This window comes from Oreochromis aureus, linkage group 19 (genome assembly GCF_013358895.1).
Source record: "Oreochromis aureus strain Israel breed Guangdong linkage group 19, ZZ_aureus, whole genome shotgun sequence".
NCBI lineage: Eukaryota > Metazoa > Chordata > Actinopteri > Cichliformes > Cichlidae > Oreochromis > Oreochromis aureus.
This window is the reverse complement of record NC_052960.1, coordinates 24,567,254-24,628,201: the sequence shown is the minus strand read 5'-3', so window position 1 is coordinate 24,628,201 and position 60,948 is coordinate 24,567,254. Positions and strand designations below refer to the sequence as shown.

Below are 60,948 nucleotides of genomic sequence, written 5' to 3'. Positions count from 1 at the left end.
ATGTCATTAGTTTAGCCTGTTGTTAAAAAATGCAAATTTAAATTTGTGACCTGATTATTTAACTAGGTGAAACAGCAGAGAATCATCAGTGTTATAACAGGGCTTCTCTCTCTTATCCTCTGTTCAGCTCTGCCAGTCGGTATCAACAGGGGAATGTATTATAAGCCCAGCAGAGAGGGTTATGAAAGGTTGCAGATTAAAATGCTATGACACTGGGAGTTGGATAGACTTTAAATAATGCATGCAGTGTCATCAGCACTGTCTCATGTGGATGGGCCAAAAATGCAGAGACTGTTGAGGATCAGAGGCCCCGAGGCTCTGTGTGACCTGCTGGATCTCCAGGGCTTCAAATGGGTCAACGAGCAAAATGAGGAACAGCTCCACTTCAACAAGGTGGAATTTACTTTTCAGTAAAAAATGACACGTAGCATCAGGAGGGTGGCTTTGTAAATGTCTGTTTCTCACTGCATGCTTCCACTTTGGAGGAATGTTGAAGGCTTTACAGGTAATATCAAAAAGAGATGGGATGTAACAGCATTTTTATTTTGAGTGAAATTTGGCAAAAATAGAGAACTTTCAGAATTTACATAAAACATGAGACAAGTACCAATTAGGGTTTATGCTGTCATGTCTTTTTTTTAATGAAATTAACAGAAAACATCTTCTTTCCTTGTGTGTCACTGGAACTGCACCTAACACTGTATGAAAAAAATGTTTTCACCTTGAACATTTTTTCACAGCTCAGCATAGAAGGCCAGAGAGCCACTGAAACATGTTTTCATGTAGGGGGTGGTGTAGGAGTTTGGAGTTGCACGTTGACTATCCATATGAAAAAGATCTTTATAAACAATATATGCTGAAACATTTAGCTTGTTTTCTCATATATTTAAGCTTAAAATTACATGAAATATTTTAATGAAAATGTAATTTTTATCATTTAACTGTAGGTGCATCTGCCACTTGCTGATTCTAATAGGCCACTTGTATCCAATAGTTTTGTTGAATTCATAAAGAAATGCAACATTTGGACATAAAAAGTTTTTTATGAGGTTTTTTTCAGCCATAAAAGCCAATCAATGTTGAGAGAATCTGGTCGGTGTGTTTTCACTACTGAAAATACTCAGTTCAGGTTAGATGAAGGTGCTGCAGTAGCTTCATCTAACCTGAGCTTGTGCGTTAGTCTCTAAGAGATCTTCAGTTTAAGAAATGGGTCACCCTCACACAGACGTGTCCTCAGCAGGAATTTGTTTTGTTTTGTTGGCTTGCTGTGACTCCCCAAAGAGAAGATAATGCAGTCGGTTTCTTGATTGCACTTTCCCCGATGTCACCATTTATGTGTATTCTGTTCAGGTGAAATTGCTATGTGAGATAATGCTGCTTTATTAGATGGTATGCAGCAGACACAGGCAGAGGGAATGAGAGTGAAATGAGATCAGAAAACATTTCGTGAGCTGAATTTTACTCCTGATCACAGGCATGTGCCAACATCATCCAGTGAGCCAACAGGACAGCGTCCAAATGAAGACTTGAATTTTAATTTACTTATTCACAGTGAACAACAGGACCACTGAACAAAATGATGTTAAACTGAAACCACAGCAACTCTATCAAATATGTCATTTTTAATTCTGCTTCCTCTTCGCACCATTTCACCATTTTGTAACAGTAAGTTGGCTGTTTCTCTGAATTGTGAAACTGCTGGAATATGTTGACATGATGATATTGTGTCTGTTGGATGAGCACCTAGTGCGCATAAGAATCCTGTAGTTATCACCTGTGGACACAGACCTGGGCTCTGGTGTTGCTTCAAGTCAAGTGTGACTGCATATCCTCTTACAGGAAGTTCTGGAATAGTCACATGCTGCCCCCTTATTACATGATATGGTGCACATCTGGGAGGGAGGAATCAATTGCTTGTATTTACATATAGCACAAAGTAATTGCAACATACAAAGCAGTGGCACTTGGGTTCTCTGTTAATATGTGCAATATTGATACAGCTCCCAAACAGTTGATTCTGTTCATCTGGACGTGACGTTTTCAGTGGGAGAAACATTTCATCACTCATCCAGGTGACTTCTTCCGTCTCATCTGACTGCAGGTTTCCCCAACCTTATAAACAGTCCATTTGTACTGTACACAAATGGACTGTGTAAATGTAACCTGCAGTCAGCTGAGACTGAAGAAGTCACTTGGATGAGTGATGAAATGTTTCTCCCACTGAAAACGTCATGTCCAGATGAACAGAATCAACCGTTTTGGGATTTACTTACCTGGATGATTGAGCGTGCATCAAGACATTGATACAGCTGTTTACCAAAGTGTTAGACAAACACCTTATTATGAATATATATAGCATATAAGGCAATGTTACAACGAGACAGCGCTATCTTGGGCATGATTGCTGCTTTATTCACAGGGAAGTCGTTAACATGGATTCATTTAGTATTAGTTTAACTCATTCAAGTCAAGTCAGTCTTTTTAACTCTGATGTGGTTTTCACAACCAGTAAAACTTTTATTGTGAGCTTTATCCAGTGTTAATATAACAAAAATCCCATTTTGAGGCTTAATACCATTTAAAATATTAAATGTTACCACAGACATGTTGCATTCATGTGTCTGATAGATGCAAAGTGGATCCCTTCCTTCTCCCAGCTCTGCACATCAGACTTTTGAGCTTCTAATGTCTCAACAGCACAGGGATGTTTACCTCATGAAGCCTTTATAAAACCATCTGGCATACAGTAGGCGGAGGCACATTTGCTCCTCCAGCGGCTCGCATCAGCCTCCTCTCCCCGTCCCTGCCCCCTTCAAGCTCCACCTGCAGAGCCGCCCCATCTAAAATTGATTACGGTGACATTTACTATTCATAGAAAAGGTTACTAGAGTAACCCTGTGCTGTGCTGCATGTTTGAGTGGAACATTATTCCCAAACAAATGAAGAAGCGCTCTTCACTGAACAACTGTGTACCAGGGCTGAATGGCAAACTGGTTGTGTAATTATGAATAATATGAATATCTGCGACGTGTGTTTGGCTGGGTTCATGATTTTTTTTTCTCTACTCTGATTATATTTCGAAAAGGATGGAGATGGAGAAAAAAGCGCCACACAGTGCTTAAATAATTACAGTTAGATCAATGATCTGGTACTTTGACTAAGCTCTTTTTTACATAAAACATCCAGTATTTAAACCGAGGTAAACTTTTAAACCCTTCCTGACCTGGTTTCAGATTTTTTTTTTCTGAAACCACTTTTGTTATTGATCAAAAAGCAGGAAATGGTAAACGGCAGCGATTAGCTGGTGGGCATTCATTAAAACTGTAAAACTCTGGGAAATGTTGCCAGCATAATAATGCTGTCTGATGTGCCCCAGTATTACATTCAATGGATTCTGCTGGCAATTCTAATCAAGCGCCACAGTGTTTTGTTCTCCTTAAAAGTCCCTACCTGTTCCCACTGAGATTATTTATAAATCTTTTAAGGGTGGAAAAGTACTGAAAGGTAGCTGGACATTGATTCAAATGGTCTTTGAACCTCTAAATGGATGAGCAGGTGCATGATTTTGACTGACAGCAGAGCTGGCAGGAACACTGAGGTCATCTTCTTTAATTCATTCTTTTGACATAATGACTGAAATACTTAACATTCATTAAACCAATGGCTTTTTAATAAACACTCTCCTCTCAGCACTTATTATCTGCCTGTTTCATCTGTTGTTGTATGATAGAAATGACATCATATGTTACTGACTCGCTTAGATTCAGGAGGTGATTATTAAGGAGGTGACTGGACTGGATCATGGGCCTACAAAGCCAAAGTGTTGGATTTGTCAGTGAAAACATGAAAAAGTTTTTCTCTCCTTCTTGATTTCTTTTTTTTTTTTTTTTTTTTTTTGCAAATTTGCCAGAAAGATTGTCAAACAGATTGTTAATATTAGACAAAGATAATCCAAGTAATTATAAAGTGCAGTTTTTAAATGATTTCATTTATTATGGAAAATGGGTTATCCGTACCTACCTGGCCCTGTTTAAAAAGCCTAACTGGCACCTTCAACCTAATAACTGGCTGTGCCACCCTTGGCAGCAAGAACTGGAATCAAGTCTTTGTAATAACTGGCAGTGAGTCTGTTTGTTTTAAGCCAGAACTTTTAAAAAGTAGAAATTTTGTCTCATAACATTTCTCACAGGTCTTGGGGGTTATCAAGATATTTATTAATAACTGTGAGTCGAGCATTTGTTTTCTATTTGGTCAGCAGTGGTTATTGCCTTGGAAATTTCCCATGGATACCATTTTTGGCCAATCTCTTTCTTATTGTTAGTCATGAACTCTGACCTTAACTGAGTCAAGTGAGGTCTGAAATTATTTCGCTTTTTGCGGTGGGGCGTGGTTTGTGGTGCGGCTGCAAGGGAGGCTGACACACACCAGAACTCCATCAGCTCATCACACCTTCCCTGTATAAGACCAGCCGGAACCTGAGGTTGTTGTTGTGTGTAGGAAGCAGCTGAAAAGCTGCGACTGAGTTGAAAGAAGCCACAAACGAATAAAGACGTGTCGAAATTTGCAAAGTGGGAAGTCGGGTCCATCATTCTTGTCACAATGTTGTTCTGGCATCTTTTGTGAACTCCTGAATGAGTAGTGATGCACTTGGAGTAATTTTGTAAGGTCAGCCACTCCTGGGAAGGTTCACCACTGTTACAAATATCAACACTGTTACAAACATGCAAAAATAATGATAAAAAAATAAAAAATGAGGACGGGAACAAATAATTTTACTATACTTACATGTTCCACTTGAAGTCATCTAAAAAATATGTTTTTTATTGCAAGTTTGACAATTACGTGTTTACATCAATTTTCTGCTAAACATTTCCAGTCGCACTGCCGTGCTGGGCAGCCACGATGAGTTTAGTACGGAGGTGTTTTTGTACTGTGTGGGCGTCCAACTAGAAGGATGAGAGGGCTCACAGGAGACGAAGCTCCTCGCTGGCTGCCGTCCATACAGTAAGAGCTCTTCATACAATCAAACACGCTGCATCTCGCTGCTCTTTAATTTAGTCAGTGCACATCCAAGTGTTTCATCAAATTCAGTCCGTGTTTCATCAGATCAGCTTTTAAAGACAGCTCTTGTCTCTTTATGATTTTTTGGCACATTATCAAATTCAGTTCTAAATAATGAGACCAAACCTTTGTTTTGAAAAGGTTTCGCTTCATTCAAAGCAGCACATAAACTCTTGCAGTAAAGGCAGCAGTGTTTATAAAACAGGTGCTTTCATTGGCTTCCAGTTAATAAAGTTGGGCTGATAACTACGGTTGGAAGATGTTACTTTAGAAAAGTGATGTATTAGACACCACATTGTTGTTTTACAAGGACTGCCTTGCATTACTTAATTAATCTCTGGAGAGTGTAATTTGTTACACTACTTGGGTCACTACTACTTGGTGTTTAAGTATTAATGCAAAGCACTAAACTGGCATTTCAGCACTTCACAATGATTGTCACACTGATTCTACTGTAGAAACAGGTGAAGCTACAGATGGAGGTTAGAATGCTACAAACCATCGCTGCTTTTGTTCCCTGCTTTTGATTTGAGTTGTCATACACTTACCGTAAACATCATTCTGGCCATGCTGTCATTGCAAAGAGTCTGTGGTGTTACAGAATAATAACTCTGGCCTGGGTGCAGACTGCCCCTTATCACCATGTTATAGTACTTTTGTGGAATAAGAAAAAGAACCATGTCTGTCTCCACTCCTCATTGGTTGTAGATCGCGCTGCCATTTTTCCTCCTTCCTGTGCACAAACTTAAGTTGGCCGTTTAAAAGTAAAGTGCTCAGGAATTTTTTTTAAAGGCACATTAGATTTTTATGTAGCTAGGTGAAGTAACAAAGTACAGTCAACCCCTGCCTATTTGCAGTTCATCATTAATGGATTAACATATTCACTGATTTTTCTGTGGAACACAACTTCAAATTATTCACAGAAAATTCAAATATTTGCAGAGGAAATCTAAAATATTCCCTCATTATTTTCATTTTTTTTTCATGACTTTATACATTTTTATAATAAAAAATGATTTACTAATATTCAAATATTAATATTAGTATAAACACAGCAAAATAGTAATAAAATGTTTGTTTGTTTTCTTAAAAGACAATCACAAATGATGCTCAAATTTCAAATGCAAAACTCCTCAGAAAGAATATGATGCTTGGGAAGCTGAACTACCTAGGCACAATTCTTAATTGACACGCTATTGACAGGCTGGCGTTTGCAAAGTGTTTTAGGATGATAGTTTAAGGTATATATAAACTATTAAAATAGGCAGTTATAAGCATTTTTAAGGGGTTCTCAAGTATTCATGTATTTCAACTTTTTGAAGGCATTTGTGGTCCCTCACCCCGCGAATACTGAGAGTCAGCTGTAATTGTTTGCCTAGGAAGCTGAAGTACCCGGAGAGAAACCACACAAACACAGGGAGAACATGCAATCTCCACACAGAAAGGCTGATGGTGGATGGTGGCCTCAGGACCTTCTTGCTGTGATGCAACAGTGCTGAACACCGCCACCACCGAGCTGCCAATCCATGCTGAAAAAAAGTAGGAAAGCTATGATTACAAGGCTTAACATGGATTTTTTTTTTTTTTACTTTTTTTTCTTTGACAGGTTAAACCACAATAAATAGCAATAGCATACACACACCACGTGTTTGCTACTCCTGTGGTTTGAAATCTCGCGTGATCTTGTGACATCGCAAGTCCAGGCAACTAACCACTCTTGCTGGGTTGTATCATGTTCTTGAATTTCATGCAGATCCTACATGATTTAATTACATTCACCATAGAAACTTAAAATAATTTTATTCAGATTATAAGTTGTAAATGTAACAACCACCCAATTTCATTTTTTGTGCTTACAAAACTCAAATTGAGCAATTTATGTCTAATACACAAAAAAATAAAGTTTAGTAGCAAGTAGCTGTCTGTGTTCAGTTTTTATGTTGTTTGAGTTTCATTATAGTTTTTTATAGTTCTTCTTCTCCTTCGAACAGCAGTGTCTCTTTCTGAGTGATGTACTGCAAAGCGAGATTAACGGCCTAATAAGCTGCACTGAGGCTGCAATTAGATATAGACATGACAATGGCTCTGCATTACCTGGATAAATCACTGTAACTTGTGCTGATCACGTAGGTTGAGAGTTAAGTTTAGTTAAAAAAATGTAATAATAATGTAAAAATACAGACATTTATCTTTACGTTTTAATGTAATGTGTTGAATTTTATTATTTACCAGTTATATCCTTTGTTAATGATCCTTTTTAATGCTGGAAAAGCCATGTTTTCATTCACTCTTTTATTTACAGCATGATTTAAATACAATATATAAAATCTGTTGGGGAAATATGGTTTACATTTGCGGGCTATTAAGCTATACCTTAGTAATATCACATTGGAAGCCCAGTTGTAAAGCATTATTACTGTATCTACATGTAATTGGTTGGTGATGCAGAAAATCTACAGATGTTTTTGTACTTGATTCTAATCTGCTGCTACAGCTCTTCAACACTGCTGGAATTGCAGCTGTTAGCACACAGAATATCTATCAATCAATAAAATGAATTTCACTTTTATCTGCTGATGAACTAAAGCAATTCCGTGTCTCCTTTTTTAGTCGATGGGACAGTAGCATTTAATGTTTAAATGCATCCAATTTGAATTTTCAGAGCTCTAATGTGCATCTGTCACGTTGGATAAACAGCAGAGTGCCCTCAGCGTTAAACCAATTAACTCAAATTAAAATGTTTACTTCACCGCTCTGTGTACTAAATCCCAAGACTAATCATTTTCTGCAGTGTTAATCTCTTTTCTTATTTGCAACAGTGCAGCATTTACTGTTATCATTTTTATGTTCTTTAGAGATTTTTATATCTATTGTATGATCGCCATCACTTGATAGCATCTCTGATTGGAGTAGGTGTCACTCATAACAATAGTTTTGTGTCAGGAAATGGGCCTTTTTAGATGAGCGCACACAGAGCCTGAAGCAGAAAGTCGGCTTAACAGAGAAGGTTGAAAACTGCTGTCATGATACCTGTTAGCTCTGATGGGGGGGCACAGGTCAAGCAAGCTAATGCAAAGAAAGCCTGCATGTGTTAAACTTCCTTCACAGTATACGCTTCTTCTTTTGTGCCAGCTGGTCTTTTTATATGAGTCTACTTTTAAAGAGACCCGAACAAAAGTTAATGTTGTTTTGTTTTAAATAACCTAGCAGATAATCCTCTGTACGACCACCGTTTGATTTTTTTAATGCATTTGCTTTTGGCTGGATTAAACAGACTACATGTGATAATCCATCAGCATTAGGGGTGATGGTAGGTGACTGGCTTTTTTCTTATATTAAACACAAAAACATGAACTCTCTTGATCCTCTTTTTTTTCGTCATTCACGTACACCTCAAAGCCAGGATCCTTCTGTTTCACAGTTTGTATGTTATCCCTGTGCTTGAATGGATTTTGTCTGGGAGCTATGGTTTCCCCCACCGTGCTAAATTAGCTAGTTAGGTTAATCCTAACTATTCTGGTCCAGCAGACTCTCATAAAAAAGATAAATAAATCAAATTAAATGTAAAAATTGAGTTATAAAATACAGTTTTCATTTAATTACCTTTACAGTGACTAATATCTTGCTCTGCAGGGCTGTGGGGACTCATGTGGTTCTTTTTGGGAACCTAGATTTTTACATTATAGCTTTCTATCACAGTAACGTAATTAGTTAGTTTCTCACTTTTGCTCTGAGGAGAATGTCTCATCTTTAACAGATCCTTTTCCCCCCGATATTTTTTGGTATTGTGTTGTCAAAAACACTGTTTTACCATGTCACCTGGTTCTCTAGCAATCATAATTCTGTATTCATATTTTTTAGAGTAAAGTTTTGACCACAGCAGATCATTTGTTTGGATGTGTGCTGTGTTTTTATCTGACTCTAACAGTCAAATGAAGGAACCTAACGTGAGGCCATTTGGTAACGTTTGGTGTTTTTAAAATGTGTTTGATAAATGGAAATGACCAGATTAAAGTTCAGTTTTTTGTCTGTGATACTTCTGGCTTGGCAGCCATAAATAAAGACTTTGTTATCTCATCGTATTGAGCTGTGAGAGGACAGCGCTGGGCTGAAGCGAGAGGGCGGGTGTGCGTTACCTCGGCCTATCACGGAAACATTTAAAAGATCCGTTTGAAGCCAGCAGGAGTGGGAGATGAAAGTCCTGGCACAGCACACTTTGACATCATCAAAACACAACTCCCTCACAACACTCAGCTGCTCTAATGGCTGTGTTAAAAGGTACTTTTAAATACACAGATTTACAAGTGGCTGCTGGCATGATTTGTGCACTCTTTGTTACAAAATGAACATGAATGAATGCTATATAATAAAAGAGGAGCACAGCCAGAGGACGTACAGCAAAGTAACCATTATTTATGTTGAGTGAAATTTAGCATCTGGGCAAAAAGATAAATATTTTATGTATTTAATTATTTACAAATGTTTTTTATCTGAAGTAAAATTGAAATATGGTAAAATATAGGAGAAGGAAGCCAAAAGGGAAAGCGAGCAAATGGTAAGTGGGGTGGACAGGATAAGGGAATAACAGAAGTGGGGAAATATGAAAAGAAGTAAGAATGAGGAGAGAAGAAAATAAAGGCAAAAGTGGGGAGAAAAAAAGGTGAAAATGAGGAAGGAAGTCAGAAAGGATCAAAATACAGAAGAACAGGCAACAAGTCAGTGAAAATGAACATCAAACTGTCACAGAAGTCGATGTATATTAACAAAATCAACAAAACAGTGGACCCTAGCATTTACATAAACATCCATCATTACATTTATTCCTAAATCCTGTGAAGATTTCCAACAAAACACAATAGCTCTGTCTCTTCACCTGTCAGCAGTTGATCGCTGTGAAGGTTTAAGGCGCTGCAGACATTTTGTTCCCATCTATCATGCGATTCATGAGGCATGAGATGCACGCCGCAGCATGACAATCCGCTCAAACATCTACACTGACTTACAGATCAGGACGGTATTTTTAGCTCCCATGATTCTTCACCCTCAAAAAACATTAGGAATAATTCTGAGGGAAATGCAACTGAAATATATAAAATCAAAGGGTTTTTTGTTCAAGTACAAAATATGTTTGGTATAAATTGATTATATAACAATCTAGCAAATTTCATTTGACCAGATTCCATCAAATGTAACATTTTAGATTTTATTTATGTAACAAAATAATTCTGGAATTTTATATGTAATAAAATTAGGTAAAGTCAATGTTTTGGGCAGATTTTTTGTTTTTTTGTTTTTTGAGTGAATGAAATGTACTTTTGAAGTTTTTTAAGTAATTACAGAGTGCTGTTAAACAGAGCAAGGACGTTTTAACACAGCTTTTCCAAACATTCTAGCTTTATTTTTCATATATATATTACTTTGCACACAGAATTTATTCAGAGAAGCCAAAAACTACCAGGGTCAAAACTATGAGCCTCCCCAGTACTAGTCGATTATGTGTCCTTTTGCTGGCTAACAGCCTGAAGCTTGTTATCTGCAGAGTGTAACAACCATTAGCTTTACCTTGACTTTACAAGCTTTGACCATTACACGGTTAGAGTAGGTGGCTGTAGCTCAGGTAGTAGAGCGGGTCACCTACTAACTGGAAAGTTCTTGGTTTAATCCCAGTCTGCTCCAGTCTGCAAATATCCTTGGGCAAGATACTAACCCCAGGTTGCTCTCCGATGCATCCATGTGTGTGAATGTTAGTTAGGTAGCACTGAAAGCCTAGAAAAGTGATTGGGTGAATGAACAAGTTGTATAAAGCGCTTTGAGTACTCATAGTAGAAAAGCGTTATATAAGAACCAGTCCATTTAAAGTGCGTCATTGGAAAGCAATGGTTTGTGTTATATTTTTCATGGGGCCAATACTACTGAGCCTAGTCATTTTTGTTTTTTCTGAGATAATTCTGTTATTGTGTGCAAATAGAAATAATTTAGGCTTTCTGAAGAAAACTAGTCCTATGTTAAAAATCCCTTGTTCTGTTAAAAAGGAGTTATGTTCAACCATAAGAATAGGAATCAATCGGGCAAGAAATGGCAGAGCCACAGAGCCAGTCTGAAGAGACACGATGACACAGACACAGACTGCATCCACAGAAGAAAACTGCTAAACACCTTAAAGACTGCGCAGGTGTACTGAGTACATGTGCTGTTTTAACCCTGTAAAGCCTCAACCATGAAACAAATGCCAGAAAATCCCCTTTTTTATTTATCGTTCTAACAAATTTTTGCATATATGAGTTTTAATTTGTTCATAAAACATTATTGCGCTGTTTATCACACTGAAGGTTTAGACATCTCAAAAAGTCAGCTATGATACACTTGGGATCAGAGGGCTAAAAGGACCTTGAGTCTGTTTTACAATGTCCCAAACTGTAGCACAGTGTATTTGAAATTCACCACAAAGGCAGACACATTTGTATCAAGTGGCATGTAAATGTTGCATCAGCAAATCTTGTTTGTGCCAATTTGTAAAAAAAAAAAAAAGACTTCTCACTGATTGCAGTGCAGCAGCAGCGAGTGTTAAAAGCTTCCACCTTTGTGTGAATTATATGTAAAATATGGCACAATCTGTGAGTGCAAGCCAACCTTAAGAGCAGACGAAAGTGCAAGTTTTCCCTCCTCTGAAAAGCAGCTTGTGACATTTGAGAGATAATTGACGCTGCATTTTTTTCCAGCCCTCACAGCCTCTTTCCCTGTAGCCCTTCATTTTCCCAGGAGTGACCCGGCGCGCTCCCATGAAGTGCTCTTCACGAGGTTGTCATCCAAAAGGTCAGGTCTGGAGAGAAAGGGGCCGTAGAAGAAATAAGATGGAGATCCCGTCATCCATCTCGCTGTCTGGATCAAGACACCAGCCTGACCTTTAACATTATATCAGCTTCAACAAGCTGTCAAAGTGCACGTGGGAGTGCTGCTCGTGTTGCCTGTTCGCCTGAGTGTGTATACAAGACAAAAAGAAAGAGAAACAGATACTCAGAAAGCTTTTTTTAATGACAGCGCTTCTGATGTTCAACGATGCATGATTAGAACTTGGCTGTCATGTGAATTTTCATAAAGGTAAATATATACAAATCTTATCCTCCAGCTGAATCGAGTTGTTGGACAACAGCATGAAATTATTAGAGTTCACAACAAAACTAATAAATGGATAAACGTGAGGGTTGTTTCAGGAAGGGCATCTGTGCTAAATGAAATGTGTGGATCCATCTACTATGGCAACCCGTTGAGAAAAAAGGGAGCGGCTGAAAACACCTTTAAATTACTGTACAATAAATGGCAATCACAGCTTTTAGGAGCCACAGGTGACATCTTCAAATTGCTTTATGAGTCCGATCACGAGCCCGAAATATCCAGTCAGCACTCATATAAAACCAATAAATCCTCACAAACTGAGAATCTGGACAGACAAAGATTGCAATGGCCGTAGCTCAGGATGTAGAGCAGGCAGAAAGCATTTCAGCGTGGGAAAAAGTGCTTGTGTGAATGGGTGAATGAGGCATGTTGTATAAAGTGCTTTGAGTGCTCGAGTAGAAAAGCACTATATAAGAACCAGTTCATTTACTATACTCAATATTTCCCCTAAATAAATTATCGGGTTATTAACATTTCCTTTGATTATTTTCTTTGATTCTTAAATTAATCAAACAGTGTTGATGTCTCCATCACACATACACAGAAATAACAGTGCTATTGCAAATGTGCAAAAGAGCCCTGTTGAGGCTGTTGTCAGCATATACAATGTGTTTTCCTGTGTGTGTTGCATATCTATTTCTTGCACTTGAAACACGTCTATCACATCTTTCTAGCCTCCACACAAACTGCAGCTCTTCTTTTTATTGGTACAGGTCCTAGAGAACAGAATTCACATCAGATGCATAGATGACAATAGCTTGAACCGGACCATTTCCTGTGTGGCCTTCTCCCTAACTATCCCTCCACCTATCTGTCTTCTCTCTGCACTGCCCTATCCAATAAGGACTCATGTTCTGAGATCTTGTCATCTTCCTCTTTTAAAATCACTGAGCAGAGAATCTTTTCGCCATCTAGATCTATAATCTGCTATAGCCTTTTATCTTATATCTTATGTCGGCACTTTGGTGTACCTTCGGTTTTAAATGTGCGATATAAATAAAGTTGTATTGTATTGTATAAACAGCCGCACTGGATAGGCTATTGATGTTTGTTCTATCGCTGGTTTGCAGATAATATAGAATGGTTACTAAAAGACAAATGTGGGTCAAATGTGCAGTAATGTGGAAGCAGGCAGGTGTAGGTGCTTTAAATGTAACAGTGCTGGAACCTTCTGCAGGGAAAACAAGGGGCAAAAAGACAACACACACACACACACACTAACAGCAGGCTATGTAAGAGGAGGACAGAGTGGGGACACAGCACCTCCACACTTTTATGACCTGTGGGTCCAGGGGACCCGAACACCACATGTGTGAAATGAAAGTGTGGGAGTGGGTTATAGTGTGAAGTCACTGAAAATGTGTTATTTTATATGTTCTTCACATGAAATCAGTGAAATCTGAGGAGTCTATGGTTGAAATAATGACAAATCGCATCGTTTTACTTTTGATAAACATGAGAAAATGTGTCCCACAGGCTGAAACAGCACACACAGGTTCATTTTAACACGTCTCCTCTGTTTACTCTGTGAAACTGACAGCGAAAAGGTTGGGAATTTGTTTCAAAAAATACAAAAAAACAGAGCTATCATTTATGTCCTTGGCTCACTCGCAAAAAATTAAACAAGTGATAAATGAAAATTTTACATATAAACCTAAAATATTTTTAAAATATTTAGGACTTTAGTTTGCAGTCTGACCTTTGCTACATTTAAACTAAAAACTTTGAAATTAATAATGTATTGAGTTATAAAACATTGTAGTTCTTGTTCCAACCACATTATATCTAATTACATATTTTATTCACTTTATGATGGCATAAGATAATAGTTTTTGTGTTCTTTCACACAGTCAGAGCAAGGTGCTGACTGCTGTTGGGTCACACTGCTGGAAAGGTGTAAACAGTAAAACAAACTTCCCTATCATTAAAATGTATAAACAGCCTTTCTTTATAAACCTGCGAGATGCACTGAAAAGGTTTAATGTCCAAAAGTGAGCCGTGCTATTTGTCAGCTGTTGACTTTTATCAGAATTTTTTTGACTGGATGTAGTCCCATAAGTAATACATGAAAACAGCATCCTGTTCTTCCAGTATGATGTGAAATGCAGCAGCAGGTAAGATAGTTGTTGACTCTACATTCTTTGAATAACTATGAGGCAAGAAATATAAATCAGATCCTAAAATGAGAACGGGGTATTCCTGGCACAGCCTCCAGCTCCAAGGAAGAATAAACACACCTGAGCTTCTTTCACTGGAAAAAAAGAGTATAAACACTGCAGAGCTACAGAAAAACTTCCTATGACTTTATGTGATTAATAAAGTCAATATGCAGTTTTATAGCTACTGTTTTTTCCAAGTCACTCTCGAGATTGAGATTTTTAGGGCTGCAATAAAATTCATTTAGTATTTGGAATAATGCATTTTCTTAATCAGCAAAAAGCAACAAAATGTCCACAGCAAAGTCCACAGTGGTGCCTTAAAGTGACATTCTGGCTACTAATGCAGCTGTTCTTACTAAATTTGCATTATTCACCTCTGCTGTCAGTGTTTGGGAAAATTAGGGGCTGATAACTTCCTGACTGAACTAATCCCAATCACCACACCCATCTGCACACACAGGTGCAAAAATAAATATTTTTCATCCCTGTGAATTTTTTATATACGACCTAAACCTACATCTGAATTTAACATGTTCATATTTACTGCTAATCCTTGACATCCTTAGTTTCGCCTCCTTTATTATTGTGCTCAGATGAACTGAGGCATTGACAAGTACAGTGTACCTGCAAACCCTTGATGGGGTTGTTCTTCACAGATTTTGACACACTGGTTTCTTGTGAAACAGAAATTTGAAGCTTTCACCTACCAGTTTATTGCTTCACAGTTTTGAACAACACTGAAATTGTTGACAGGCATCAAAAGTTCTGTGTCAAAAAAGCACAGACAAAGGAAGCCTTTGTAAATCCAACACTGCAAAGGTCTTTTTGATCTTGCTTTGGGTTTTGCCACGTCTTGCAAAAGGGAAGCAGAGATCCACAAAGAAATACACAAGAGAGAAATTTACCACAGTTTTCCCTCTCCACGGTATGTGTCATGACTAAGGCATTAAATCAGGGCTTACTTAAACTTAAACCTAGCTTTAGAGGGGGGGGTTTTTGTCTTCTACCTACCATTTAAAAGGTTTTTGTTGTGCTGCAGGTAGCACTGTTGGATCCTAAATTGTCTTGAGGCACTACAGACTTTTTCAGCAGTAATGTAGCACACAAAAGAACATTTCTGGAGACTACCTCCGGGTAAGTATCGACTGAGGAAGTCCCCAGGGAGCTGCACACCTTGTTGCTTTGATGTTGTTGCATGCCTAGTACCATTTTGGATAGAATGACTAGCTAGTATGCTCATATTTTACTTTGATTTATGGTCATGGACATTTTTTTTTCAGAAATACATATCAAACTGACAATAAAAAAGAGACCTTATATCCCACAAAAGTATCACAAACTATGCAGAATCCAGTTATCCTTCTTGATCCAGTGTGTCAGTTCCTGCATGATCCAGAGAGAATTTCTAGCCTTGCCCAAGACACACAGTCTTGGGCAAGGCTCTTGTTTGCTGGTTGTTGTGGTTTTTATGAGTCTGACCAAAGAAGTATTCTTGTAACAATGTATCCAATGTAAGTCTGCACTATTAATAGTGTAGTTAGGGCTGCTCAACTAACGAAAAACGTCAATTCTAAAAAACAACTGCGTCCCCTTAAGTGGGATTTAGTTGAACTTTAAGTATTGCCAGTTTTAAATAAAAACAGCTAGCATAAAGTGGAAATAGGAAGAGGTAATACAGTCATCTGATAGGGAGTTAGTCCCAGACTCACAGGTGTTTTTGACTGTAAACCATGTTACAAGGGCATCTGCCAGCTTGCAGTCTCCGCTAATGTAGTGGGGAAAATCCAGACAGCAAGAGGCCAAGGAGCAGCGATTCGCTCATTTTGGGAGACCTGCATCATATCCACACAGAGAGATGGAGAGTTGAATCTGACAGCCAATTATACCTGTTGAAACCTTTTGTGCTTTTTCCTCCCTCTACTTTCCTCTTTCCATCAATTTAACTTTGAGCTGAGAGACTTCGTGCAGAGATGCAAAAGGTCATCTCGATCTATCAAAAATATCTTGCATTTCAAAAACGCATAAATATTTTTGAGAAAGTAACGTAAACTTCACTTTCCCCATAAGCAGTAAAACCACAGGGACCACAAATTAAAGAACATTTCAAAAGGTTTATTACTTGTGCAATAATTTAGGCTTCCAGTATTTTTAAAAAATATGCCTGTGACAAGCAACACACATCTAAAATATACTGGTTGTTTTTACTTCTGTAGTCTGTAACAAAATGGACTGCCTTTGATTTCTTGGGACCATATTGCTCCAATATCATAAATAAAACAACAGTTACATTCCCTTTAAAACTATGAAGACAGTGATTACATACTTTAATATTTTAATGAATATCATAACATCTAATAAAGCGATGGATCTGTTGTGAAATTCTCAAATACTCAAAGCTAATATTACAAAGTTAATAGTGAGACCAAGATCACCCAAACTACAGCAGTCGGCACCGAACAAACAGTGATGTAATCTGCACCTAAATGTAAATACAGTAGCTACCGTTATTAGTAGTAGTATGGCACACATGAGCTAAATACTTAATACAGCATTTAGAAACATCTGTCCAGATCAGATGTGCAGATGGTTCCGTGGGCATCTGGATGGTGAGGGCTTGGAGCCAGAGAGCGGAAATTTGTTAACTTAATTCAAAATCTATATTTACAAAGCTGGAAATGTCAAAATAGTCATTTTAGACCGGGGAATTCTCAAATTAAAACCTGTCTATTGCCAAAACTTTTTTCTTGAAAAATGCTTCAACATGGCATCCCCATAAATCTTAGCTTACACATGTCAAAACAAGCGCCATCATTACAGATGTGGATTTGGGGAAAAACAAAAAACAAAAAAAGCACCTTCAGTGTCTTTATTCTGAAGGCGCTGATGCAACACTGGCTCCAAGCCCGTGAGCTGGGGTTTGGGAATCTGTTTTCTACCCTTCCTACTCTGTCTCTCTGATCTTTCTATCCGCACTTTGCACTCCTCTATCTGACTCGTTTTCATTCATTCCAAGTCTGGATACACTCGTAGTAACAGTTTATATCACAGGAAGCGAGTTTGTTCAGTTGGAGTCCTGCATTTCCACTCCTGAAGCTTCTTCACCTCCACCTTCACTGGACTGCTCCTCATCTGGGAAAAAAACACAGATAGAGGATTTTTCATCAGTTTTTCAAACAGGCTATTTTCATTTCTGTGTTTCTGTGCATTTGAAGTTAAAGGTTCAAGATAGAATTAGATGAGAAGATTACTATCGCTCTGGTGCACTCGCCAGCAGCCTGTAACACAGCCTCTCGTCATGTAGTCTTGTCGTCGCCGTGAGGTTTAATGCTGCTCTTCTGCTTTCATTTTACAACATCAAGTGCTACCGACAAGAGGTAACCAACCAGCGGTAGGTCCATACACAGTGGCATAAACTGAGGTAAAAACTGTCCCTTCAAATGACTCGCTGTAAGTGGAAAAAATGTGCTGTTATCCTGAATTGTATGACTTCGTGCTTTGTCCAGGAGCCAGATGATAAGACAGAGTCGATAACGCCATTCGTTTTTCACCTCAGTGATGCATATAATCACGATATTATGGTGGCGCATATCACTGCATGTCTGCTCTTGAGTGTTTCCTCATTTTGTTCAGTTCATGAAGTGGGAATGACTGCAAAGTGTATACTTAGTAAAAAGAACCAATGACAGGAAGCCATTACAGGAAGTAACCTTTTATAGTGATGCTATAAGCAACTGATGTTCATTTCTTAAGGCAAGTCAGGGGAAACTATGCAAATGACTCGCATGTCTCAGCTGCTTGTAGGGCTATATGCCCTTCAGAGCTATATTTAAGTTGAAGAATCTTTAACTTATATATATTTGGTGTATTTGTACTTTTGGCACCTCAGTAGAGTAAAGGTGTAAAAATACTGCTGTCACACTATGATTTACGGGAGTAGGATATTAAATGATGACTTTCATTTTCACTTGGAGTCATTTCAATTTGTTGTAGTGGTACTTTTCTTTAAGTGAAATTTCAGTATACGTACACTTTTGCCAACAGCCAAATACCTTCTGGTCTTCTAATCACGTGCATGTGACTTCTTATCAGACCACTTCGAATCTAACTGTGCCAAAAAGCCAAGCCAATGTTAGTTTCTCTTTCCTTTTCACCTGCAGTTTGCTCATCCGTATGCTTTCTCTCGGTCTGGGTGTCTGCAGAGCTCGGGTCATCCGGGGGCCAGCGGAGTTCTCCACTCTCCACCTCACTTCCATCTGTTGGCTCCACAACTATAGAGGGAAGCCTCTTGGACAACTTTGGATACCTTTCATGGGTATCTGGGAAGATCTGTTTAAAGTTTATGTAAGGTTAAAATGAGGGCTTCATATTTGTGGGGATGAAAAGGTCACTGTGAGTACCACATGTGAAAGAACAATAATGCGGTAAAAATTGGATTAAAAAAACACAAACTGTGTGCATCAGATGGAAGATTTGAGACAGATGTGTCAAGACTTCATATAAAGTCTTTGTATGACGCTCAATTGAAATTTCAAAGGTACATGCTTGGATTTAACATAAAAAACATGATGAAGGTCAGTCTGCTCTGACTGGTCATCTGGCTTAGAGAAAACAAGGAATTGGTTACCTGGTAACACCAATGTATGAGTAGAAAAGCAAGCCTGTAACATTGTACCCACTGGTTCTTCTAAACAGCCAGCAGGTCTTTGAGGTTTTCTTCCACTTGCAATGCAAAACTGCCAAAACTGCAGTTTCTCAAATGCCACTGAACAGCTGTTAGTCTATTCAAGTGTTGGCCTTCAGTCATTCAGATACAGGCTATTTTTTACATAAATGTGTCATGGCTATATTTTACTTGATCTACTCTTGATACTTTAATCCTATACTTAGAGAGTTCTTAGGAAATGCATCAGACAAAAATACTATGCTATAGCTTATAAACTGTTTAGTTTATTTTTAACCACAACTAGCACAGCAGATATCTTCTGCCAAAAAAAATTGTTGTTTCGTTTTTATTTCAAAAGGCTTCAAAAGACAGTCAGTCTTCTAGTGATCTGGGCAATTTATAGAAATTCAGAAGGAATGCAACATGTGCAGTTGCAAGCCTGTGTGCACCTAACCACCTAACCTCAAACTTAATACCGTTCATTCAGACTTGTGTTGTGCGGAAAGTGAAGCATTAATGTTTGCAGGTCCAGAATGGAAAACTGACCAGGGTGCTCATCCACACGTGAACTCGACACATTCATCATCAGATTAATGGAGATGAGTGATTGTCTGAAACGGGTTTACAGCTAATCTCCCCCCTTTCTGACAACTAAATGCATTTAAATGATATTAAGGCCTAAAGTGATGAATAATTAGGGGTATGGATGTTGTTTCTTCTTGTTCAGTTGAGTTTTACTGAAAGACAGCCTAAAGAGTTGATTATTTTAAACATGCTTTATTTGTCCATTGTCAGCATACCATTCAATATCACTCTAGCTAGCTAACACAGCTAGTTAGCTAGTGCTGGCCTTAAATGACAACTTCTCAGGTTTAACCTCTCCGATGACCTAACTTAAAAAGAAAAAGATCAAAAAGAAAAACAACTACATACAAAAACAACGTGGTTCCAAAATGGTCAACAAACCAAAAGGCGGCGACTTGATAACAGTGTCTGAATTTGAAACAAAAGAGGTGGCTCCTCATTTTTTTTATTTCCAGTGGAAACAAATTAGCCATTTTCTAGGTATTAGAAAGGGTGTAATGACACTACAAGTTACTGGGAGGAAAAACCTAGAAGATGAATGACTCATACATTGTTTTCCATTGGCAAAAAAAGGAAAGGGGAAAACACAAAAACAAAAAATATATGGGCTTTAAGCTTTTTAGTTATGAAAAGCTTAAAGTACTGGTTGCACATGGGCTAGCACATAGAATAATAAAATGCTAACATCTGGTAATTTCAATTAGTTATTAGCATTTACTATATTTTGTCATAATGCAAACTGGGAGCATTTTTATTATTATGTTTCAACTTTTTGGTGGCACCAGAGGGCAAATTCATATTTAGTGTGTAACTTCTTTGTGGGATTTCATCTATTACTTTTCAGATATTTCGATGTGGATCAAACAAACATTGTTATTAGCTATGCTGCTAATATGGCTAGTAATTTAAATAACACAGGGAGGACCTAATAACATGTATTAACTGACTCAGCCATAAATCTAACCACAAGTAATAGTTAATGAAACACATTATGACAAAATGTGTTACTTAAACTGTTAATATTAAATAGTCAGTAATTTAGCTGTCCATTTGTTGGATAAGCCATCTACCATTTGTTCAAAGCAGCACTGAGTCCAGCTAATGACCTTTGTCATGTCAACCAGCATTTTATGGTTGCTCATCACTTCTGTGACTCACCGCTGTATGCTTTCTGCTTTCTGCTTTCTGCTCAAATGAAACGAGACTGGTTTGAAATGGTCTAATCGCACACATTTGCACACACAATGCAAAGGATACTGTGGCCTGATCTCCTCCTGCTCCTCCCCCGCTGAAGTCCTCTGTTCCCGGCTCCAGAGAGTTCATCACCTCAGTCATCCTGGAGAAAATCACAGGTCAATAAACTGTCTTCACTTTGTTTCTCTGCTCTTTCCTTCATTTTTTTGTCTTAAGCTGGGTTATGTGACACACTGTTCAAGGTTCTCTGATTTTACTTGCGCCCTCTGCGTTAAAACAGGGCATTTTTCACAATAATTACTTATGTCGAATTTTAGCTTAGTAGATTATTTATAGGACTAATAGGACTAACAGTGTTTCTGGTAATACAGAAGTTTGTTCTAGGTTGATTCGCCCCTATTGCTGGCACTAACTGGCTAACAGTAATGAGCAATTAGTGTTAATGGCCACAAACTCTCCAAAAAAAACGGCAGGCAGTGGTGATTAACAAATGCTCAACAATGAAGGCTGACAGCAACGGCTGACTAGCAACTCGATGTGTAACATGTATAATATCCAACACAGTCTGATGTACTTTCCGTACTTCTGGTAAACTAGTACCAACATTTTTTATTTCTAAAACAACGGCTATAAAGGTTTCATGTAGCGTTTTCACTGGCATTTCATCACACACGCAAATGACTTCCTCAGTTTCAACTGACTGCAGCTTTCCCCAGCTTTATAAACAGTACATTTGCATAATGACCAAAACTAGCACCATTCACTAACCACAATTCACTGATTAACACTTCAAGTTCACCAGGAACTTGACTGAGTATATGAAGGAGGATAAGAAAATAAAAGGTTAGCTTTCTTAGACTGTGAAGTTCCCATCACTATTGCAGGATATTTGAAAGTTGATGTGTGGCGTAAGCCAAAGTAAATGTATTAAGAGTTAGGGTTTGACTCTCGTAATCCTGGGTTTCATCAGGACACTATAACACAGAGCAAACACCATCGCCACACAAACAGAAGCCAAGAAAGCGAAAGAGCATCATATCAAAAAGGCCCTTTGTAAATGTGGGTATCCCAGCTGGGTAGTCGTCAAAGCTGGCAAGGCACCTAAAGAATGTTCCAGGCAAGCCAGAAGAGAACGAGGACAACTGTTGCCACCTAAACAAAAGCCTTTAGTGATCCCTTATGAGTTAGGCATATTAGAAAAGCTGAGATGCACTTTTTTCAATACAGCGTGTCTCTGTGGCTTTCTAACCCTAAAACAGACACACCAAAAATATGTACACCCCAAGGATTGGTTCCCAGGGTACAAACAGCAATATAATATATGCTATTAAGTGCTAGGAGGATTCCGTGAATTAAACATCAAAACAAAACTAAACAACTTATGGCTAAGCAGATAGCACAACACAGAAGAGCTACCTTGTCAGACAAGGACTCCAGAATCTATTTATACCTAAAGACCAGAGCCCAGTTGGAGCAGGAGGTCAAGGAATCCATTCATGTGAAAAGGGAAAGACCATCTCTGAACAGAGGCAGGAACCTAAGGATCCATCTTTTACGTGACTGCAGCTATTCCCTGACTCTCTTTGAATGATACTCAATCAATAGTCATGACAATTGTTATATAACTGATCAAGACACTGAAGTCATTGTGCTAGTTTTGGTCATTATGCAAATGTACTGCTGATAAGGTGGGTAAAGGTGCAGTCAGCTGAGGACTGAAGAAGTCACTTGGATGAGTGAGGAAATGTTTCTCATCTAGATGAACAAAGTTACATTTCTGGGTCAGTTAATATTTTTTCCCCCTCCCAGATATTCTACAATCAGCTCTTAGTGGTATTATTGCAAAGTGCAGGTGTTTAGGAACCTCAGCAACTCAGACCATGTAAAGTCACAGAGGCGCTTAATACGTAACAGTTGCCAACAATCTGCTGTCTCAACACTCGAAGGCTGACAGCAACAGCTGACTTGCAAAGCAAAGTATTCCAAACCTCCTTGGACATTAACATCAGCACAAAAACTGTGTGCTGGGAGCTTCATGACATCGCTGTGCAGCTCTTGTAAGTGGAATGTGTAGGTGGCCAAGAACTTTTATCTACATAGTGTGTCTAATTAAATTCGATTAACACTTGGGCACTAGGTGTAGGAGTAACTTGTGATATTCAAAGTATGATTATAGAATTGTAATACTATTCTGCATTTGTAACAGCTATTCTGCTTCAATTAATTCTGCTTCATCTATGACTTAAAAACAATAAATAATGTGTTTAAGTGAAGGAAAAGGTAGCTCTAAAAAGCAGGTGTTTAATATTTATCCAGTGTACTTTACCAGTTCATTATACTAGCTCTCTCACCTAACCCTGAGGTGAGTTTCTTTTTCTTCACTGTCATGGAGTCAAGGAGTAATAACTCTGATAAGCCAGGTTTGTTTAGAGTATACCTGTTTTTTATACTTGCAATATTGCAAGTATTAGTAACTGTACTGCAAGAAACTACCCAATATATTCCATTATAAATATTTTGGCCAACCAATACTTCACAACTGTTGGCCCAAAAAACACTACGAGTGAAAGTTCTGCTACAGTTGCATAGTTTGAATGTAAGCCTTATGATTCAGTGGTGTAAACTATTTCAAGATAGCACAGTTAGTTCCTTATTTTGCAAGAGGGGTGTAAAGGAAATATTTTCTTCCCCTGCAAGGGTTCAACAAAAAAATGACTTCCCATCTTGTCGTCTTCTCAATAAAACGTTAGGATGTTAGGAGGTTAATGAGAGCTTCGGCAGAACGTGTAACTTTTTGGAGGTATGGTCCAAAAACAGGAGAAATAAAGACTGGTGTTTAGTATTCGCCATACACTGCTTCAACACTACTACTTATAACTGCATCAACCAGCTACCAACATGGTTTCATGTGTTCAGTTCTTTCTTACCAAAATATGATGCTCTTTTTTTTTAATGGCCCCATTTAGAACAGAACAGATGGTAAAGCAGATTAGGCTACCTTGAAAAGTCAATAACATAAGAGTGTGCAGTGTCACCTGGTTTCTGAGTCAGATCCACCCCTCGCTCAATACTTCTGGTTTCAAAACACCAGGATGGCAAAGGCCACAGCAAAATTGGTGCTTTGAGTGCAGTGAGCACGAACCAAACCAGAAAAGCTGCAGCCAGACGAGCAATGAGCTAAAACTTACAATCAAGCTCTGAATAGCTGAAATTTGATACTTATACATATGTTATATCTGGTTTAACCGCTGTTATGAGCAGCAGACTACAATGCAAAATTATACCATCCTTCACCTCTGCTGCATCTATGATTTTGTTAAGTTGAAACACCTGATTACAGACTATAGTGCAAGCCTGATTCTATTTTTATGGAGCTATTAAGACATCACTCCTTATCCATTTAATAACATCCAAGTACAGCATTCTGGTTGGTGGTGAAAGGCAGACTTTACGTGTGATAAGTTATCAGAAACACCACTTTCCATACAATCAGACCGGCAGTTTCTGTTGCCATGGGGACGAGCGATTGAGATTTTATTCCTCTGATTGTCTGAGTAGTGCACTTTGCACACAAGGCTGAGGGCTGATTTGGGGGTATTCATGTGTGCCGTTACGCAGCAATTACCACCATCAGGACGGGGTTGTGCAGTTTGTGAGACTTCTCTGTTTAACCTGGAATTGCTGCTGCCCTTCATCATCATTTCCGTGAAGAGACAATGCAGCCTTTATTCCTCCTCTGAGGCTCCTATTGTTCCTCTGGAGGGAATCTGTGCGGTCACTCCAGTCAGTCTTATGTTAAAAAACAAAAAAAAAGCTGTGTTGCTCTCTAGGTAGCAACTGGAGAGGCCTGTAGAGCTCTGCGCATAATTTCAGTCTGATCTTGTTTCTGAGAAGTGCACTCACTCTGCAGTGATGTGAAGCGTAACAGACACAAGAATTTAAATGTTGATGCCAGGCGTGACGCTTCAGTCATGCCTTTTTTTTGGTCGCGGAATAATTATTACTTATTTGAGTCATTAGGTCTGAACAGGACTATCCATGTGTTAATGTCTTTGTTCACAGGAAGCTACCCGACTTCTGCCTCAGCAGAGTCGTGAAATGTTAAGATGCTTCTCAATTTATGCCTTCATCTGGTGCAACATGAAGCAGTAAGTGTTTAAATAAAGTGAGTAATATATGAAAGCTGGAGTGTCCAAGTAAAGAAAGTGCTGCTGAGGTGAAGATTTCATCTCCTTAAAAGAGGCAAAAAATCACTATTAAAAACAAGTATTAAGAATCAATTAGGGCTAAACGTTAGTTTCTAAATATTTGATGTGATTTAAATTATTTTAATACAATATCAGGAGATATTAAGCAGTATTAATATGTTCTGATTTTACTGCCTCTGTTGGAGATAGAGCTGCAGTGATATGTTGCCTTACTAATAAACAGAAATATAAGCCAAGCTTTTGATTATGCAAAAAAGTCACTATTATCACGAGTTAAGCAAAAATTCCAGTTATTTAGTGCATTTCCTCATCATAGATGACAGTAAATCTAAATGTTTCTGGGTAGCTGGTTAGACTGTTTGAATGAATGAATTATGGTATTTTTTACTATTATGTCATTACTGGAAATAATAACTGTCTTGAATGGGGTACAAGTTTAATTCTTGCCACAAAAATCATAAAGGTCTAAGATTTATCCAGATCATTTACTTAAAGGAATTAGTCCAGAATTTCCTAGGTGTAGAAAAATCCTTTAGCAGCTCTTTATCTTCTGAAGGATATTAAAGGTTGATGGGAATTTGCCCAACCAGTCTACATGTACATTGTGGACTTGGAGAGCAAATTCCTCTGGGGATCCTGTGGGGCTACTTTGGAAGTATGGGGTATCTGCCCCATTGTTACAGCCCATTAGGTTGCTGTAGAACCACAGTGAGAGTTTGGTCCATACTGGCAACAATAGTTCGTAATCATTCTTGTTTGTGTTGGACTCCTGCAGGGCTGCCCTTTGTCTATAAACATTATGAACAGAATCAGTGACAAAGTTTCTAGGCCATGTAAGAGAGGGTCTCCACTTTGGTGGTTGCAGCATCTCTTTTCTACTTTTTGCAGATGATGTGACTCTGTTGCCTTTATCAGCTGGCGACTTCCAGCTCGCACTGGTGTAGTTTGCTGCAACAGGAATAAGAATCAGCACTTCAGAGTCTGAAGCCATGATTTTCAGTAGGAAAAGGGTGGACCATCCACTCTGGATCAAGAATAAGTTGCTACCCCAGGTGGGTCTTGTTTGTGAGTGTCATGGTGCCATGTCTCAATCAATGTAGGCGATGGACTGCTTCGTTGTGGTGACGTGAGAGCTTAGTGTGAAAAGAAAGCTCGATTTACCAGTCGATCTATCTTCCTACTCTCAACTACGGTCAAGAGCTCTAGGTCGTGACTCAAAGAACGAAACTGCAGATACAAGTGCATACAAGTGGAACAGTTTCCTCCGAAAGCTGGCGAGGCTATCCTTTAGCGATAGGGTGAGGAGTTCATTCTGAAGGGACTCAAGAGTAGAGATGCTACTCTTCCACATCAAAAGGAGCCAGTTGAGGTGGGTTAGCACATCTGAATAGGATGCCTCTTGGATGCCTCCTACACAAGATGTTCCAGCATGACCACTCCAGGAAGAGGCCCCAGGGCAGACCTAGGGACACACTGAAGATTTTATACCTCTTGGTTGGCTTGGGAACACCTCAGTGCACGAGCTTGAGAAGGTGACTGGTGAGAGGGAGCTCAGGGTTTCTCTCCTTAGACTCCTGCCCCCACATCCCAGACTCAGATGAGCAGCAGAAAATAGATGGATGGATGGATTTAGAAAAATCTGGATTTGCAAAGTCACTACCAGCTATTGCAATTCCATCAAGTAAAAAATGCACCATTCTGCAGGGAGCATCAACAGTATCATTACTACATGATGGTTGTTTACTTCCACCAAAAAGTCAAGATGCGGTTTTCATCTGTCTCTGTCCAGAATTGACCTTTGACCTCTGGGATGTAAAATGTCACTTTGTTTTACACTCTCAGTCAGTCAGTGTGAAATTTCGTTGCTGTTACTTATATGTAAAATATCTTTTGTAAGGTTAAAAATACCTCTGACCACCAAATTTTCATCAGGTAAGTGCACATAGGGGTGGTGGCAAATAAAGATTCCTTTATGGCTTTCAAGACAAAAAATGGAAAAAGATGGATGGATGCAGGTATGGATGGATGACAACCCCATTACATAGTGACTATTGCCACAATTGTTACCAGTTCACATGCATAAAGCCATAAAACAAATGTAAACCAATAGACTGCATTAAAAAAAGGATTCATGGTTCAGGTAATTTTCCCAAAGTCTCGCGTTTGTTCTCAGTTTCAGGATTTTTTACTATTCACTGCTAATAATGGCTCAATCTCCTCCCGGGTGGCTCTACCTTATAGATGGGTAGGATGCCGCATTTCATGTAGCAGTTATCTAGATTTCGTCATTTGGAAGGCTCAGTGAGCCTCTAGTCCAGAAAGAAATCCTCTTCATTTGTGTTAAAATAACAGAATTAAGTTTGGAGTCTGACATTCCCACCTCCTAGTATATTTAAAATGCCTGATTTCATCGTGGACTAGACCCAAAATCTTAAGAAAGACAAGAGCCACTCTCTCCTGTTTTATCATTTCCATTTGCGTTTTGGGTGAAACGGATACGTCTGATGTCAGGGATGAAAATTCTTCTTCCTTGTGTCCATCAGTAGATTCATCGTGGTGAAGACTGTCCAAACTGTCTTTCCCCAGAGGCTGTTCAGCAGCAGTCACTTGAACTCCACTATTTCATTTTTGCAGATATAAAGGTCTATTAAGGTGGAATGGCTTCTCCGCGCTCTCCTCTCTCATCGCGCCAGCTTCACTTCAAATACCTTTTCCATTTCTGCTATTAAATCAGAGCCAGAAGCAGCAGCACCCCCTCAAATGCAGGTTTGCTGTAGAAATCCAGCAAGTTTTCACAGCCCAAGGAAAGAGGAAAAATCCAACCCATGGTCAAAAATAGTGATGCTTTCTCCCTCTCTCTCTCTTTCTTATACAGCCTACTAAAAACACTCCACTGCTCAGTTTCAGTTGGAGATCAATGTGATTTCTCCAGTGTTTGCTGCCCTAATTCACATTTCCTGTTCTAGTTTTTAAGGCGCACTCAGCTGATGCTTTAATTACTGTTATTAATATTATTATTATTATTTAAATAAAACTGGGGTTTAAAATATACACATTGTGCCGTATTGGAACAGAGGTTTATCTGCATGATATACAACAGGTAGGTAGTAGATTTACACGATTAAAACAGCTCATCCTACACGGAAACGGGCTGATTTGCGCTTTTCTGCCCGCAACCCAGAACTCCAGTTCAGAAAGTCTCTGCAAAACAGGTTTTATGATTTTCCTAAATCACTTTAGATTAGTTACATAAACAGTAATGTAGTTACTTTTAGGAAAAGTGAATGAAGCTACTTCTAGTAAGGAAATAAAGAATGAATGGGGCTTAACGCGTTCAAGTTGGCTAAAATGCGGATGAAAGCTCCGTACCTGTCTGCAGGCTGATCCAGTGTCTCAGAGCAGGAGGCTCTCCGTCCTCAGCTGCCTCATCACACTGATACCGCTGCTCCTGATGCTGCTGATGATGATGATGGTGATGATGATGACGATGATGATGCTGGCTGTTGTGGGCGACAGGCGGAGGGGCACGCAAGGCTCTCTGGTAAAGTTACCACTCGCAGTAAAGTGTTCAGAGCCTGCGCATTGAAGCGGAGCTAGTGCTGCCTTCATAGGCTGTCGGAAAAAGGCGGGCTATCGAGAGAATCCCGTACAAGACTGTATGTCAAAAAGTACGTGGGCACTTCTGCTTTACATTTTTATGGAGAAAATGTTTGGTGGATTGGGCTATGTTTCTAATTTTTGGTGATTGCATTCTAGAACTATTAAAATACCATCCAAATTTTGTTTGATAAAAATTGAGAGATTTTTTTTTTTTTTTTTAATCAAAATTCGGGATGCCAAACTTAAGGCCCACAGGCCAGAATCAGCCAGGGAAACACTCCAATCCAAACAACTGGAAGGCTTTTGGAAAATGTCAAAGAGATTGAACTTAACGGTATTATAGTTTAACAGCTTTTCCTATTGATGCAGATCTCCCCCATTGCCATGCATTGCCATAGTAGTTACATAATAGATAAGCAATAAAATGGCAGAAAAGGTTTTTACTCTCTACTATATTTATTATGTTTGAGACACCCAGGATATAAAATAAGTTTGGCATTCCTGATCTAGATGGTTTAATGTTTCTGAGACTTAAATAGTCACTGCATATAGGTTCCAGTGTCTAGATGAAAGATAGACACCAGTAAGTTCTTTTAAAAGAACATGCTTTTAAAATAAATTTGGATACAACTTTATGGTGTACATATTATTGATACACATGTCCACATACGTGTAGCTGATCTTTCTTAGATGACAAAGAAAAACGACTACAAGACACATTCATTTCAAATATCCTACAGGAGTCTGTTGGGTATTTCCATTTGACAAACTGTTTTTAAATTAAAACTTTATGAATATAAAGTGAGGCACATTTATGGCCAATGCATAATTAGGGTCTAATTTTATACACATGCAGTTTCTCTGTGAAACACAAGACGCAAGAAACTGCACCAGCAATAATTTTAACATCGTTTCCGGAAGAAAGAGGAAGTTACGGGACGCTCTTGAAGGCAGCACGTAACAATTCGGTGAGCATAGACAACGAGTGATTGCTTGATAGTTGGCACCCTTTGGTGTAATTGTAAGGTACACTGATACGTTTTACATTTTTAAAGTTGGAGTGGAAGAAGCTTTTTTCTTGTTCTGTATATTTCATGTTATGTAAATGAGGTTTGTGAAGGAATTTCAATTGCTGTAAAAAAAAAAAAAAAAAAGGCCCATAACAAGGAAATCTGTAGTTAAGCTAACACAGAAGTTTCACACTGTGCACAGGGACTTGTTCAGTAAACTGTGAATTATCTGTATATAATATGAAGCATACTCGTGATGATATGTTACCATAGTTATGAACTTTGTCTCCATCTAGTGTGCAAACATATTGACTACAGATTGAAAACTGCTTTTTATAGACAATATAGACACACACACACACAAAACATAGTTTTGGATATAATAGCATTTATTGTCTATAACTTTGCAAACAAGTTAAGTTAAAGCCTATCAGAATACAAACAGGAGCAGTAATCGAATAAAATTCCAAAGGTCATTAAAAGCTATTTATATAGCCGGTTCAATAGCCCCACTTTGTACAGAGATATGGAAAGAAAACAGAGTCCAGACAGATTTCTAGTGTGGCAAATTAGGTTCAAAGTAGCAAAGTATTAATAAAAAATATAATTTTAGCAGTACATTTGCTGTGTTTGATCATACGCTTTTCATTTCAGCTTTGGATTGCTATTGTCTCTTTACATTTTAGCTACAGCGACAACAGTATCTTGGTGCTATACATACATATTCATTGTTCTATCTTAACTGCATTATGCTATTGTAATTTGTATATACTGTAAGCCTTATAGTGAAATTACTGTAAACACAATTTGGAATGTCAGTAAAATAAATTGATTTTTGCATCAGTCTCAAACAGTCAGAAATTTTAGTTGACGGCACTGGTGATTATCATTTTGTAAAGTACACACACAAGTAAATTAGTCAATAGTGAAAAACTGCAAAATGAGTTTTAGAGATTTTGGTAAGCAAAAATCAAACATTCTGCATCTTAAGCAAGGATATTTGGTAAGGCCTTGCTGTAATTTGAAGTAAGGACACAGTTATACACATTGTTAGTATCTTCAACAGACTGTCAGCGTGGATTACAGGAATGCATTTTTTTTTTGTAGGTCAGCATCATTGCACAACACATCACCATCATGTTGTAATGCCTGAACACTGACAGATTGTTCTCTGTGATCGGTAAGTTAAACATGCTAACTTCCTTTCCCAGTTGCCAACATGTTTTCATTCACTTGTCTCCTCTGACATTCAGGTCTAGGCAAAAAGAGGAATAGTATCTTTACACATGAATTATGTCCAGTTGCCTCACTTCTCAGCATCGTCAAAGAACCTCATTTTCTCAGAGTGCACAGAGTCTCTCAGTCGCTGTATAGATGATGCTGTCTCACCAGAGATGGGCTCGGAAGAGTCGAATACATGTGTAATTTGTTTGGTTATAACAATTGTTTCTCTGCTTTCACCTCTTTCACTTGAAGTTTTCGTCATTAAGTGCCTCTCAAACACCGCTCTTTTGGCGCTGTCTGAGTCTTCCACAGTCCATGATGTAGTTTCATTAGCCTCTGATTTTAAGGGAAGGCCTCCAGCTAATTCAGCTTGAATATCAGTTAGTAACTGGGCATGCTGTGCTTCTGGGGTTGCTTGTATATTTGTTGTAATGACGTGTAGTTTTCCAGATTCCAATCTGCACGTGTCTTCTGATGACGATGATATTCCAGAGGACAGAATAGTGATTTTCTCCGGTAAGTTAGGCTGAACTGAGATCAGTTCAGTCCTCGTGGCTGAAGTAAAGATGTTACTGTGTGTCTCTTCAAGCCCAGTAGCAACATTTGGATCAGAATATTTGACAGTTACCTTTGTTGGGGAAGATATGGATGGGCCAACATGCTCACTTGTGACTGCAGAACTTATATCAGCAAAGGCATCCGATGATTGGACAGAAAAGGTGGGGCTAATTTCCTCGTCCCCTGTTCCCCCTACTGGGCTCTTTTCATCCATTTGTTCACTTTTCTCAGGAGCACTGGTGGCTTCTGAAGGGGAAGACAGGCCAAACTTAGGAAATTTAAACCAACCTGTCCTCTCGGGAGTCTTGGAAATATCTTGTATTGTACTTGCTCCTTTTTCCTTTGCTTCTAATTGCTTTCCAGCATGTTCGCCTATTTCTTGAACTTCTTTTGAGACTACAAGATCTTCTTCAACTTGGTCTGCTTTTGGAACATCAAATTCAACATCAATAGTCTTTAGGATCTCACCAAATGATGTCAGAATCATTTTTGGTGATTTACTTTCTCCTTTTGTTTCAACTTCCATTTTCAGTTGAGCTTCTTTATCTTCTATGTCAGCAGGAAGCTGTTCCTCTTCAGGTTTAGACTTTGAGAAGCTAAGCCTGGGCATTTTAAAAGATGGTAGTTTGAATTTACTTGGTGATGGAAGACCCACAACATCAATCTCAGTCTTGGGTGTTTCAGATTCTGATATTATACCTTTGGAATCATCCATTTTAATATTAACAGTCAAATCTTTGTCGGTGGCAGAAATATCCTCCTTAAGTGTAGATCCATGAATGTCAATTACTTTTCCTGTTTTGGGTGCTTCCATGGTAACATCAGAGGAAGCACTGCTAAATTTTGGCATTTTCAGTGGTGACATTTTTTGTTTTAAAGGGGATCCTCCAGCATCTTTTGACTCTGCTTTAGTCTCAGAAGACTTGATTCCCAAACTAGATGAAGATTGTTTGACTTCTTCTTCTGAGATTTTGACCTCTGCTTTTATTTCTGGCCATTTGCTGTCGACATTTTTTATTGATGATTTTAAATCCACTTCAGGTCCTTTTGCTTTTGTTTGTACAATGCCTAACTTTGGGAACTTAAATGGGCTTCCTTGCCCAGCTTCTTGCTCAGGAGCTTTAATTTCCATTTCAGGTTGTTTAACTTTTATTTCTCCCTCTGAAACAGAAACATCAGCTTGTGGAAGCTCATCACTTAACTCCGATTCTTTAATACTTGACTTTGAAAAAGAAAATCTGGGAAGTGAAAATTTAGTTTTTTTCAAGTTTGTTTCAGTTTCTTCAGCAGGTGGTTCTTCCATTGAAGGTCCTTTGATTTCAGCTTCTACTAGACAGACTTCTGTTTTGCTTGATATAATCTCAGCTTTGGGTGTTTCAATTTTGACATCAATAGATGGGGCCTTATCGGCTGTCCTTGAAAAGGAAAATTTTGGAAATGTCCAACTTGGTCGTTTTGACTTGACTTCAGCCTCAGTTGTAGGTGCTTCTGGTAATGAAATAGAACCTTCAGTTTCTTTGCCTTCAATATGGAGTAGTTTGATGTCAGCTGTTACTTCTGGTAAGGAAATATCAACATCTTTTTTTGATAAACTTAAATCTGTTTCAGGACTTTTAACTTTGCCCATTGAGATGGCCAGATTTGGCATTTTAAACTTGCTTCCAGATACCTCACCTCCCTTAGCTTTCACATCTACAGCTACACCTTTAGAGTCAATGCCAGGTGCTGCATCAATTTTAATGCCTTTATTCACATCACTTACTCCCATACTGAACTCATTGTCAGGTTGTTTGACTATATCACCTTGCAGAAGAATAAGATCAGTTTTGGGGAGACTGATATCAACACTTTGCTTGGAAAATGAAAATTTTGGCAATGAAAATCTTGGCTTTTTCAATTTAGCCTCAAGGTTTGTATCGGTTCCCCCCTCTATGGTAATATGTGAGGATTCTTTAAGGTCGGTATCGGGAAGATGTACATCTGTTTTGACTTCTGGTAGTATGACATCAACTCTGGGAACATCAATGTTGATATCTTCCTCAGGGGCCTTACCAGCTTTGTCAGCTTTGCCTTCTGGAAGTGTAACATCTACATCTTTCTTCGATAAGCTTAAATCAATGTCAGGCCCTTTTGTTTGAGGGACAGACAATCCAAGACTTGGCAGTTTGAACTTACTTCCTTTTCCTTCATGTTCAGATCCACTGGTTTTCAAGGAGATTGAAGGTTCTTTTAATTCAGTGCTGGGTGCTGCAACGCCAACTTCAAGAACCTCTTCAGGAATCTCAATATCAGCACCATCTATTTTCATACCTGCTGTTGAACTTGTGACACCAACTCCAAATTTTGGCAATTGGAATGTTGGCATCTTAAACTTTGATGGTGATCCTTTCTTTCCCTTTGTTTCAATCTTTATCTCAGGAGCTTCAATTCCAACTTCAACAGAAGCTTTTTCAACTTCAACATCAGGGAGTTTGACTTCAGCTTTGCCTTCTGGAAGTGTAACATCTACATCTTTCTTTGATAAACTTAAATCGATATCTGGTCCTTTGGCTTGAGGGACAGACAATCCAAGACTTGGCAGCTTGAACTTACTTCCTTTGCCTTCATGTTCTGTTCCTGTAGTTTTCAGGGTGAGTGAAGGTTCTTTTAATTCAGTGCTGGGTGCTGCAATGCCAACTTCAAGAACCTCTTCAGGTATACTAATATCAGCACCATCTATTTTAACATCTGTGTCCAAATCAGGTACTTTTGCTGTGGCACTTGGGATACCAATGCCAAATTTGGGTAATTTGAATGTAGGCATCTTAAATTTTGATGGTGATCCTTTTTTGTCTTTTGTCTCAACTTTGAACTCAGGAGCTTCAATTTCAATTTCAACAGAAGGTTTCTGTACTTCAACATCAGGGAGTGTGACTTCAGCTTTAGCTTCTGGAAGTGTAGCATCTACGTCTTTCTTTGATAAGCGTAAATCAATGTCAGGCCCTTTGGTTTTTGGGACAGACAATCCAAGACTTGGCAGTTTAAACTTACTTCCTTTTCCTTCATGTTCAGATCCACTGGTTTTCAAGGAGATTGAAGGTTCTTTTAATTCAGTGCTGGGTGCTGCAATGTTAACTTCAAGAACCTCTTCAGGAATCTCAATGTCAACACCATCTATTTTCATACCTTTCTTCATATCTGGTACTTCTGCTGTGGCACTTGTGACACCCACTCCAAATTTTGGCAATTGGAATGTTGGCATCTTAAACTTTGATGGTGATCCTTTCTTTCCCTTTGTTTCAATCTTTATCTCAGGAGCTTCAATTTCAACTTCAACAGAAGGTTTTTCAATTTCGACATCAGGGAGTTTGACTTCAGCTTTGCCTTCTGGAAGTGTAACATCTACATCTTTCTTTGATAAACTTAAATCGATATCTGGTCCTTTGGCTTGAGGGACAGACAATCCAAGACTTGGCAGTTTGAACTTGCTTCCTTTGCCTTCATGTTCAGCTCCTGTAGTTTTCAGGGTGAGTGAAGGTTCTTTTAATTCAGTGCTGGGTGCTGCTATGTTAACTTCAAGAACCTCTTCAGGGATACCAACATCAGCACCATCTACTTTAACATCTGTGTCCAAATCAGGTACTTTTGCTGTGGCACTTGGGATACCAATGCCAAATTTGGGTAATTTGAATGTAGGCATCTTAAATTTTGATGGTGATCCCTTTTTGTCTTTTGTCTCAACTTTGAACTCAGGAGCTTCAATTTCTACTTCAACAGAAGGTTTCTCTACTTCAACATCAGGGAGTGTGACTTCAGCTTTAGCTTCTGGAAGTGTAACATCTACATCTTTCTTCGATAAGCTTAAATCAATGTCAGGCCCTTTGGTTTGAGGGACAGACAATCCAAGATTTGGTAGTTTGAACTTACTTCCTTTTACTTCATGTTCAGATCCACTGATTTTCAAGGAGATTGAAGGTTCTCTTAATTCAGTGCTGGGTGCTGCAACGCCAACTTCAGGAATCTCAATATCAACACCATCTATTTTCATACCTTTGTCCATATCAGGTACCTCTGCTTTGGCACTTGGGACACCAACTCCAAATTTTGGCAATTGGAATGTTGGCATCTTAAACTTTGATGGTGATCCTTTCTTTCCCTTTGTTTCAATCTTTATCTCAGGAGCTTCAATTTCCACTTCAACAGAAGGTTTTTCAATTTCAACATCAGGGAGTTTGACTTCAGCTTTGCCTTCTGGAAGTGTAACATCTACATCTTTCTTTGATAAACTTAAATCGATATCTGGTCCTTTGGCTTGAGGGACAGACAATCCAAGACTTGGCAGTTTGAACTTACTTCCTTTGCCTTCATGTTCAGCTCCTGTAGTTTTCAGGGGGTGAGTGAAGGTTCTGGGTGCTGCTATTTAATTCAGTGCTGGGTGCTGCTATGTTAACTTCAAGAGGTACTCTTCAGGTATACTTGGGATACCAATATCAGCACCATCTACTTTAACATCTGTGTCCAAATCAGGTACTTTTGCTGTGGCACTTGGGATACCAATGCCAAATTTGGGTAATTTGAATGTGAGGGAGGCATCTTAAATTTTGATGGTGATCTTAATTTTTTGTCTTTTGTCTCAACTTTGTATACTAATATCAGCACCATCTATTTTAACATCTGTGTCCCAATCAGGTACTTTGTGGCACTTGGGATACCAACAAATTTGGGTAATTTGAATGAGGCACCAATTTTGATGGTGATCCTTTTGTCTTTTGTCTCAACTTTGAACTCAGGTTGCTCAAACTTTGAACAATTCGTTGGTGCTGCAACGCCATCTCAGGTCAGGAGCTTCAATTTCAATTTCAACAGAAGGTTTCTCTACTTCAGCATCAGGGAGTGTGACTTCAGCAGCTTCTGGAAGTGTTCTACATCTTTCAAGCTTAAATCAATGTCAGAAGGTTTGAGGACAGACAATTCAAACTTCATGTTCAGATCACTGGTTTTCAAGGAGATTGAAGGTTCTTTAATTCAGTGCTGGGTGCTGCAATGTTAACTTCAAGAACCTCTTCAGGATCTCAATATCAGCACCATCTATTTTGATACCTTTGTCCATATCAGGTACCTCTGCTGTGGCACTTGGGATACCAACTCCAAATTTCTTGAATGTTGGCATCTTAAACTTTGATGGTGATCCTTTCTTTCCCTTTGTTTCAATCTTTCTCAGGAGCTTCAATTTCCACTTCAACAGAAGGTTTTCAATTTCAACATCAGGGAGTTTGACTTCAGCTTTGCCTTCTGGAAGTGTAACATCTACATCTTTCTTTTTGGGACAGATCAATCTGGTCCTTTGGCTTGAGGGACAGACAATCCAAGACTTGGCAGTTTGAACTTACTTCCTTTGCCTTCATGTTCAGATCCACTGGTTTTCAGGGTGATTGAAGGTTCTTTTAATTCAGTGCTGGGTGCTGCTATGTTAACTTCAAGAACCTCTTCAGGTATACTAATATCAGCACCATCTACTCAACATCTGTGTGTCCAAATCAGGTACTTTTGCTGTGGCACTTGGGATACCAATGCCAAATTTGGGTAATTTGAATGTAGGCATCTTAAATTTTGATGGTGATCCTTTTTTGTCCATCAACAGAAGGTTTCTCTACTTCAACATCAGGGAGTGTGACTTCAGCTTTAGCTTCTGGAAGTGTAACATCTACATCTTTCTTTGATAAGCTTAAATCAATGTCAGGCCCTTTGGTTTGAGGACAGACAATCAAGATTTGGTAGTTTGAACTTACTTCCTTTTACTTCATGTTCAGATCCACTGTTTTCAAGGAGATTGAAGGTTCTCTTTAATTCAGTGCTGGGTGCTGCATGTTAACTCAGGAATCTCAATATCAACAGCCAAAGGTACCTTTTGGCAATTGGAATGTTGGCATCTTAAACTTTGATGGTGATCCTTTCTTTCCCTTTGTTTCAATCTTCATTGAAGGTTTCTCTATCTCAGGAGCTTCAATTTCCACTTCAACAGAAGGTTTTTCAATTTCAACATCAGGGAGTTTGACTTCAGCTTTGCCTTCTGGAAGTGTAACATCTACATCTTTCTTTGATAAACTTAAATCGATATCTGGTCCTTTGGCTTGAGGGACAGACAATCCAAGACTTGGCAGTTTGAACTTACTTCCTTTGCCTTCATGTTCAGCTCCTGTAGTTTTCAGGGTGAGTGAAGGTTCTTTTAATTCAGTGCTGGGTGCTGCTATGTTAACTTCAAGAACCTCTTCAGGTATACTAATATCAGCACCATCTACTTTAACATCTGTGTCCAAATCAGGTACTTTTGCTGTGGCACTTGGGATACCAATGCCAAATTTGGGTAATTTGAATGTAGGCATCTTAAATTTTGATGGTGATCCTTTTTTGTCTTTTGTCTCAACTTTGAACTCAGGAGCTTCAATTTCAATTTCAACAGAAGGTTTCTCTACTTCAACATCAGGGAGTGTGACTTCAGCTTTAGCTTCTGGAAGTGTAACATCTACATCTTTCTTTGATAAGCTTAAATCAATGTCAGGCCCTTTGGTTTTTGGGACAGACAATCCAAGACTTGGCAGTTTAAACTTACTTCCTTTTCCTTCATGTTCAGATCCACTGGTTTTCAGGAGATTGAAGGTTCTTTTAATTCAGTGCTGTGGCACTTGGATACCTCTTACCAATCTCAATATCAGCACCATCTATGTTGATACCTTTGTCAGCATCCGGTACCTCTGCTTTTGCACTTGGAATACCAACTCCAAATTTTGGCAATTGGAATGTTGGCATCTTAAACTTTGATGGTGATCCTTTCTTTCCCTTTGTTTCAATCTTTATCTCAGGAGCTTCAATTTCCACTTCACTTCAACAGAAGGTTTTTCAATTTCGACATCAGGGAGTTTGACTTCAGCTTTGGCTTCTGGAAGTGTAACATCTACATCTTTCTTTGATAAACTTAAATTGATATCTGGTCCTTTGGCTTGAGGGACAGACAATCCAAGACTTGGCAGTTTGAACTTGCTTCCTTTGCCTTCACGTTCTGTTCCTGTAGTTTTCAGGGTGAGTGAAGGTTCTTTTAATTCAGTGCTGGGTGCTGCTATGTTAACTTCAAGAACCTCTTCAGGTATACTAACATCAGCACCTTCTATTTTGATACCTGTGTCCAAATCAGGTACTTTTGCTGTGGCACTTGGGATACCAATGCCAAATTTGGGTAATTTGAATGTAGGCATCTTAAATTTTGATGGTGATCCTTTTTTGTCTTTTGTCTCAACTTTGAACTCAGGAGCTTCAATTTCCACTTCAACAGAAGGTTTCTGTACTTCAACATCAGGGAGTGTGACTTCAGCTTTGGCTTCTGGAAGTGTAACATCTACATCTTTCTTCGATAAGCTTAAATCAATGTCAGGTTCTTTTGTTTGAACGACAGATAATCCAAGACTTGGCAGTTTAAACTTACTTACTTTTCCTTCATGTTCAGATCCACTGGTTTTCAAGGAGATTGAAGGTTCTTTCAATTCAGTGCTGGGTGCTGCAATGTTAACTTCAAGAACCTCTTCAGGAATCTTAATATCAGCATCTTCTATTTTGATACCTTTGTCCATATCTGGTACCTCTGCTGTTGCACTTGGGATACCAATGCCAAATTTTGGTAATTGGAATGGAGGCATCTTAAACTTCGATGGTGATCCTTTTTTGTCTTTTGTCTCAACTTTGAACTCAGGAGCTTCAATTTCAATTTCAACAGAAGGTTTCTCTACTTCAACATCATGGAGTGTGACTTCAGCTTTAGCTTCTGGAAGTGTAATATGTACGTCTTTCTTTGATAAGCTTAAATCAATGTCAGGCCCTTTGGCTTGAGGGACAGAAAATCCAAGACTTGGCAATTTGAACTTACCTCCTTTTCCTTCATGTTCAAATCCACTTGTTTTCAAGGAGATTAGAGGTTCTTTCAATTCAGTGCTGGGTGCTGCAATGTTAACTTCAAGAACCTCTTCAGGGATACTAATATCAGCGCCTTCTATTTTGATACCTTTCTCCATATCCGGTACCTCTGCTGCTGCACTTGGGATATCAACTCCTAATTTTGGCAATTGGAATGTAGGCATCTTAAACTTTGATGGTGATCCTTTCTTTTCCTTTGTCTCAATTTTGATCTCAGGAGCTGCAATTTCCACTTCAACAGAAGGTTTTTCAACTTCAACATCAGGGAGTTTGACTTCAGCTTTGGCTTCTAGAAGTGTAACATCTACATCTTTCTTCGATAAGCTTAAATCAATGTCAGGTCCTTTGGGTTGAGGGACAGACAATCCAAGACTTGGCAGTTTGAACTTACTTCCTTTGCCTTCACGTTCTGTTCCTGTAGTTGTCATCAAGTTTGAAGGTTCTTTTAATTTAGTGCTGGGTGCTGCAATGTTACCTTCAAGAACCTCTTCAGGGATACAAATGTCAGCTCCATCTACTTTAACATCTTTCTCCATATCCGGTACCTCTGCTTTTGCATTTGTACTACGGGCACCAAATTTGGGTAATTTAAATGTTGGCATCTTAAATTTTGATGATGATCCTTTTTTGTCCTTTGTCTCAACTTTGATCTCAGAAGCTTCAGTTTCCACTTCAGTATCATGGAGTGTGACTTCAGCTTTGGCTTCTGGAAGTGTAACATCTACATCTTTCTTCGATAAGCTTAAATCAATGTCAGGTCCCTTGGCTTGAGGGACAGACAATCCAAGACTTGGCAGTTTGAACTTACTCTCTTGTCCTTCATGTTCATATCCACTGGTTTTCAAGGAGATTGAAGGCTCTTTCAATTCCACGCTGGGTGCTGCTATGTTGACTTCAAGAACCTCTTCAGGGATACTAATATCAGCACCATCTATTTTGATACCTTTGTCCATATCCGGTACTTTTGCTGTGCCACTTGGGATACCAATGCCAAATTTTGGTAAGTGGAATGTTGGCATCTTATCCTCTGATGGTGATTCTTTTTTTTCCTTTGTCTCAATTTTCATTTCAACCTCAGCAGAATTTTTTTCAACTTCAACATCAGGGAGTTTCACTTCAGCTTCTGGAAGAGTAATATCTATGCTTTTCTTTGAGGAATTTAAATCAATGTCAGGTCCTTTTGTTTGAGGGACAGAAAATCCAAGACTTGGCAATTTGAACTTACTTCCTTTGCCTTCATGTTCTTTTAATTCAGTGCTGGGTGCTGCTATGTTAACTTCAAGAACCTCTTCAGCACCTTCTATTTTGATACCTGTGTCCAAATCAGGTACTTCTCCTGTGGCACTTGGGATACCAACTCCAAATTTTGGTAATTTGAATGTAGGCATCTTAAATTTTGAGTTCTCATTATCTTTTGTCAGATCTTTAATATCAGGATCTTCTGTTTCCATTTGAGCAGAGGGTTTTTTACGTTCAGCATCAGTTTTGGCTTCTTCAAGTGTTTCATCTACATCTCTCTTCAATAAGTTAAAATCAACTTCTGGTCCTTTTACTTTTGGCATTGTTATTCCAAATTTTGGCAATTTGAACTTGCTTTCATGTACTTCGATTTCATCTCCATTCTTTTCCTGGGGAAAGAAAGCTTCTGCACTCCCAAGACTTACATCGATTTTAGTTTTAGTCTGTGGTTTGATATCAACTGTTTTCACATCAATAGATGATCCCACAATATCAGTGTTTGGTGTTGGAATGTTAACATTGACACCTTCTGTTGATTTCAGCTGTGTTTCACAAATTTCAATGTCCTTTGATTTATCATGTACTTCATGACTGGTGTTTGCCATAGGAGATCCAAATTTAGGTAGTTTGAACATTGGCATCTTAAATTTTGATGGTGATTCGTCTACATACTTTTCTACCACTTTCATTTCAGGAGCTCTAATTTCGGCATCAGAGGTTTCCTTTAGTTCAGCATCAGAGGGTTTCACCTTCGGTTTCGTTTCTGACAGTTTCATATCTTCATTTTTCTGTGATACACTGAAGTCAAATTCAGACCCTTTTATTTTCGGCATTGCAATTCCTAACTTTGGCATCTTGAACTTGCCTCCTTGCCTATCAAATTCACCTTCTGCCTGAGGATGTTTTATTTCCTGGTCATATTTTTCTGCCTCCATTATTTGTTCTGCAGTACAAACATCTACACTTCCAAGTGTAACATCGGTCTCAGGCGGTGGTGTCACAGCTACACCTTTCTTTGATAGGCTTGAATCCGTTTTTATTCCTTTCACCCTTGGCATGGAGATACCAACATTTGGCACTTTAAACTTGCTACCCTTTCCCTCTCTTTCAAGAGTTTTTGTCTCAGCTTCATCAGGGTTTATATGCTTATCTCCATCGGGCACATTTACACTGGTGTATGTAGTAGTAGCACCAAATTGAGGCAATTTAGCTGCATGCTCTTCAGTTTCTGTACTTTTTCCTTCTTTTCTAATTTCTTTAAGGGAAATATCCACATTTGGTTGTGACTCAAGATTTACATCAAAACCTGTAAGCCTAATGCCATTGTCCTTTTTGGCTGGTGAACCATCTACTGAGTCAATGTATTCAATGCTATCGAGTTCAGGAATCACAACCTCACATACGACTCCTTCAGTCTGCCCCTTGTCTTTTTTAATTTCATCTTTTGATGTCGTTACTTCTTGGAGGAATTCGGTTTTTTCTCCTTTTGCTGTGTCCCCTTTTTGCTGAAAGATATTTTGTTTTGGCAAGACAATTCCAATATCAGGGATTCTTATGTCTGGCTTTGCTATCCCAAAGCTAGGCATTGTCATCTTTGCCTTCTTTGATTTCTTATCTGATTCATATTCAGATTTGATACCCTCTGTTCCTCGTGTTTCATCAGCCTCATGTGCCTGAAGACTAGATACTTTCTCTAAACTTTCCTTTCCCGGTATTATAATATCTTCTCTTTTATAGGTCCCAGTTTTAATCTCTTTGCTGCTTTGTTTTTTCTTAGTTTCATGTTCCTTTTCAGTTTTTACTTTTGTTTCAGTTAAAAGATCCTCTGAGGTTAATTGACCGGTTGTGATCTGTGGCAGCTTAATTGTAGTCTTGGAAATTTCTAAAGAAGGAGTTGTGTCAAACTTTGTAAGACTTGCTCCATGCTTTGTTTTGGTGTCTACCACTTTTGTAGGCGTTTTCACTGATATTCTTTGAGCATTTGCATCTATCACAGTAATTTCTTCTGGAATAGGCATGCCAGATGTATCAACTTTAGGCAACTTATATCCAGGCAATTTAGAAACTGCCTCTTTCACACTGTCAACATCAATTGACAGTTGCACAGTTTCTGCTTGAAATTCTCCATTCTGTCCTGTATAATTTACCTTAGGTTCTTTAATTCTTTTTGCTCTCGTCTTCACAGACTTATCCTCCATACCTGGTATCTCAATCTCTTCCCGTTTGGGAAGTTGGGTTCTGAAATCACTGCTTTTTGCCAGTCTCTCATAAGGATCATCTGTGATTTCCTCAGCACCAACGTCACCCAAACTGAGTTTCGGCAGTTTGACAGTTTCCCCTGTTCTTCTGTCTTCTTGTTTTTCTTGGATTTCTTTGCCTTTCTGCCTTTTTGCTTCACTTTTCTGTGGATATTTTTGTGAAACTGCAACATCAGATAAATCATGTTCCACCTTAGCATAAAGAGCAGGATCTTCCGTGTGTGTTGTGTGTGACTCAAAGTTTGGGATTAAATCTGATTTTTCAGTTTCAGGATGATCAGCTAAGTCAAAACTTGCCCCTAGTGTTTTTAGCCTTTTTGGTGACGATTTTGCTTTTGCTTCTTTCTTGTGTGATTTGTCCTTCCCCAGAATTTTCATTTTTAATTCAGACCTTTCTTTCTTCTTTTTTTTCCCCTCAGGGGACTTGATATGAGAGGGGCTTTCTTGATCTGCTAGAGCCGCAGTTAAATCTGCTGTTTTCAAAGTGCTATCGATACTGATAAGTTCCACCTTATGTTGAATAGGTTGAGCTTCACGGACCGTTAGACTGGTTTCTTCAAGTTGCACATCTTTCATTACTTTCAGATCTTTTTTCACATAGGCTTCAGGCATTTCTCCTGAGGGGCTTTCAAGGCACTCAGGTGAAAGCATATCTGATTCTTGTGTGTGGTGAGTGTCACCACTGATCTGTCCAGTTTGCACATCTGTGTCCTGCTCCTCAGATGAACTTATGCGGCCTCTCTTTGTCAGACCAGGTAGTTTTATTTTATGCTTTTTCTTGTATTTGAGAGCATCCTGAGTTTTTACCGGTGACTCTGTGTCGCTTGTTGTTGGGCTGAGTTCAAGCTTTCTTTGCTCCTCAGCCTCTGAGGAACTGTGAGACCTTGTAAAACGTGATTTTCGCCCTTTTCCAAAGGATGAAAACTTGGGCCACGAAATGCGAGCTTCTCCACGTCTTTTAGTTTTTCCTTGTTCTCTCATCTGTGGAGTGTGGAGGTCTTCTTCCTGTTAAGAAGCATAAAAATTAAAGGTAAGTCGTTACTAACAAATAATAATAACTAACAAAGAGTATGAGCAGACAACTTTGAGAATAGTTACAGGTATAACGTCAGATTCGATGGCTGGTTCGGTCTCTGTGATCTCTGGCTTGCGTTTCAAGCAAAGCTTCAGCTTGTATGCCTGAGCATGCTCCAGAATCTGAATGGCATCTTCATATGACATGTTGTCAAAATACACAGTGGCACTCAAAACCTGATCACCTGTGTAGAGAAGACAAAATATTTCAAAAGGACTTTGATGAGCAGACTTTAATTCCCACTTTTAGTTGATAAAAATTGAAGTGTTCAATAAAAAATAAAATAAAGAATAACATTAACATTTGCTTGTGTTAAATGTACAGTGCTAAAAAAAATTATAGTAACACTTTGAAAACACATAAGATCTCAATGGGAGGAAAAAAATCATGCTGGATATCGACGTTGATAAGAACTGGGTAATGTGGTAGGAATGAAAGGCTTCATCATTTGATTGAAATAAGAATTATCAACTTACAGGGGGCTTAATTCAAAAAGCAGGCTAGTCCATTTTGCCAAAATTTCATTGCAGCAACTCAAAATGACACCCAGTTGTAGTTGGGTGTCATTTTGTGCTTGAATTCATGCATGACAAATTAAGGCAATGCTTCCAGTGAGACAACAGATGGTGTCCTGGGGAATCTCCTTCCAAATCTCGACCAAGGCATTACCAGGTTCCTACAACGGGGTAGCGTTGTACGAACCAAAACATAACATCCCAGAGGTGTTCTGTTGGATTTAGGTCAGATGAGCGTAGGAACCAGTCAATGGGATCAATTCCTTCATCCTCCAGGAACCGTTGCCTACAAGGAGGAACCCAGGATCCACTGCACCTGCATAAGGTCCTGTGTAAATCTGTTTTTAGCCTACTGGAGGTCATTTTGTAGCTCATCCTGTTCCTCCTATCATAAAGGAGCACACCCTATTAAGGAACTCTAAGAAGTTCATTCCAATACCTAATGGCAGTCAGGGGGCTGTCACCTACCCTGTCTAGTCTGTGTATCCCTTCATGAATATGCCTCCCCAGACCATCAGTGACCCAGCACCAATCTATTCATGTTGAATGATGTTACAGGCAGCATAACGTTCTCCATGGCTTCTCCAGATCCTTTCACATCTGTCACCTGTGCTCAGGGTGAACCTGCTCTCATCTGGCTCCAGAGTGCTGGGCAGTGAGCATAGGACCGACTAGAAGATGTTGGCAAGTTTGTTTTTGGCCTGCAGGAGGTCATTTTGTAGCTCTGGCAGTGCTCATCCGGTTCCTCCTATCCCAAATGAGCAGATAAAGGCCCTGCTGATAGGTTAAAGGCCTTCTATGGCCCCATTCACTCTCCTAGAGTAACTGCCTGTCTCCTGGAACCTGGAATATTGATGTGCCATCCTGGAGAAGTTGGACTATTTCTCCAACCTCTGCATAGTCCTGATATCACCTCATGCTACCAGTAGTGACACTGACCCTAGCCAAATACAAAATTAGTCAGAAAAGATGAGGACGGAAAAATCTCAGTTGCCTCAACCTGTAAAACATTCCTGTTTTGCGGTTGTTGCACCATTGCCCTGATTAACAAGCCCCTCTGCTACATATCTGACCACGTCAGTATCACGTCAGTATACAGAATGTAATAATACATAATAATGTAATGTAATAATACAGAGACTTAACAAGGAGCTTTAAACCTATAATAATTTTAATGAGACTAATTTTTAGCCGCAGGTTTACCTTCTTTCAGTTTTAGATTTTTTGAGGCTGGTGACTCTGGCACTACTTCCTTAATGAAAATCCCTTCTTTTCCCCCTCCACCATAAATGAGACCCTCTGCACATCCATCTTTGGCCGTTTTCACTATCACCTCTGATTCAGGGCTCTCAGCTTCCTGCCAACGCAAAAAAAGGACAGTCATTTTACCTTTAGCACTAATATTTTTCTGCAGCTGCATAGCTTGGTAGGATTTACAAATGCAGTACAGAGAGGAAAAGGTGGAAATATCTCACCTTGAGTTTACTCATCTTTGGAGTAGAGCGCTTTTCAAACATGGACCCGAGCCCAGACTTTTTAGTTTTCTTTCCAGTCCCACCTTTGTGGTGTGGGTGATGCTCTGCTTCACACTAAAAGGAGTTTAAGAGGAGCAAAGGAGTTTTAAAAAATAATCTTATAATACTCAGATCAGGAGGGTACATTCATTTATACAGGGGAGTAGCCAAGTTATTGCAACATTGTACAATGCAGATCTCATCTTGGACCACACATTAGCACACAAATCTGTAAAGAGAAAAGGTTTCATAGGAAAGTAAGCAATAGAACAACTAATAAAAACACAATGCTATCTTTCACAGTTTCAACGTTTTCATGTGGATGCTGTCCAGAAACAGTCTTCTTCAGTTTCACCTTTTTTTTGTCATTTCAGAACATGCAGTGTGAGTATAACTGAGTCAAATACACAAACTTGTTTCTTTCAGTCACAAGTTTGTTTTTCTAACTTCATTTATTTTTTGGCCTGAAAAAATAGACCGTTGACTTACAAGCAGCCTATTCAATAACTGTGAGTTTACATGCAGTGAAGTAGCAGCGTTATAATTTCCCAGCTGAGGTGAAGGATTAAAAGAAAACCAGTTATTTCTGCCAGAGAAGCCTGATTTTTTTGGTCATGGTTGCATTGTAAACAATGTTTTGTTCTATTGTCTTAACTGGATTTTCAAGAATAAAACTTGTGACGTCTGGTGTCTTGTGTTTGTGTAACATCGGGGAGGTGGGGCTCCCCAATGTTACACCTGAGCTTGGTTCATGCCAAGTGCTTACTCATAGGGGATCGTGTGATGTTGTAGGACCTTAAAACATGAAGCGAAGACATAGCTTAAAATATGTGTGGTGTTTCTCTGTACCTCTTTATCACTGTCACTGTATTTTTCAGTCTCAGGAAACTCCTCAACTGGAGATGACCCTTGTGGGCGTGGTCTCTCACTCTCTGCAAACTCAGATGGCTCATCACATATCTGCATGGACATAAGGTCAGTAAGCATGAAAACAAATCTGTTTTCATCATCACCCCAAAGAGATTTCATAGCATTTCATTCAGGTATTATCAAGCATAGAAAGCATGTATTTTTCTTGAGCTGCATATAAAATGTTTTCTTATTAAAACTCAGCTGTACCTGCAGCATAAACAACAAAAAAAAGATATGGAGGAAAATTGGATCCCAGATAGTGCGATAGCACCTTGTTTAGCCAAAAGCAGCACTGACTGGGTGTTTAGCTATTTGGCATTTAAAAACTGTCACATAATTGGTGTGTTTCCTGAGATGGCAGCGTTGGCTAGTCTGTCAGGCCAACACTTTGAGCGAAATACTGTGTGTGTGTGTGTGTGTGTGTGTGTGTGTGTGTGTGTGTGTGTGTGTGTGTGTGTGTGTGTGTGTGTGTGTGTGTTCCTGTCTAGCTATCTTTGTGAGGACCGAAATCTGCATTCGTGTGCGTGTGTGTGTGCGTGTGTATGTGTGTGTGTGTCCGTGTGTGTGTGTGTGTGTGTGTGTGTGTGTGTGTGTGTGTGTGTGTGTGTGTGTGTGTGTGTGTGTGTGTGTGTGTATGTGTGTGTGAATGAAGTGTAGATTCTCATTTTCATCATCCATCATCCAAACCAGAAGTAACCAAAAGTTGTTGGTTTCCAGCTGCTATCCCATGATCAGTGACAGCCTTGTTTATATTAGACTGACGTGATCATTTTTCAGTGCAATGTGCAGTACAAATATCAGTCAGCCAGTCCGAATAAATACTATACACTGATTTGTACAAATGTAAGTTGTAATGGGCTGTTGTTATTTGCCTATCTGTGCATAGTCTCCATTAGCACTATGTCTTGTCTCTATTTGCTTTGCTGTAAAGTTAAAATAACTGTTGTTCAGTATTTATTAGCTCAGACTCCAACATCAACATCATAATCTATCAATCAAACATGGTGGATCCAGTTTTAAGGCACAGGAATATGTGACAGCCAACGCACCGCCTTCAAGCTGAAACTGAACAGTTGATCACTTTGGTGCTCTAGACGCATTACTTCATACAGTCTGTTGTCACTGTATAATACAAAATCCTAAAAACATATGACAACGTTGAGAACATACAGTATATTTCCTTCTCTGGAATGAAATATTTCAGCTGTTTGTTTGTTTGTGAAAATGTGCTAAATATGGAAAAGGGGGATTAAAATGAAAAGAAAAATATAAAAACAGGACAAAAACAGTAAGGACATAATACACATCTGTAAATGTAAAATTTTATAGTCTGAACTATATGAACTATTGATTTAACAACTTTAATGTTATTATTCCACAGTGTTGATCTCCCAGTAGGACCACCTACTCCCTTGTCACCCATTCACAGTACTTACACAATGTTATGCCCTTATGTTATGTTATGTTATGTTATGTTATGTTATGTTATGTTATGTTATGTTATGTTATGTTATGTTATGACAGTTTTTCCCTCCGGTTTCAAAAATTTAAAGGAATACTGACACGTGGAAAGATGTTGGTGTCGGTATTCGTGTTGAAAAATCAACATCATTATATAAAGCTGCACTAAAGTGAACAATATCACCAGCTGCAGATGGCTCAAATTAATAATGAATGAAATAAAGTCACAGCGCAAAACTTTCAGTAACTAACAAAGAAATGAAATGAAGAAAAAACAAGCATGTCACTTTGTGTCACAGTAAATTCACTTACTGAGTCCTCTGTGGCAGGCTCTGGGCCTTGCAGCCTTCGTCCAGGTCCTGTTCACAAAAAAAAACAAAAAACAATAACATAGTATCTGATATGACATCTGTGTATTGTGATACTTTAAATGTAAACTGTCGACCTCTAATGCTTCATTTTCTGCATGCACAAGTTTATCGCGTAAATATTTTGCAGGTTAATCCCTAAATAGAAAATCGCATTAAGTGATTTTAGTCCGGTCACACAGCAGCTAAACAAAGTCTGTCCTGTTACTACAAAACCACAAATATGTCATGCAAAAAGGCACCTGGCAAAAAAAATCACACTCCTCCTTTTACAAAAACAGCAAATAAAATGCACTGAACAAGATTCATTATATTAAAAATTTATTTAATTGTAGCAGATTATACAGTAATGTGCAAAAGTCTTGAGCCACCCCTCATTTCTTTACATTTTGCTAGGAACATGTGAAATAGCTGCAGAGATCTAATGAAACTTGTGTAAACATATATTGGAAATACAGTATAAAAGGAAAAAACAGATGTGTGCACAATCCTAATGAACATGAACCTCAATATTTGGTATGAAAACCTTTACTCTTAAACATAACTTGAAATATCCTCTGACAGGTCAGCTCTCTGTCAGAAAAACATGATGTGTTTTTGTAACAAAGTGCCTAAAGATACGATTTAGAACTGATTCTTTGCTAAGTATCAAGACTGGTTCACAACACTGGTTCATCTCTTGAGTTGGGTCCATTTTTATACTTGAATAAGTCATAGGTCAGTGTTAAGTGGCTTAATAAATAATCAAAAAACATGCCTCTGAAAATGTTCAGATATAACGACATAAAGTGAAAAATATCAAAAAATAGGGATGATTCAAGAGGGATCACTGTCCTCTGTCGTCTATTAGTATGAAAATGACATCATGTAAAAGTAGCTCAGACTTGTGTTTTCTAATCCTTTTCTTGCATGAGTTAAAAAGGCCACAGAAATGATTTGCACAAAAACAAAGCGTAAGACTTCCACCCAGTCTGACCCCTGGCAGTTGTTTTGAGGCTCGGAGACTCTGGAGCCGATGATTAGACTATTTAGAGTTCTTCCTGGCAATAATTCCCTCCAGGGAGCTGCTGCCTCTGTTAAGTGATCCACTGTATTGACCCACAGATTGGACTTTGCAACCTCTCAGCTTAGCCCATCAAGGCTGCCAAAAAGGGAAAGTCTGACTCCAAATGAATCAAGTTAACCAGATTATAATTATTACCTGCTCTATTCAAGTTAATTCCTTTTTAAACAAACCATTCGTTAACGTTATTTTGAGAGTTCCTTTGTTTCAGAGATGTTGTACATTTAAAACAAGGTTTGTCGAGTGGAGAAATACACAGGCATACTCTTTCTAATCGATCACCAGTATGATTTCTGTAGTTTTATAGTATTGTTGACTAATAAAAGTATTAAATAAATTAAAATTAGGAGGCGGCTGATAAACAAAAGTACTGTTAGTAGAAATTAAAGTTGAATAAATTAATGCTACATGGACAAACAAATTATTTTCACTGCAGAAATAACGCTGGTCTATGCGCAGCTGCTTTAGGTGTTTTATTTGGGCACAGCTGATATGTTGCAGGACAAAAACTCAAAAATCACTAAACTGTGTCTAAATTTGGAGCTCAAAAAACCATAATGAAACTGTAAACTTCATTAGTGCAAACACCACATCATATTTTAAAAGCAAAAGTCTTATTTGAAGCAAAAAAAATTATTGTACTAAGTTTTCTTTTAAAGCCATCAATTAAAAACAGAAAGACTTAAAACAACAGAAATATGTGCAACATTTGGTCCGTGTATATGGTAGATCCATATAGTTTCTCACCATCACACTGACACCCCACCCGCTGCATTACAGTAATGTATGTCATGTGAAGAGCTCTCACAGCCTGTGTAAGTGCGTTAGAAGAAAGTTCAGGCAAGAGAGTGATGGTTTAAAAACTTCTTACTGCATTAGGATGTGTTGCTGCCTCAAGGTTAAGCCTTCAAGACAGTTTAAGAGCAATGAAAAAGCAAACCAGCTCAGCTTTTTTTCATGTCTAATAAAGTCACCGTGGATTCACATGATTAGAAATAGCATAAGAGCACATTTATCAACATATATCTATTCATCTCAAAAGATTTTCTCTGTGAACTCAGTGAGCGAGCACAACACAGTCTAGACATGTTAAGAAACATAAAAATGTAAGAGTCCTTACAGCCGCCTACACCATTACCTGAAATAGCGAGTGAAAGAGAAGAATCCTTTTCATGCACTCATCAACATCCTTCTCTTTCAGACCAGGTCTGACTGGCAGAAATAGTAAAGATTTTCCCATTATGTGACAGCAAGCAGCTCACCTACCTTAAGCTGCTGTTTGCTGAACTCCTGAACGTAAACTGTGTCACTCAGAAAAGCTCCAAACTGCTCTTAACCATTCCTGGTGTGAGTGTGGCTGCTAAAGTGGATAAAATGATTTCTTCAACCTAAGACGGACAAAGGAGGCGGGACACTTTAAGGTCGCAGTCACACCTTTCCTCAAGTTGTGTCACTCTGTTGTTTTCCAAAAACCCTCAAGACAACTTTGGTTCAGAGATTTAACCCTTTGGATGTTACTCAGAGAAAAAAAGGAGATTTTGAGAATATGTAATGCACTAACTGTAACTATGCAGACGATTTGTAATTTAATAAACTTAATTTACGTTTGATTGCTAATCATCAAAGAGCTACTACATAGATCCTGAAGATTAAGATTTGTTTACTGACACTGCATGATGTATACAAAAAAATCACAATTCTGTAATTATGTAAGAGCGCTTTGCACAGGTGGAAATTGTAAATAAATGAACAACAGTGATAAGTATTAAATTGCAAAGTGTAAGTTCAGTTTGGTCAGAGCTTTGGGTTTAAAAAAAAGGAAAAAAAACTGCCAAATCAGAAGAATTCGTTAAAGTAGTTAAAAGAGTTACTAAATAAATTCTTGATCAGTTCTTATTGAGTCTTTTCTGTAAACAAACTTCAGCAAAAACACATTAAAAATCACTGAAGCCTCTGTAAACAGATTTTTGGGTAAAGACATAAAAGAGCCCTCATTGCTGTGGCACAGGTTATTGCAATACCCTCAGCTAATTTTAAGTTTTGCAGTACCTGAAATTTCCATCTAGTGCCATCCATCATCGGGCAACCAGTTTAGGTCTAATACTTTTTGAACAGCTAATAAAAAGGAGTGCCTTTTAACCTCGACTGCAGTTTGACTGTAGTGCTAATCAACAGATGATAGCACACAAACATGTAAAACTGGGATGGTAAACAGAGGATGCTTGCTTGGCATCATCATGGTTTAATTTTCTTTGTGAGCATCTCAATACAAGGACATTAGAAGTAAGCTTTATACACAGTCATGACCTCACAGCCTTTAGGTGCCAGCATGGCTAGAGCCTGGTCCTGTTATCATACAGAAACACAGTGATGGTGTTGTGGAGAAAAAATATGTTTTTTCTTTTTTGCAGTTTTTCCGATCTGGATTTTTATCCACAGTTAAAACTGTAACTCACTGTGGATGGTGTGCGATGTGTTTGTGTTTGTGCATTGTACACTATGGGGGACTGCAATGACAGATTGATACATTCCTTATGTTATTCACCACTTAAGGTGGATGTTCTTTATTCCTGCCTCTGCTACGGGCACTGCACTCGTAGAAACTCCTTTCCCAAATATTTGCCGAACATTTGCAACTAAAAATGTCAAAATAAAATTACAGAGCACAGTTTTTGTTTTTTGTTCAACTTATCAGAGGTTAGAGGACAGCACAACTTAATGTTTCAGTCTGACTTTCTATTATATTTATCAGATTCAAAAGCACCCTCCGTAGATGAGTAAGTCGTTTGTGGTGCAGAACCTGCATGATTTGGTGCTGGATTTGGGTGTGGCTGATCTCTGCGGGCTCAAGCCAGCGTGTCTGCTTTCAAGCAACACTGATGTATGAGCACTTAAAATAAATAACGCAATGCAATGGCATATAAACCTACATATTCTTGTTTATGTGGGTAAAGACTCAAATAAGATCTTAAACAAAAATCTAAACTGTAGAAAAATGAATTCAACTCTTTCAAATCCTGACTGCATCGTGTTGTCCTGTCCTCAGCTCATCTCTTACATAACCACCCTCTGCTCTACTTTGTGTTTCCTGTTTTAAAAGCTCCCTGAAGTCTTCACTAAACTAATATAAAGTAATACAGCTCATTATTTGTGCTCGTGGATTTGGACTCTGCTCCGTTTTTGTTTGGTTTTTTCCTGTGCAACAGACAGACACAAGCTCCTTTCAGCTGGAAGCAGTTTGCTGGGATCCAAATTATAATAGGATTTTAGTCAAGGGAGGAAAAAAAAGCTGAATTAGATTTTCTGCATGGATTATATTAACATGAGACTCCAAAAGCGCATGCTTTCAATCTATTAATCTGCTTCAAACTTACAGCGAGTTTCGTCACAGCTCTGGAATTTGCATCCTAATCTGCCCGTGTTCCCACGACATGCCGTTAAACAAAAATAAACATGGGAACAGTCCACACCTGTACTATATACATATACAACAGTGAGCACAAGATAGCTTCCAATTCAGACAGGATCACTGAGTCGTGTTAGGATCTGATGTGAGGTAGAATGTGACTGTTAAATTTAGCCACATATTAAAAATGAATTTGTCCAACTCAGGTGTGATACTCCATAATGGATCAGGATCGTTCGTTTTGGCTTCCAGTGTCTTGTTGATCAGCCACTTATCCGGATAACTTCCTCCCTGTCTCTCTTTTTTTATTCCTCTCTCTCTCTCTCTCTGACCTTGAGCTTCTCAAAGCAAAACAAACCTCGCGTCATTTTGAGGGAGATTTAATTCAGAGTAGGGAAGGAAGTAAATGAGGAGAACTGTGGGAAATAGAAAGGGGGAGCAGTAATGTCATGTTTTATGCTCCTTTTTAAAGCAAGCATCAGCTGAGCCCTTAACTCATCATTTTTCAAGACAGTAAGGAATGTCTTCACCGTGTAATCATGGATGTCCACTAGTGAAAAACACAGAAGATTTCCTGTTTATTATAAACACATTTTTCATAATTAGGCAGATAGAAACTTCAGATAAGCTTGTTTATCATTTTCTCCTGACCCTGAATATCTGATCAGCCTTTTATGTTGGTGAAACTCATTACACTGTTTGACTTTTTGCAGCCTTGGTAAGAACACCTTCCCTAATTATGCTTGTAAGGCACATTTTAAGAAGAAAGTCCGTGCACCAGAAAACATCCTCTCAACTCAAACCACAGAATGACTCATACATGCTGCAAATGTGTAACAGGGTTATTTCCTACAAAATGTTCATTTAAAAACATTTCACATGTGCACATAAACTATATATGGTCCAAGCCCACTAACCCTGACCCAAACAAATCTGTATCTGATTCATTTAAATTCCAAATGCTAACAAACTTAGTAGGAAAAAGGATGCAAGATTAAATTATACAGAGCTGTAGGATTCATTTTTCATCACAGGTATTCCTGGGATTTTTTGGCATGTTTTTGTTTTCGTACACATTTCAGTGTATTTTTTTAATCTCCATCTAGGTTGTTTTGTTTCTATTTTTAACCCTGATTTGCTGAACTGCCACGGTAAAAATATCAGGTCTGTTTGCCTTTCAGGCTCCGCTTCAAACAGAGCAGGAGAGAAACGCAGAGCTGCCTGACATCCTCTCGATGATGACATCTTCAAACACTCCCCTGCGCTCTGCAGACACACCCAGCACTCACTGCAGGTCAGCAGCACAGCTCAGCATCAGCACCAACCGCCTTACACTCGCTCAATGCCTCTCTCCATCACACACACGCACGCAAACAAAATCTCTCCCACTGCACTACTGAACCCTGCTGCTCAATCGGCGAATTGCTCTGGGGAGAACGGGCAAAGTCATACGGAGGAAAAACAAGGGGGGGAAAAAAGAGCAGAGAGCGTAAAGAGAACGATACCCACTCGTCCCAGAGGAGGCAGCGTGCCAGTTGGGAAAGGCCAGGTGGAAACAGTCGCACATGATGGCAGCGGGGGTGGCGGAGAGATCGGTGGAGGCTAGGTCCCAGACTGGGCAGGAAGCGGGGACGGACGGAGGGATGGCGGCAGCAGTGAAGGGTTAGGCAGGTGTTGCTGCTGCTTCTTCACCCCCCGCCTTGTCCTCGTGTAGGTCAGCCAGTCGCAGCGCAGTGAGGGATGAGTTGCAGAAATAATCAGAGACAGAAGAGAGTGAGAGAGCTTCTCCTGCCGTCTCCACAGAGCTGTCCACAGAGTGAAGGAAACTCCTTCGCCTGCCCCGTAAACATGGACCTCCAGCGCAGCACACTAACTTAATTATGGGAGGAGCTGCCCCCCTCCCTCAACAAACACACATCCACACGTATCCCTCAGTTCTCCTTCTCCTTCTACTCCTCCTCTTCCTCTTTCTCTTTTTCCGCTGTCCTCTGGTCAGTGTCATTGATTGGCCTAATCTGACAAGGACCATCACGATGTCAGTTTCTGGTTCCAGCAATAACAGGGGGGGTCATACAGTTGCCGGGGAGCCATAACTGAATTAAATGCTGTGTACACATAGTTTAAAAACCCTTTTTGTGGACAGGAAACTGTAGAGTTTAAAGCAGAACATGGTAGCGTGTAGCCAAAGTCTGTCGTGTTGGCCTGCCAGGCTGATAAACTGTGGATGAGAGGTCAGAACAAGCAGACAATCACAGGAGGTATTTACAGGACTGATTATTCAAGTGATAAATTCAATTAAGAATTGAATATGAGACAAATTCAATCACTAGCTGTGCAGCTGCTATTTTTTTTCTTGTGATTGCTTGGTATAGTATTGTGCAAAAGTATTGAGTCAAACCTCATTTCTGTATATTTTGCTTATAAGGAGACAGACTTTATTTCTTATTTTTTAAAAGTGGTCTTGAGAAATAGTTCAACCACTAGGGGTCAGGCTGAGTGGAAGTCCCAGCTGTCTGCTCAGAACATCCAAACACAAATAAATACGGATGCTTGGTTTGTGTAGTGTGACTTTAATTGATTCAAACAACAAAATGATTATAAAACAAATTTATTGCTCATATTTTCCACTGGTCTTGAGTAATAGTTCTCTGATCTTTTTCACAGTTTTATAAATGTTTTCCGCTCATTTTTCACTCATCAGTTTTTGTACCTGACTATTTTCAGATTAATGTTTGGGGATTTTTTTTATTAAGCCACTTAACACTGACCCATGAGTCATTCGAGCATAAAAACAGGCACCTAATGGCACTCCTTGTTGTCTGGCTCACTCCTTTAGCCCGATAACTTACCAAAGAACCAATTTTAAATTGTATCTTTAAACACTTTGTTACTTGCAGCCTGTCATAGAAACGCAATTTGTTCCCATTTCTTTAGTAGAATCTGTGAAGGATATCAAAGGTAACACAGGTTTCCCAAAAAGCTATTAGCTGGAAACTTGGCATATCTTGGGATTATGTGCAGTGTGTCCTTAAAAAATTGAGGAATCTAGAAAAACGGAGGACACCTAGAAAAACAATATAAGGAAAGAAATCCAGGAAAGCACTGACACAGGACCTTAGAGATGCATCTGAACCTGTAGTTGATCCAGCCACTGTTTACCAAAGCCTCATCAGAAATGGTCTCAGTTGAAGTGTAGCTTCAACCGAGACCGGTCTTAAAGGAAGGGAAACAGTGAGAAAAGGCTAGGGTATGCAAAATTATTCAAGAACTGTAAATCACTGAAAATCAGTGACAACGGGTCTTATGGAGTGATAAATCCAAATTTGAAATTTGTGAGGTTTAGTGATTGGGATCTTGTCAAAATTTATGAAATCATGAATGCAAAAAAGTATCATGCTGAAAAATGGTATGAACAATGATCCCAAACACACAGTGGAAATCATGGATTGGCCTCCCCAGAGCCTGGACCTGAACATTTTTGAAACAGTGTGGGAACATCTTGACAGTGAACGGAATAAACGTCAGCCAACATCCAAAGAAGAGCTTTGAATATCCTTCAAGAAGCCTGGGGAACTATTCCTGAAGACTACTTAAAGAAATGACAAAAAAGCTGCCAAAAAGAGTTCAAACTGTGTTGAAGGATAAAGCTGCTCATACCAAATATTCACTTTCAAGATCGTTAGAATTTCACAAACTCTGTTTTTGCCTTTCATACTGTATTTGCATGCATATTTTCACGTTTCAGTAAACTGCTGCATCTGTTTCCCATTTTTCTAGAAAATAAATAAGGATTGGCTCAAGACTTTTTTTGCAACATCGAGTTAACTTATAATAATGACTAAGCAAATCATTCCACATATGATAGGAATGAGATGTGGCTCTCAGAATCTGGAATTGAAATGCAAGGAAATAAAAGCAGAGTGAAAGGAGTAAATCCTTTTTAAAACCTTATCTTGAGCCAAGCTGGCAAACCTTTGAACCAGTTATTATCAGACTGGTGATGCTATACATGCAGCGCTTATGTCCTGGTGACTACTGGAATTACGAATGATGAGGTTATGCTTCAAAATAACTACCAGTGCAAAACTTGTTCTTGGAGGACTTTGAGCATCCTCTGATTGATGTTTCTAGAATGTTTTAAGATTAAAAATGTGGTCTCTGGAAATATAAAACCCCCCTTTATCATTTGTCATATTATTAATTAAAAGGATGACAGTGCAAAAGCATGAGAATTACATGAATTAGGAAGGAAACTAACTGTAGTTTGAAGTTTCAAGTTGCTTACATTGTTTTTTGATGTTATGCTATTGTAACACGGGCGGACTTTTTACACTAAAAAGAAAGATTCTTTAAAATACAAGGGGGAGCAGGAGAGTCGGATACCACGGGCACAGAGATGAAGCAGGTCTCATCAGAAACAGTTTATTACTAGGCCAGGGAGCACAAATAAAAACACCCTTAAAATGTATGAAATAAAATGTTATCTACTAAAACTAAATAAAACAATTCTAAAACTCGTAAAACTACTACATTCATTAAAAGCCCCCTGCTATAATTATGCCACATGTTCATTATGGGTCCATCAGCAGGCCGGGAATTCCTTCTTTAGAGCTGAGTCCTGAGGCCTCGTCTTCGGCAGACAAGAAAGAGCCTCCCATCTTCTTGTCCTTCCGCTGGCCCGGCTTGCGTTCTGCACCCGAATCCATTATGCGACCACCGCCACAGCTCCCCTTGCGTCGGTGTCCTGTAACATAACAAATAGGGGCCAGAACAATGGTCCCAGAAGCGGCCCGGCTCATGGCCATGGCAACCCTCCCCCAATCCAGCTGCACCCAGTAAACAGTAGAGACCCTACTCACAAATGCAGGCAGAGGCAAACCTCTGCCCTGCTGCCAGTCACACGCGTTGTCTCCTACTGTTGCCGTTCCATGAGGTCAGGACTGGGTCGCTGGGTCGCTGGGTCGCTGGGTCGCTGGGTCGCTGGGTCGCCGGGTCGCCGGGTCGCCGGGTCGCGCTGGCCATCTAGCACTAACCTTCCAGTCTGGGGCCTCTCTCCCTTCAGCGCTCAGCTAGCCTGCTTTTAAAAGGTCTTTACACAGCTGATAGGCCACCTCTGGACACACCCATGCCTCAGCAGGTGGTCCCTATCAGCTAATTTGTCCCATGTGCAGCCAGTCCACAGTGGATAAAAACCATGTCACATAAAACACTAAAAACCATGCAATAGAAATAGAATAAAACCATGCAAATAAAATGACACTCATAAATAAACACTAAAAATCAAAATAAAACAATATACAAGATAAATACACATTTCCACTGTGTGACACTATCATGGCATTTTTATCGCCGGTATAATGCGTTTGTTTGAGGTGAAAAATTTTACTTCTAATAGAAGCACTGGATTGGTGGCTCATAGCAGGTTGTAATAAATCACCTTAGGCTGGAGGAAAATTTGGCATTATCACTATTTTATACCATCTTATGTAATTAAATTTGGAAAACAATCACCACATTTATAAATAATGAAGATGTTATTTAATGTCACTTATCCACTGTATAGAACAAATGAGATAGCAGAAACACTTCCTGGTTTTTTGCTAGTGTTGCATTGGTTTTTTTGGGGGGGGGGCGTGTTGTAGTATAGGACTGATGTTCAGTTAACCATTAGAGCACAAAGTCGCACCCTGATATAGACTGAACATGTGAATTCAGGTGTAAACAGGAGTCCCTTTTGTGACTGAGATTGAGATATTACAGCAGTAGAAGACACGGGTTAAGAGCTTTTTAAAACGAGGCAATTAAGACATGGCTGCTGTCCAGAAACCTTTACCCTTAGGAGAAGGAGATTGTTGCTAATGTGGTCATATATTTTCCCAGGTAGTGCTTCAGAGGTTGACATCCCTCTATTTGCACACATCCCCTGTGTCAGCATCAGGTTTTTATGAGGAAACCTCTTTGGACGTTTCACCTGCCTGCTGGCCAGTATCATACAAATATGACCAAAGGACTGCTGCGTTTACCCCTTGCTTGGGTGCTTTTGTGCTTGATCGTCAACACTAAGCGACATTTGGACCTGAGAGTGAAGGTAGTGGTGCATTAGCCTTGTTGGAACAAGCAGTCAGATCAATATAACAGAAATGCAAGGCAGCACTATTATGTGACTGGCAGTGCAGGTATCAGGTTTCTTAGGTTGTCCGGGTCCTGTCAGATATGTGATTTTTCATGTGCATTGCCAAAGAACTCAGCTTTACATATGTGCAAAATAGCTGAAAAGGAATAGTTTGAAAAAGTAGGTAGAAAATGAAGACTGCAGTAATATTTCTAGATCATGCTTCCAGTGTCTACAGGTCTGGATAGGCATGTCTCCTCCAGCAAAGGAACAAAGATATCAGGTATCAGGACAAATATTTTTAGGTGCAGACTTAATCTTTGCTCACTTTGAATGCATTTACTTCACATGGCAATGAATCGATTGAGCAACAATAATTGCCATTAATTTATCCCATTTAGCACTGGTCACTAAAACTAATTTAATAGTGAAGTATCTGATACAGTTCCCCTTTCCTGATTGTAGCTTAGGTTTCTTTTTATTTCATCATTTTAGCTTTTTTTATTCTTTAAATCTGAATCTACAGTCGAGTCAGGGCAAGTTCAGACAGAGGAATAATCTCTCTGCATCTCTTTTCTGTGTTCTTGGCTATGAGCAGTCGAAATGACACAGCATTTAGCTTTGGCTCAGGTTCAAAAAAACATTTCCAAACCTAAATCAATTTCTGGTTGCAGAGAAGATGAAAAAAAAACTTTACCACAAGCTAAACAGCTGCAGTCTTCTTTGTCATTTCCAAGAAAATGAGCCCCGACATTCAGGATTATTGTCTATTTTCTAGATATGTATTAGTATAAGTCTCAGATATGCTACGTGAGTCATAAAGATGAGTCAGACCATGTCATTTTTTACATAACACATCAGGTATTCACCTTTACAATTTATCCCAATTCTTATTTTAAGCATAACATTATAATGTACAAGGGGGTTCATTGATCCTGGTCCAGCTGTTTTTTTGTATTGCGTTTTTCCAGCTGACTCCCAGTATAAGGGGGTCAGACCATTGTCTGGTCTGATGAATCACGGTGTTGACTTGGTCTCCGAATTCCCCAAATCTCAGTCAAAGCAAGCATCTGTGGGACGTGCTGGACAAACAAGTCTGATCCATGGAGGCTCATCTCACAACTTACAGGACTTAAAGGATCTGTTGCTAACATCTTGGTGTTGATACCTCAGCACAGCTTCAGGGGTCAACAGGACAGACAGGTTTTAGCAGCAAAAGAGGGAACGATAAATTAGTCATAAATGAATCAACCATAACGCCTGACCACTAAAACTATTTTTCCTGTTCAAGACTGCAAGTAAATGTCATTTGGTATTTTAACAGATAATAATAATGATGATGATCATTATGATTATTAAAATATGTGCATTACAACAATGGTTATAATTTAGCACTGAATATATTTTAGTCCTTATGCATACTGCTGGACTAACAATTACAGAAGCATAAAAATGGTTTTGCTAATTATCAGTACTGCTAATTTGGGGCAGCTGTGGCTTTATTGGATTATAGTCTAATAAATTTGTTACGCACTGTACAGTTTGACTGTCTGTTCAGGCAAACTGCAGGATACCCCTACCTGATGAACCACTCAGATTGTAGTATTCAGCTTTATTGGAAATCTCTCCAGCATTCACACTCAGTATTG

At 39.0% G+C, this 60,948-nt stretch overlaps 3 protein-coding genes across 3 annotated transcripts; all 3 read right to left on the bottom strand.

The window, feature by feature from the left end:
• Positions 1–16,484: 16,484 nt before the first annotated feature.
• Positions 16,485–28,634, bottom strand: LOC116329029 (protein LBH-like). Its single transcript, XM_031750942.2, has 4 exons — positions 28,413–28,634; positions 20,899–20,977; positions 18,545–18,719; positions 16,485–17,522 (listed from the first exon to the last, which is right to left on the bottom strand). The coding sequence occupies exons 2-4, from the start codon at positions 20,974–20,976 to the stop codon at positions 17,455–17,457; spliced, it is 321 nt and encodes a 106-aa protein (XP_031606802.2). The 5' UTR covers position 20,977; positions 28,413–28,634; the 3' UTR covers positions 16,485–17,454.
• A 1,387-nt stretch (positions 28,635–30,021) lies between these two features.
• LOC120435050 (neuroblast differentiation-associated protein AHNAK-like) lies at positions 30,022–35,790 on the bottom strand. The gene has a single exon (XM_039603846.1). It carries the CDS (start codon positions 35,538–35,540, stop codon positions 30,960–30,962), a length of 4,581 nt encoding a protein of 1,526 aa, XP_039459780.1. The 5' UTR covers positions 35,541–35,790; the 3' UTR covers positions 30,022–30,959.
• Positions 35,791–38,265: 2,475 nt separating this feature from the next.
• Positions 38,266–55,448, bottom strand: LOC120435005 (protein AHNAK2-like). Its single transcript, XM_039603706.1, has 7 exons — positions 54,697–55,448; positions 48,663–48,709; positions 46,827–46,937; positions 45,939–46,052; positions 45,667–45,820; positions 43,972–44,132; positions 38,266–43,878 (listed from the first exon to the last, which is right to left on the bottom strand). Exons 1-7 carry the CDS (start codon positions 54,752–54,754, stop codon positions 38,266–38,268), a joined length of 6,258 nt encoding a protein of 2,085 aa, XP_039459640.1. The 5' UTR covers positions 54,755–55,448.
• Positions 55,449–60,948: the final 5,500 nt, after the last annotated feature.

What these genes read in the sequence shown, in the direction of transcription:
- LOC116329029 (XM_031750942.2), bottom strand. Translation starts at nt 20,976, where the DNA reads ATGACTGAGGTGATGAACTCTCTGGAGCCGGGAACAGAGGACTTCAGC. An exon ending in CAGGAGGAGATCAGGCCACA is followed by an intron (nt 18,720 to 20,898) that starts GTATCCTTTGCA and finishes AACTTTAAACAG; the next exon opens with ATCTTCCCAGATACCCATGA. An exon ending in TACGGATGAGCAAACTGCAG is followed by an intron (nt 17,523 to 18,544) that starts GTGAAAAGGAAA and finishes TTTTTTTCCCAG; the next exon opens with ATGAGGAGCAGTCCAGTGAA.
- LOC120435050 (XM_039603846.1), bottom strand. Translation starts at nt 35,540, where the DNA reads ATGCCAACATTCCAATTGCCAAAATTTGGAGTTGGTGTCCCAAGTGCC.
- LOC120435005 (XM_039603706.1), bottom strand. Translation starts at nt 54,754, where the DNA reads ATGTGCGACTGTTTCCACCTGGCCTTTCCCAACTGGCACGCTGCCTCC. An exon ending in ACAGTGACAGTGATAAAGAG is followed by an intron (nt 46,053 to 46,826) that starts GTACAGAGAAAC and finishes AACTCCTTTTAG; the next exon opens with TGTGAAGCAGAGCATCACCC. An exon ending in TCGAATCTGACGTTATACCT is followed by an intron (nt 43,879 to 43,971) that starts GTAACTATTCTC and finishes GCTTCTTAACAG; the next exon opens with GAAGAAGACCTCCACACTCC.